Genomic DNA, 72,089 nt, shown 5'->3' with positions numbered 1-72,089 from the left:
CAGTGCGCACACATGCACACGGGTCACAGTGGAGCGCTGCTTCGGGTTGACTGCCTCTGTTACTCTATTCCATACAGCATTTTTATAGGCCCCTTTTATTCCACTCTTAAGACTGCCAAAAAGCACATCTTTATTTTGCTCCAGGATTCCGATCTGGGTGTTTCTTTTCGTATCAGCGTTTCTTCTCTACATGTTTAACCTCAGTGTGCGAGGCCTCCGAACCAGGAATATTTAAGGGCGTAACATGTTAATGACGATCGAATTAAGCCGCCGCATTTATCAAGGCCTGCTCATTCGTAAGCTGAGATTGGTCAGATACGAAGGTTTCATAAATCACACGTGTGTCCTGTCGTAGGACCAATTCTGCGCTCAGATCTGCGCCCGTTTTCATGCAAGATTGATAAATGAGGGCCACTGTGTGCAGAGACAGATCCTTGCCCTGTTCAGCATTGAATTGAAGAACAACTCCAGCTGAGGTGTGGAACTGATTCCCCATTGAGAGTCTTCATAATCCTGTCCTCTCGTGCACTTGTTTTACGTGGACGACAGGCCTTTTTGAGGGACTTAAATGAATCTGTGTCCTTAACAGACTGTGAACGCCCCACCTTTCTCTGATGGCTGAGGGTCATCCCTTTGGCCTTCATCTGGACAACCTGCTGTCTCAGGGTTTCAGTCACCTGACATCTTGCAAAGTAACCAGGAGAGCTGCAGATAAATAGGGTGTGTCCAACAAAGTCAATTGTCACCAGGGGTTCGTTTCACAAAGCAGGTTTAGTGAAAACTCTGAGTCTTAACCCTGAAATGAGGGAAACTCTGAGTTTTCCGTTTCACAAAGGGAGGTAACTCAAACCAGAGAAAGATGGGTAACTGTAGCCTGTTTCACAGAGAGAGGTAACTTAAACTCTCGGTCAGTTACCATGGTAACATGCTCTCTGAACCTTACCTGGTCGGGACCAGGTTTTTCTCAACAAAACTCGAGTTCCTCTCTGTCTCCTCCCTCTTTCAGCCACACACGGTATTTGATTTCCTCATTTATTCAGTTAGCAGGCGAGTTTTGGCATAGTATAGTTCTGTCGTCTGTTTTTTCAGAAAATCATTGCAAAAATCAGACATTATAAGTTATATTAGGTGGCGACTATTTCCACTACCATGGCATGTCCTTTTGATAATGATCCCGTGGATGAGTGTGCAGCATTACTGTGAAGAGAATTAAATATTCGTCGGGAGATGATTATCAGATCGCACATAGATGTTCTTGCATTTCCAGACAATTATCTTTTTGAGCGGTACCGTTTCACGTCACAGTCCATCATTTACATACACAACCTCATCCGTCCTTACATTTCCAACATTACCAGCCGCAGTCATGCTCTCACATCCCAGCAGATATTGTGTGTTGCGCTGCGTTTTTTTGCAAATGGGAGTTTTTTTGTACAACGTTGGAGATGCAGAGCACTTGAGTAAGGCAACTGTGTGCCGAGGGAAATAAATATTTTTATGAATAGGCTTAATACATATCTATCTATCTATATATATATATATATATATATATATATATATATGTCTAGGCATATTACACTGGCCACTGGCCTTCCTAAATTCTGGCTTTGGGCCAGCTCCTCTGCCTGCGTTAGAGGTGGCGGTGCTGGGCCACCACCCGTTTTATGAGCGTCTGCTTTCTTTCTGTTGGCTGAGTAGAAGTCTGTGCTAGTTTAAATAGGCTTGATTATTTAACAGACCATGATATAGATGAGAAGACATTTATGTATGTGAAATCAGCATTATGTTGGGGATAAAACAACTGTACAGTCAAACAGCCACTTAATATTTACTTTACAATGTAAAACATGATCAAAATGAGGTACCCCCATGAGATTATGCCGAGGTCGTACCTGTTTGAACAATGTTTTTATTTTTCATCTTAAGCTGCTGCTAAGTGCGATTCTCCCTAGTGGGAATGCACCTAAATGAAATAAACTAATAGGCTACCACTCAAGCAGTTTCCGTCTATAATATTATTGTGATGCAAAGGACTACATTTAAACTTATGCATTGACCTGAGCAGCAATGTTCTCCCACGCTGTCTCCCTCTCTTATGCTGTTGCAGCGGTGATACACTTTCTTCTAAAAATGGGCTCAAACTCACTGTATGAGCGCATTAATATTTCTAATTGCAGTGGGATGAAAAATGTAGCCCTCCTCTTCCCTGTTGCCATGGTGACTCGTCAAATCGGGGCTCGATTGATAATGTCTTTTAATACTTGTGGCGCACGCGCTTAACTCAAGGTGAAACTGCTCTGAGTTGATCAAACTAACTCAAATCAGCTGTTCTGGCACCGAAAACTCAGAGTTTCCTAACTCAGAGTAGATCAACTTATAGTTCAGGGTTAGACTCAGAGTTTGTTGAACCTGCTTTGTGAAATGGACCCCAGGTGCCAGATTAACACAGAGAACTGTGAGGGATCTGAAAGTGTATTTAAAAAAAACATTCTAGTACAGCAGTGTTATAGCCACAGTGGATATTATATCAAATTCTGAACGATAAAAAAATAAGAGCATTTCAGAATAAATCAAGTATTTATAATCTGTTCTCTACATTCCACTGTATACAGTGTGCTACAGTGCCTATAGAAAGTCATGATACCCTTTTGAAATAGTATTTTTTTTGTTTTACAGCCTGAAATGATAATACATTTAAAAATATATTTTTCTAGCATGATTTACACATTTTTCCTGACAACATTCAAATTATATCTTTTTTCAAAATTTCTGAAAAATAATAAAAATGAAAAACTGGAATAGCAGGGTGAAAAAGTGACATGTCCCTTAAGAATGACCATTATAAACATTCTCAAATATAACCTGAGAATGTGAACTTAAAGACTGCAGTCCATCTCCGCTGTCACAGTTCATCTCAGCCTCACACTCTGCACCTGCATCAATCTGCCAATCAGACACACCCTTCTCATCAAGCCAACTCCACTCACCTGTGCTCTCTGCTCTGGCTGTATTTAAGCCCCAATTCCACACTCACTCATTGCCAGATTGTTCTCGATGCTTGCACCAGACTCTCCAGCGTTATTCTGCCTGATCTCCCGGTTTCGACCCAGCCTGCCTCTGACTATCCTGCCTGACCGATCTCCTGGAAATCACCTCAGCCTTCCGTCCCTGACCACGATCCTCGCCTGTCCCCTTCTGGATTCTGCCTGTCGGCTCCTGTGGCTAACTGGTGGTTACCTGGTTCAGCTCTTCAGAGTGAGTGTAACTCCAGTCTCCTTTGTGGCTACCTGCAGCGCCGTGACTCTGATTATTCCCTGCACCAAAGCCAATAAAGTTTGTTACCACGTTACCTGCCTGTATTTGTGCTGCTATTGGGTCCTAACCAAACCCGTTACAGCCGATCACCACAGAATTTGACTGAACTTGAACAGTTCTGCAGGAAGAATGGGAAATATTTCCCAATCTAGGTGCACAAAGCTGGTAGGTCATATCCAAACAGACTGATGGCTGTAATTGAAGCAAAAGGTGCCTCCACAAAGTCTTATATCTGGGTACTCATCACTTTTCCAACCCTGCTTTTCTAGTTTTTCATTTTTTATTAATTTTCAGAAATTTTGAAAAAAGAATTCACATGAATGTTGTAAGGCAAAATGTGTAAATCACGCTGGAAAAATATATATTTTTATGTATTATCATTTCAGGCTGAAAAACAAAAGTGACTTTCAAAAGGGAATCATGATTTTCTATGGGCACTGTATGTGTGCCACACCTCTATTCTTTCACGAAATAACCAACCAATACATTTGAACTAATCATTAGGTATGTTTTATCACTATATAGTATTATATTGATTTCAATTTGATGCAATTCAGTGGCCTGCAATCAATGAGATGTCATCTGCTTGTTTTGACAGTTACATTTATAACAAATGTACACATTTAGTTGACAAAATGTTCTTGTAAAAATAACAAATATTCTCAGACTTTTTATATAAAATTGCATCTTAAAGATGGCGATATGGATTGATATTTTAACTTTGCATCCATGATACCTGCTGATCGTTGATGTCATGAACAGTGTGAACAGCCAAATGCAGACACGGACAGGTTAAGATTTAAACAAATGTTTAATTGGAAAACAAATAAGAGTCCAGGGAACAGGGAAAACAGGAACGGGGTCGTGGTGCAGACGATGAAGAACAAACTCGGGGATCAGGGGATAAACACGACTGGGTGGTAGGAAAGCAGGAACTCGGGGAAACTACTGCGAAAGCGTGGTCTGGCGCCGAATGTGAGCCACATCCGGCTCTTTATCTGTCAGGCGCTGATGAGGTGATGAGCCACAGCTGGGTGTAACCACGCCTACCAGCATCAACAGACAAACACAAAGGGAAAGATACAAGCAGGGGAAAACAGACAGAGGGAGACAAAATCACACAAAAGGACGAGGGAAAGGTCTGACAGAACAGGGATCCTGACAGTTGAATCAATATATCGATTACACCCATATGTATTATGATAGATTAACCTACTCTGCAGTATAAAGTAATTAAAATGAGCTTCAGCTTTAACAGCTCATTAGAATATAATTATTCTGCATCATGAGTACTTTTACTTTTATGCTTTTGGTACTTTTGGTGCTTTAGTTATGATAAAACGTGATGCTGTTTACTGGATGTAGCTACATGCTAGCGGCAGCCAAAGCTGTAATATTAGTTTCTTGCATTGTACATTACTCCCAAATTTCGGAACGCACGTCTGCTACAACATGTCCGGTTGGGTTATGTTTGGTTTATAAAGCATTATTCGTGATTTCTGATGGTAGAAAGTGCTGCTATATTCCCCCACAGTCGACTGCAGGTAGTTCTAGTGGAAGTAATGGAAAAGCAGGGAGCAGAAAAGGAAGTGCTGACCTATCAGAGCAGACTGGAGTTATCGGGAGGGATGAGGTTTTAGCCGTAGTTAGCAAATGCACAAGATGATGTTTTAGCCTTAGTTAGCAAACGCACCAGATGATATTTTAGCCTATGTTAGCAAACGCACCAGATAATGTTTTTGCCTTAGTTAGTGAACACACCACATGATGTTTTAGCTTTAGTTCGTAAACGCACCACATGATGTTTTAGTCTTGTTAGCAAACACACCAAATGATGTTTTAGCTTTAGTTAGTAAACGCACCACATGATGTTCTGGCCTTAAATAGTAAATGCACCAGAAAATGTTTTGGCCTTAGTTAATAAACGCACAAGATGTTTTAGCCTTAGTTAATAAACACACAAGATGATGTTTTAACCTGAGTTAATAAACCCACAACATGATGTTGTAGCCTTAGTTAATAAACACACAAGATGATGTTTTAGCCTTAGTTGATAAATGCACAAGATGTTTTAGCCTTAGTTAATAAGAACACAAGATGATGTTTTAGCCTTGGTTAATAAATGCACAAAATTATATTTTAGCCTTAGTTAATAAACACACAAGATCATGTTTAACCGTGCATTCACACCAAAAGTGATGGAGGCGATGAAAGCCCCAAGGTGCCATTCAAAATCAATGTAAATGAAATGACACGCGATGTCGCTTCGGGCGACGCGTTCCGAGAGATAAGAGCTATGCGATAAAGCAATTAAGCGTCCATCGCCTCATCGCGTGAAGCTGTGCCGCGACAGCAAATCAGCGTTGAGATTGTGGCAAGAGCCATATAAGTTCTCCGTGAAACATCCAGGGGCTCACCGGGCTCACCAAAGCCACTACTGTTGCAGTCCTTGGGGGAAACCAGGACTGGGTATAATATAATGGATATAACTATGAACTCTGGGTGGCAGCGACGTGCCTTCAGGCATCTAGTGTGAATGCACGGTTAGCCTTACCGGAAATCGCCCGGAGCGCAAGTATCGTGTCGCTTGCTCACATTTGTCACATTTTGCAGATCGCTTCATTCGCTTCTATCGCAGGTTGCAGCCGAGGCAGCTAGCTAACTGAAGCTAACACCCAGCTCAGCCCTCTCTGCTGTTGTGCTAAGTTGAAAGTGATGCTACTGCTAACCAGGGGTCTGAATGTTTTTAAAAGAACAGAAATGAGCTCTCAGAGGAAGTGTGTGGCTCTTAAAAGAACTGTTGTGTTGTAGTGAGATCAGGCCGTCAGTGATTTAACCTCCGTAGCTGTACAGGTGCTGCCCGATCTCCGGTAGATCAGACCGATACGCTTCACTCTTCACTGACGGCTTTCTTCTTCTTCTTCTGGATTTCAGGCAGACTAGATGCCTAAAGTTTAGTTCCTGCTTTGCTACAGTGCGGACGCTTTTCTGCTTACTCTCGCCTTTGTTTGCATTTTTTTCGCTACTATCTAAGCAAAGAGCAACAGCTCCTGGATACTTACAAAACCCATGGGATTATATTTCTTTTAGATAACAGAGGCATTTTTCAATATTTGTACGACTTCCTCAACGCTAGGCAGGGAGGCCTACCATTCAAGATATCCTCCCTGGAACACACTTGGTGCAAAGCCAAAGAGAAGACCACCTCCCTGCGACAAGGGAGAACGGATAACTGGGAGGACCAAGCGCCCCGATATCTCTGATCTGACTGGTTGGCCTGCGCTACCATCTCCATCCAGGCATAGTTCTTCATCAACTCCCCTGCCACGTAGGACACAGCAGCGACAACCTCCAGTCAGGATTTCGACCTTTTCATAGCACCGAGACGGCCCTTATTAAAGTTATAAATGACATCCGTCTTAACACAGACTCTGGCAAAACTTCAGTATTAATGCTATTGGACCTCAGTGCTGCATTTGACACTGTTGACCACTCAATACTTTTGGACAGGTTGGAAAACTGGGTGGGGCTCTCAGGCACAGTCTTAAACTGGTTCAAGTCATATCTACAAGATAGGAACTATTTTGTTTCCATTGGCGACTTTGTATCAGAACAAACCAACGTAACGTGTGGAGTCCCCCAAGGTTCAATCTTGGGGCCAACTTTATTTAACATCTACATGCTCCCACTAGGACAAATCATGCAAAATAATAACATTGACCACCATTGCTATGCCGATGACACCCAAATCTATGTAGCGCTATCACCAAATGACTACCGCCCCATAGATCGTCTGTGCCAGTGCATTGAGCAAGTCAAACACTGGATGTGCCAAAATTTCCTTCAACTAAATGAGGATAAAACTGAGATAATTGTTGTTGGTGCTAAGAAAGAAAGGTTTAAAGTCATCCAACACCTTCAATCACTGTACCTGAAAACCTCAAATAAAGCCAGAAATCTTGGGGTTATTATGGATTCTGATTTACATTTCGACAGTCACATCAAATCAGTAACAAAATCGGCCTACTATCACCTTAAAAATGTAACAAGACTAAGAGGGCTCATGTCAGCTCAAGACTTAGAAAAACTTGTCCATGCCTTTATTACCAGTAGGCTAGACTACTGTAATGGTCTCCTTGCAGGTCTTCCCAAAAAAACTGTCAGGCAGTTACAGCTTGTTCAGAACGCTGCTGCTAGAGTTCTAACAAAGACCAAAAAATGTGAGCACATTACACCAATTCTTAAATCATTACACTGGCTTCCTGTACGTCAGAGAATTGATTTCAAAATCCTCCTGCTCACATATAAATCACTACATGGTCTAGGGCCGAAGTATATCACTGATATGCTCCCACTACATAAGCCTTCTAGATCACTAAGATCCTCTGAGGCCAATCTGTTAGTGGTTCGCAGAGTAAACTCAAATCAAGGGAAAGCATCTTTCAGTCATTATGCAACAAACAACTGGAATAAACTTCCTGAAGATGTGAGACTTTCACCCACTCTGACCACTTTTAAAACTAGACTGAAAACTTTTATGTTCACCTTAGCTTTCTGCTAAACCTTTGCACTTTTAACGTCCGCACTGTTTTTATTATTGTCTCTCTTTGTCTTTCTGTAATGCATTTTAATTCATGACATGTTGTGCTGTGAAGCACTTTGAGTCTGCCTTGTGTATGAAAAAGGCTATACAAATAAAGTTGCCTTGCCTTGCCTTGCCTAAAGGCACGTCGTTGCCACCCACAGTTCATAGTTAAATCCATTATATTATATTGAATTTCAATTCAAGTAAATTCAATTCAATTCAATTCAAATCAATTGTATTTATAGTGCCAAATCATAACAAAAGATATCTCAGGACACTTTACAGAGTAGGTATAAACCACACTCTATGACTTATTTAAGATTTACATAGACCCAACAATTCCCCCGTAGAGTACAGTGGCAACAAAATCCTTCCCTATAACAGGCAGGAACGTCGGACAGAGCAAGCTCTATGGAGGACGGCCATCTGTCTTGACCAGTTGGGGAGGAAGAAAAGGAGAGAGAAAGTGATAGAAAGACAAAAACAAACAAAAGACAAGAGAGACAGACACACTTCCAGAGATGCAAGCAACCAAAGAGTAACAGTAACTATAATAATATCCATAGTAATGTGAATATGACTTATATGTTATGGCAGTCAATAAAGCAGAAAAGTAGGAATAAGCACATCTAAGGTGATAGAATATGAAAATTATAATAATTATGGCAAACATAATAAATGATGAGTAGCAGCAATAGCAGCTACGGTACAGTGAGACATACCACTGATGGCGTTTTTATGGCTACAAATTTTATGATTTATATGACTAGTGATAGTATATATGACTAATAGTTATAATAGTAGAAGGAGGCGTCATGCAGGACCATGGCAGCAGGCACCGTCACGATCAGCAGAGACCTGTGAGACGACAAAGCACAAACAGCTCCAGGGAAGAAGTTGAATCAGTAGCATAAATTGATGACACATGAATGATACATACAGAGAGGAGAGAAGGTCAGAGTATCAGGAAATATATTATCCCCCAGCAGACTAGGCTTATAGCAGCATCATTTAGCAGAACAAAATCAGCTTTTAAATAACAACATAGCTGTAAGCCCTAGCTGTAAGCTTTATCAAAGAGGAAAGTTTTACTCTTAAATATGGGGACAGTGTCTGCCTCTCGAATAACACTTGGGAGTTGGTTCCAGAGGAGAGGAGCTTGGTAGCTGAAGGCTCTGCCTCCCATTCTATTTTTGGATACTCTGAGAATGCAGGGCTACTTGTCTTTCCTAGAGTGCAGCGATCTAGTCGGGTAATAGGGTACTACGAGCTCTTTCAGATACGACGGAGCTTTGTAGGTAAGGAGAAGGATTTTAAATTCTATTCTAGATTTTACAGGTAGACAGTGCAAAGAAGCTAATACAGGAGAAATATGTTCTCTTTGAGTTAAGCCTGTGAATGTTCTCATTCGTCCAGGTCATCGTTATCAGATTGTTTACTTGATTGTTTATTATTTATTTGTACTGTATTTTATTGGCTATTTATTAGCTACTTTAGGTTTATCTTAATTGTATTTTATTTGAATCCTTACTTTATTTTATTTCTACTTATTCATCTTTATGGCTTGTTTCTACTGTGCACGGAGCATTCGAACAAAAGAATTTCCCCCCGGGGATCAATAAAGTATTCTGATTCTGATTCTGATTCTGATTCTGATCCTCAAAGCAATTTCAGTCAAAAACAACTGGACTGGTTGTTTGTCTAGGAAGACGTTTCACCTCTCATCCAAGAGGCTTCATCAGTTCATGTACGCATCTGACCAGGCTGGGACTGGTCCAACTAACTGGTGTGGAGATCCAGGTATTTCACCTCTCACAGGCCGATGATGTCACTGACACCCTTTGTGCTCGAAGTGCCCACGCCCGTCGTTAGGGTGACAGTCGTTGGTGGGCAGTTGGTTTCGACTTCGTTAGTGCTCTATTGAGTCTGAACGACAGTCGTTGGGGTCACCCGGGCCATGTGTGAACAGTTGTCCTTTGAGGTTAGATTGTTGAATCTCCTGGGAAGGGATGAAAGGGCGGCATTGTAAATTGGAGATAAGTGGTGTCTCAGACCCCCTCCTCTGTTTAGCGATGGTTTCTCCACTTTTACATAGATGGCTTCTTTTACTCCTCTTTTAAACCATCTGTCCTCTCTGTCCAAGATTTGGACATTGCTGTCATCAAAGGAGTGGGCTTTCTCCTTGAGGTGTAAGTGGACAGCCGAGTCCAGGCCTGAGGAGTTAGCTCTCCTGTGTTGGGCCATGCGTTTATGCAGTGGTTGTTTTGTTTCTCCAATGTAAAGATCTTTGCATTCCTCATTGCATTGGACAGCATACACCAGGTTGCTTTTGTGGGTGTGTGGTGTTCTGTCCTTCGGTTGTACTAGTCTCTGTCTGAGTGTGTTACCGGGTTTGAAATACACAGGGATGCAGTGTTTGTTGAAGATCCTCCTGAGTTTCTCCGATACCCCAGCCACATATGGGATGACTATGTTGTTTCTCCTGTTATCTTTTTCTTTCTCAACCACTTTGGTTTTCTTTCTGGAGGCAGCTGCGGAGGTGGAGTGTTTACTGCAGATTTGGTCGGATGAAAATATTCAAAAACAGTCGACAAGACGCACAAAAACTCCGACGTCTGTGGAAAGATTTGTAAACAAAGCCACACACACGCGATCAATGCGTGTGACGTGTTATGGCGTGATGGTGTATGGACAGCAAGAAACATTGGCCTGCCCTGGCAGTGTGAGTACAAACGGGGCTGGGGCGCGGGGGGGAGAGGGAGGGGGGACAAGTACCCTAAAGTCCGGGTCTCGGTCCGGGAGGACAGTGTGAGCACGCTCTAAGGTTCCTGGGTTTGAAGAAAAATTGGTCATGAAGTAGTTACTACAGAGGGTTATAGGAATACATGGCTCAGTAAAGCTGTGGCTCTCTGTCAGCCTAGTATTGTTCTTATTCTCCTCTATTAAAGATGAGTAATAGGCTGCTTTGGCATTACAGAGGGCTTTCCTATATGTTTTAGACTTTCTTGCTAAACTAAGCGAGATCATTTAGTAGAAAGCCACTTACTTTCCCAATTTTTGCGATATTTGTTTTAATTCACGGGTTTGTGAGTTATACCATGGAGCTAACTTCCTCTGTTTCATTATCTTCTTTTTTAAAGGAGCAACAGAGTCAAGTGTTGTTCTTAGTGAGCCTGCAACACTGTCAAGAAGGTGATCAATTTCAAAGAAAGTAACATTAGTGCAGGAATCTTGGATATTAGGATAAGGCATTACATTAAATGCAGATGGAATCGATTCCTTAAATTTAGTTACAGTACTATCAGATAAACATCTAGTGTAGAAACTTTTGCCCTGAGGTGAGTAGTCCTGTAATATGAATTCAAAAGTTATTACATAATGGTCTGATAAAATAGGATTCTGTAAAAAGACTATTAAGTCATTGATTTCCACACCATGAGCCAAAACAAGGTCGATGGGTGTGATTAAAAGTAGGTTTATGTACACTCTGACTAAAACCAATTGAATCTAATAGAGAGATAAACGCAATACTAAGGCTATTATTATCAACGTCCACATGAATATTAAAATCTCCTACAATGACTACTTTATTAGATTTAAGGCCTAAATTTGACAGAAACTCTGAGAATTCAGATAGAAATTCAGAGTACGGACCAGGAGCACGGTACACTATAACAAGTATAATTGGCTGCACAGTTTTCCAGGTTGAATGTGAAAGACAAAGAACAAGACTTTCAAATGAATTATAGTTTAGTTTAGGTTTAGGGTTGATTAATAGGCCTGAGTCATAAATAGCGGTAACGCCTCCTCCTCAACCACTGCCTCGAGGAATATTAATATGACTGGGAGGAGTGGATTGATTTAGGCTAACATATTCTTCATGACACATAGAAACAGTCTAGTTTCCCCCCAGGACTACAACAATGGCTTTGGTGAGCCCGATGAGCCCATGGATGCTTCACTTAGAACTTTGATGATGCTTACCGCGATCTCAGCGCTTATTGGCTGTCGCGGCACAGCTTTGTGCGATGTCGCTTGAAAAGTTAAAATTTTTCAACTTCAAGCATCACACGTGATGAGGTGATGGACGCGATAGACAAAGGATGTTTCATCGCATCGCTCTTATCTCTCGGAACGCGTCGCCTGAAGCGACATGACGTGTCAGCGTGTTGATTTTGAATGGCAGCTTTAATCGCTTTTGGTGTGAATTCACAGTAAATTAGTAAACGCACAAGATGATGTTTTAGCCTTAGTTAATAAACACACCAGGTGATGTTTTAGCCTGAGTTAGTAAACGCACCAGATGATGCTTTAGCCTGAGTTAGTAAACACACCAGATGATGTTTTAGCCTTAGTTAATAAATGCACCAGATGATGTTTTAGCCTTAGTTAGTAAATACACCAGAGGGTGAACAACTCTGGTGAAACTGCAGAAATAGTGTGTAATTTACAGATGAGATTAAAAAATGAGATCCAGACTCCCACAGTGTATAGGGTCACGCACAAACATCCACATATTATCATTAGGTGAATATATTAAGTGATCATAAGTCATCATAAGTCCTGAAGACTTGAAGTGGAAACATTCACAGCTGCTTTTACGGCTCCTTTAACTCATAAGCACATCAAATCATTAACAATAAAGACTCTTCATGAATCCTGGAGGATCAATACAAATGCTCTGAGAAACTTCAGGAGCTAACTGCGGCTAACAGGCTACATGTCTGTGAATGCTGTAGCTAACGTTAGCTTAGCACCATTAGCAGAGCAGTAGAAAGGAAGCAAACTTCCTCGCAGCTTCCTTTCCAGTTTTATAACCACCTCCAGCTGTTTTTTCGGTGTCTGCCCATCTCTGATGAACAAACAATCATCGTTTTTTTTGCCGTTATTTGAATTCAACTAACGGCTTCTCTCAGCTCACTGCTCCAGTGGTAAAGTTGGCAAATATCAACGTCACTTGTTGTTGTTGTTGTTCTTCTTCTTCTTCTTCTTCTTCCTCTTCTTCTTCTTCTTCTTCTTCTGCTTCATCTTCTTCTTCTTCTTCTTTGGGATTTAACGGCAGTTTACATCCATAATGTTGCATTACTGCCTCCTTCTGTACTTACGTTGACATTACATTACATCACCAAAGCATCATCAGTTCATGTACGCATCTGACCAGGCTGGGACTGATCCAACTATCTGGTGGGGAGATGCAGGTATTTAACCTTTCACAAGGCCGATGATGTCACCGGAACCCTTTATGCTCCAAGTGTCAACGACAGTCGATGGAGAGAAGTAGGTTTTGACTTCATTAGTGCTCTATTGGGTCATAACGACAGTAGTTGGAGTCACTGGAGGCCATTTGTGAACAGCTGTTCTTTGAGGTTAGGTTGTTGAATCTCCTGGGAAGGGATGAAACAAGTACCCTAAAGCCCGGGGCGCGGTGCGGAAGGACAGTGTGAGTGCGCCCTTAGACCTCCTCTGTTTAGCGATGGTTTCTCTACTTTTACACAGATGGCTTCTTTTACTCCTTTTTCAAACCATCTGTCCTCTCTGTCCACACTCAAAAAAGAAAAAATTGTTTCAATTGGTAACACCTAAATTAATTAAGTTATTTGAAATTAAGTTAATAAGTTAGATAAACACAGTGGGTTTAAGTCACATGTACTTAATATTTTAATTGTTCCCAAATCAACATTTTACATTAATCTAACTTAAAATTAAGGCAAGTCAACTTAAAGTTATCAGTTTTTCCAACTAAATAATTTACATAACCCCAAAGTAAAATATGACTCTTTTCTAACCTAAAAATATGGTTTAGTGTGAATTACTTTTTATAGTAACCCTAAAATGAAATTTTAGTTTGTTTGATAAAACTAAAATTACAATTTTAATTTGGCTGAAAATATTTTTAAAAAAAATCAATATCCAATGTTTTTTTTTTAATACTTTATTGTATAAATGTAATAAACCATTAACTTTATGGCCATCTACACAGCTTTTGGGCCAACATTCATCATTCAACTTTACACATTTGTCCCTTTTAAAACACATATGCACAAGTAACTGGACCACAAAGTTGTCAGCAAAGTGTAAAAAAGTGAAACAAAGTATTACACAAATATGCCTAACCATCTCAACACATAGTGTTATCACAACTATTAAAACACATATGCACAAGTAACTGGACCACAAAGTTGTCAGGCATATTTGTGTAATACTTTGTTGCACTATCTTACACTTTGCTGACAACTTTGTGGTCCAGTTACTTGTGCATTTTGTGCATATGTGTTTTAATAGTTGTGATAACACTATGTGTTGAGATGGTTAGGCATATTTGTGTAATACTTTGTTTCACTTTTTTACACTTTGCTGACAACTTTGTGGTCCAGTTACTTGTGCATATGTGTTTTAATAGTTGTGATAACACTATGTGTTGAGATGGTTAGGCATATTTGTGTAAGACATATGTGTTTTAATAGTTGTGATAACACTATGTGTTGAGATGGTTAGGCATATTTGTGTAATACTTTGTTTCACTTTTTTACACTTTGCTGACAACTTTGTGGTCCAGTTACTTGTGCATATGTGTTTTAATAGTTGTGATAACACTATGTGTTGAGATTGTAAGGCATATTTGTGTAATACTTTGTTTCACTTTTTTACACTTTGCTAACAATCTCAACACATAGTGTTATCACAACTATGAAAAAGTGCCCTGAGAGTATACAGAAACTTCTCTTCAGCTATAGCCAATTAATATTATGCATCTGAACAGTGTAGCTGACCAATGGGGATGAAAAAGTATGAACACCTCTTTTAGAGTTTTAAATCACACTGTCACAACAGTTTGTTGTATAACTGAACACATCAAAACTGAAATGCAACCTTTCCCTACAAACGGAAGAATGTAGGAATATACAGGAAATATGTCTGAAAAAAGAAATACCATACCCGTTACAAAGTATGTGTAAAAGCACTTTAAATTGTGGTTTGAGGAATATTTGTTGAGTCTTTTCATTGTCACTTGGAGCATAAAAACGGCCCAACATCCGAAAGAGTCTAGACTTAGATGTCCAAACACCATTGTTCCTTCACAGTATGGCACAAGGCCATTTGTTGGTCATCGTTGTGTGTCATTACTGGGGGGGTGCGCGATCATTGCGGAAATAATGAAAGTAGTGGCAAACAAATACCGCATATCTCCAAAATCAGGCAGGTTTTCAGGATGCCAAGTAGCCTACTCATTTTAATGTAACAACTGCCGATGACAGCCAATGGCAAAAAGGAAAAAAAATCTATCATGGACTTCATGATCGATTACCATGGCAACAATCAAAGCTTTGATTTTTTCAGGTCAGCCCTAGTGTCATCACACACCAGAAACAGCAGAGAGGTGTATCATCTGGCAATCTAATTGTAAGCAAGAAAGCTAAAAATTCCCAACATGTCAGACTATTCCTTTGAACTTGTATAATCAATTAAGCCCTTCTTACTTACTGTAAATAAAAATGTTCAATCCAATATGTTGTGTATTGTTGCTGGGAATTACATGTCAAATATGGTCATGATAATAAATACATGTCAGCAATAAAACCATGGTTCAGGGGTTATGGGTGTTCTAAAAAACAAACAACTAACAAAAATCTCCCTTTTTTAGTACACTAAATCTAGGAGAAGGCACAGAGAGATGGAGAGGGGAGGAGAAGAAGAGAAGACAAGGAGGTGAAGAGAGAAGGAAAAAAGAGTAGAAGGAGAGGGGAAGAGAAGAGAGAGGGCTAAGAGAGGAGAAAGGGGGAGGAGAAGAAGAGATGAGGCGAAGAGAAGATGGGAGACAACGAGAAGAGAGAAAGCAAAGAGGAGATGGGAGGAAAAGAAGAGGAGACGAGGAGGAGAAGATGGAAGGAAAAGAGGAGGAGAAGGGAGAAGAGGAGACGAGCGGTAGAGAGAAAGAGAGGTGGAGGAGGAGAAGAAGAAGAGGAGAGAAGGAACATGTCAGTAATCCAACTATGGTTCAGGTGTTATGTTTGTTCTAACAGTTCAGTTTTCTTCTGTCCCTTTGACAAGATGTGCAGACATATAAACTGTTGAAACTTACAAGATATTCTTTGATCAGGTCATCTGAATCTTCTCCCAGGTAGATGGTGAGGGCTTTCAGCACACATCCCCTCCGAAGATTAATGTCCACAGCCTAGAACAACAAATGTTGATTCATTTTAAGTTCTAAATTTCATAAGACAGACACCCTTACTCTTATTGCTTAACTCTTACACATACTTTTATTTAAAAACAGTCAGTCAAGCCCAGAGCTTCATTATAGAAAGAAAAGTGGATGAGTTCAGTGGTGTAGTTTTTTAGTCACTAACAACATTCATGCATATGAAAGCCATGATTAGCATTGGCCTGCCCATATTAATGTATTTATGAAGGGTTCAGATATATTTTGACAGCCCTCTTAGTTACGAAGTGTCTCGATTGATGGTACAGATTTACCTGGTCCAATGTGTCCATGATGTTTGCAGTCTTTTGGAGTGTTGCTCCTCCTTTGGCACGGATGACTTTGATCAGCTGACTTGAGTGCATGTCTAACTGGGCCATGAACTTCCCCTCAAGAGGAACAGCCATGAGCCTCTCGAACTCTGTATTTATCTTTTTTTTTAAAAACACAAATGACAGTAGATATTGTATTATGGAATAAAATGCAACTGATGTCATCCTGTATGCCAAAATGTCTATACCCAAAAAAGTATAACATCTGTGGAAATTCAAAATGTAAATTCTGTCATTAAGTTCAGTGTTATACAATCTCAACCACATCAAGTTATGACCGATTCATGAAAGTTAACTGCAATAAATCCTGAAGCACACAGACTTTCATCACTTCAGTTCCATTCTTACCTCTTTCTGTGTGAAGAGTGCAGGCCATCCGTCCTTGAAGTCCTGAATGCTTGGTTCTTGGTTTACCACCTCATGCCGTCTGTAGGCAAACGTGTTAGCCATTTTGTCTGCGATGACCCTTTCATGGTCCCTTATCCCGATCTCTGTCAGAAGTTCTAGTCTCACTTTTTCCAGGCTGTCCAGAGTCTCACCAGTAGGAAAGGATGGATAAAAGTTAGCTTCAGAACGTTTTGGCTTCTTCACTTTTTTAGCAGGAAAAGCATCTGTAGTAGCTTTAGATTTCAAGGAGTTTACACACAGCTCTGGACACCCCTGTAATTTGAGCTGAGTCTTGTAGTTTGCCATTTTGTACTTCAGTCTTTGTTTCCAACTGTAGCAGCCATTGAATGAGCCAGGTTCTTTCAAACATGGGTGCTTTTTGATTAGGGCCTCTGCAGCTGCGCAGAAATGTGCATCCTCTGGATGGGCCTTGTAAAGGTAAATTTCTTCTGCTACTCTTTTCAGGATATCAGACAGCATTCGGGAGCTGACAGTCAACATTTTAGTAGAGCTTGAGCAGTTCAGATCTTTTTGTTAATGTCGTCCCACAGTCCTTGCATCTCCACATGAAGCATAACACTGGAGAAACAAAGAGACGCGCTTTACTGGGTGTTTATAAATAATTTTGGAAAAACACAGAGGCAGGGTTGGGCAATATTACAATCTGTCAATATGGTGATATGAGACTAGATCTCATCTCAGCTTTTGGATAGCATGAATACGATTGTGATGTGACCCCCCCCCCCCCCCCCAAATCATTTAAACACAAAATGTGTAAATCAAATGTAGCCAGCCCTCTCTTGTTAGATTTCAAGGGAGAAGTTCGTGACAAAATGTAGGTGAAATAAGGGAGTTTCGCGGCAGATAATTCCTATGTAAAAGCTCCGTGCCGTGGCCCGGTCCGATCGGCTGAATATGTCCGAAGGACTCCGAGCTGTACTACAATTGTCTGTGTGAGTATATGAGCACACTCACACCTATAAATAAGGTCCAGGTGTCAAATAACCGGAATTCCCCTTTAAGTTGTTGCTTGTCCGTCTATAAATATTTATCAGTTGCGTCTGCACACGACACACACGTTTAAAATTACGTGTGTGTGTGGAAAACCGAGTGAATACTAGTATGGACGACTGCAGTCGATGTCTGACGGGCGCGGAGAGGAGGAGGAGTACGCTCCCAGTGCGACCACCCAAGCGCCCGAGAGCCCAGCTGCACGCACCCTTTCTCCTCGAAACATTCATTGAAAACAATGCATGCGGCAGTTAATGCACGCTTCCTGGAGGCACCACAGTTAAAGCTTAGTTAACCTTACCTCCCACATCACCCGTGGCCGTGACCGCATGAACTGTGCTCACCGACAGGCATGTGAAGCAACAAGTGCGCGTGCCCGAACACGGCCCAGCTTGCCGCTATATTATGCTAATGCTAATGAATAGCTAACAGTGAGCCAACACCAACACACTGCATGAACACTCAACTTTAAGCTAACGTTCAGATATTAAACCAAGAGAGTCCCGCCCGCAAACAACTAACCTAACGTTACATGTCCAAGCACAAACTACCAACAGGTCTGATATTTAACGTTAGGCTAACGTACATTTCGCTAATGTTAGCAGGGCTGAATGATAGCTGGTGTGGTTAGGTCCGTTTACTAAACATTTAACGGACTTAACAATACAGTATTTTTATATTTAACATATTAAAATATTTGTGCTACATTTCACTTACCCTCAAAGACGATGGAAAAAGTAATATCTTCGGTCCTTATTCCCAAATTGTTGTAGCCGAAAAAATGGCGTCTCAACCGTCAACAGGTAGAAAATTCTGGAGAAGGCGGAGACGTCATGACGTCAGACGCACAGCGTCATGAGAAACCTAATTGATGCAGGTTCACTCAAATGAGAATTGCAGGTTAGATGTGTACTGAGGGAACAACACATAATAACAAGTTGATATACTCCACAAATGTACAAATGCCTCCACTAAAGAAGAAATCTTAATGAAACTCACTCAGAACCTTACGTAACTTCAGCTACTGCTGAAATACACTTTTTAGAGTGCAGGATGCGGACATTGTTGTCCTCAAAGTAGTGGGCTTTCTCCTTGAGATGTAAATGGACAACAGAGTCCAGGCCTGAGTAATTAGCTCTCCTGTGTTGGGCCATGCGTTTATGCAATGGTTGTTTTGTTTCTCAAATGTAGAGATCTTTGCATTCCTCATTGCACTGGACAGCATAAACCAGTTCTGTACTTGGGAGGTACTAGTCTCTGTCTGAGTTTGTTACTGGGTTTGAAATACACAGGGATGCAGTGTTTGTTGAAAATCCTCCTGAGTTTCTCTGATACCCCAGCCACATACAGAAAGTTGACATTCCATGTCCCCAGAGCCAGCCTCTGCTGCCTGTGTCTGGTCTGTCGAGACCCCTCACCTTCACTGCCACCCTCACAGCAGCCCACCAGACCCCAGTGGTTCCTCCTGCGAGTGGTGGGCCCACAGGATGGAGAGGAGGGCGTGCCATGTCACTTTTTCGGGCAGTGCCCGGCCGTGCTCCGTGGCAAACCCGGCCACCAGGCACTTACCGGCGTGCCCTCCGTCTGTGCCTGGCTCCAGACGGGGGCCCCCGGCTTCCTCCGGGCAGGGTCTCTCTTCCTCTTCCTCGTTCGTCCATAGAGTCTTTGTGAACCATTCTTAGTCCAGCCTCTTGCCTGAGACCGCTCTGCCATGGGAGACCCTACCAGGAGACCTAGGCTCCAGACAACACAGCCCTCAGGTTCACAGGGACACACAAACCTCTCCACCACGATAAGGTGATGGTTCCTGGAGAGGTTTATAGGTTTAGTAGAACAATATTTTATTTTGGTTGACCCAAGCCGTTCAACATTAATCCAGCCTGACAAGAAAACAATTCAACAAAAACACGAGTTAACTAGAACACTCAAATGATAACTCTTTGGAAATGTTCTACAAAAAGAAAGTGGCTTTGATGAAACAGAGAAGGAAGCCGTGACAGGTTTTTTTTCTGATACCGGTGCTAAAACAATCTTTCTATCTTTGTCATTTTTGGTCCAAAAATCCAAAATCGAGGATGCACACCATTGCCATGTGGAAAATCACTCTGAACCTGATATGCAGAGATATTATACATACACACAGACGGACACCCCTTGGTTATATAGATATTTTCTCATAATGAGAAAAAAAATAACATGGAAAATATCTCATTAATCTGAGCTGATATTTTGCCATGTTTGCAGCAGTTAGTTGCAGTAGAAAATTAACAGGGCTCTGCAGCACTGTAGACCCCAACTGACAATGTTAGGAGCGCAACCAGAAATTTTAGGAGCACACACCGTAAATCATTAATAGATGCAGAAATTACAATGTGCTGTTTAAAATTCAGTGTCACATTTTTATTGTGCACTTTTGAAGATGCAACATCGAAGGTGAACCGACAGCACCATCGCTGTCAATATTAAAAAATGTTCAAGGCAAAGAAGCTGAATCTCCCCTCAAACAACCTTTTGTCAGGGTACTGCAGGTCTGGCTTCTTAAACTCAAGGTTCAACAAGCCTTTTATGTTCAGTGGAATGGTTTCAGGCTTCATGAACTTGGAAAGCAAATTAAATTACAACCTGATCAAAAACATGGCAGAATATTCAAGCTAATATTCAAGCATTTAACTTGGCATTAAAAAATCACCATTTTTAAAAATATTGTCTTTGTAGGCTTTTGAGCATGAACTACTACTTCAATAAAATGTGTGTGTGTGTGTGTGTGTGTGTGTGTGTGTGTGTGTGTGTGTGTGTGTGTGTGTGTGTGTGTGTGTGTGTGTGTGTGTGTGTGTGTGTGTGTGTGTGTGTGTGTGTGTGTGTGTGTGTGTGTGTGTGTGTGTGTGTGTGTGTGTGTGTGTGTGTGTGTGTGTGTGTGTGTGTGTGTGTGTGTGTGTGTGTGTGTGTGTGTGTGTGTGTGTGTGTGTGTGTGTGTGTGTGTGTGTGTGTGTGTGTGTGTGTGTGTGTCAGTCAAGATCTGGCTCTGTCAGTGCCCTCCTCTCCTTTGTCTTGTGTGCGTTTGTCTCCCTCTCTCTGCGTTTCCCTGCATGTGCTTTCCCCTGTCTGTCTGTCGGTCCGGTAGGCGTTCCCCAAAGCTGCTGCCTGTTTAGCTGATTACACCACCACCTTAAAAGCCTGAGGCTGGCAGGCATGCAGCGCCGGACCGTCGTCGACCCAACCTTGCTAAAACTATTCCCCCCGGACTGGCATCCCCTTTCTCGTACTGATTTTTCACGCTCCCCGTTGTAAGCTTACTAATCGTGTTTTGTGTTCTGTTTTCTCTCCGTAGTTTCCCGTGTTCCCGTTTTCCCGTCCGTCTCCCGATCTCCCGTCGTCTCCCCTTCTTGTATTTCCGTGTTTGTTTAGTTAGTCTTGTGTTTGGTTATCTGTAGTGTTTTTCCGTTTGCATTTATTAAACGTTTAATTTGTAACTTTCTTTTTGTCCGTGTGTGCATTTGAGTCCACCTTTGTGTTATATCTGTACCGTTCATGACAGAATGTGTGTGTACAGTAAGTATGTTTTTATATGTGTGAATATACAGTGTATACTAAGGCACACACACACGCACACACATAAACAAAGTGTACTGTATACATATATACACAGTGTACTGTATATACTGTATAATATCTTAATAACTGAAAATACTGTTATTGTTGTGATTTGTTTTCCTGTCATATATTTATTACTAGTGAGACCTAGCTGACAGGGTGTCAAAAAGAAGCATCAAACGCATAACATGACAACAACAAATCACAACATAAACAATATTTTAGGTTAGTAAGAAATTTCACATAGACTTAGAAAGTAGATTAAAAAAAAGAATGCTGATGCAATTGTACCTGTATTTGTGTTGATCATGAGGAGACAGGAGGCTGTTATAGTGCACAATCAATGAATCCATTAGCACACTTATTCTGTTGCACACATCCAGCATTTGCAGGAACCTGCTGCTGAGGGGACATATTAGGCTCTTATGCTCCAAATGAAGCAGGGATTGAAACTGAAAATTTCCTTCTGTTTGGGGAATTTTTCAATGTCATAGTAGACTTCAGAGCAAAATTCTTCCACAAATTCCTGGAAAGGATTCAAAAGGGACTTAGCTGCATTTGGGACCATGTGAACTGGTTCTCCACTTATGTCCAGAAGTGATGCATTTTGTTTTCTGATTTGTGTCTTTGGGTTGAAGCATCTACCGTGGCCCTGAGGGGCAAATCACAACGACAAATCCAAAACGGCCACGACAAATCCAAAACGGCAACGACAAATCCAAAACGGCAACGACAAATCAAAAATCACAACAACATTAACTCAAACCGGAAAGGGTAGGTCTCTCTGATCATAGGATTGACCCTCCTGATTGGACAGACGGACTGTCTGTCGTATAACAAGAAGAGAGAAATGGAAAACCCGGAAAAGAGCCTATTTTCAAAGCATGAGTATTTCCGAAGATACTTTCGCTATTATTAAGGATTATTTTTGATGCAGGGCAGCCGTACGGCGTGACAGATGATATGTTGTCAACCAACCTAAACATCAGGATGAGTATATCGGACTATGTGGGAAGTACTTCAGCAAAAACACCAGCTGCATGTTAAATGCAACCTTTGCTCACAGCAGATAGCTGAGTAGCTGCCCTGGTCCACGCAGCTCTGTGAGGACGGCACGACTCACCTCATCTGGATGCGAACAGTTTTCTTCTGTACAACCCTGCTTCCCTCAGACGTGACTTTCATTATTTACCGTTACACTACGTGTATGGGGCTGTAACGAACAGCAGGAGAGTGAGACAGAAAGAGAACTCATTTATTATTTTATGTTTTATATGAAATGTTGACTTATCTCTGAACTTGCAAATACGACTAAATAGATGAATAGTAATATTAAAAAAGGGTATCCTATAAATAAAACAGTAAATTTAAGACCATTTTAAAACAATCTGGGTTATTTTCTGTACTATTTTTTAAGTATGAGATCATCATTACCTATATCTACCTTTGAAATGTTTCTCTCATTAACTGTAGATATTGTGTCCATAAAACAATGCACTATTATTACACAGCTAGGATGCAGGTCGTCTGCTCGGCCTGTGGCCACCACAGAAAGCCCTTACCTTCACTAGGTTCATCATCAGGAGACAGTAGGAGAAGGACTTTAGATTATGAAATGTCCCGTTTAGGTGACAGTCTACAAAAATACTCAGTGTCATTGTCATTGTCAGCCTCCCTGCTCACCGGACAGACGGACAATGAGAGACACAGCGTTTGTCAGCGGTTAACTGTTTATTTTCCACTTCTTCTCCCCCCTCAAACGTGACTCAACGTCTTTCACGTTGTACGGACGAGCGGCCGTCCCCCTGACGGCCGTGGTCCGGTGTCTGCTGCCTCTCTATTCGGTCCCCGCTCTGGTCCTCCCATAGGACCCAGTCTACTGCAAGAGACAGAACCAGGTTACAAACGTGCTTATATAGCTGACTGATTACCTGATTCTGTCCAGCTGTCTGATCACCGGCCGAGCCACTCCTCCCTCTCCTTCAGCAGTCGACACCTTAACCACACCCCACTGCCACATACCCCCACCGCCCGACTTAGGCCGGGATCCCACCGGCCGCAAGCCCACTCCCCCCCCCCTCCGCGGAGCGGGAGAGAAAGTCAGCCACGACCATGCGGTTACCCGGCCTATGGATCACCTTGAACCGGAACGGCTGTAATGCCAGATACCAGCGAGTGATCCGCGCGTTGGCATCTTTCATGCGGTGGAGCCATTGGAGCGGGGCATGGTCCGACCAGAGGGTGAATGAGCGCCCCAGGAGGTAGTAGCGGAGGGCCCCGACCGCCCACCGTATGGCGAGGCACTCCTTTTCCACCGTACTGTAGTTCACCTCCCGCTGAGCCAGCTTTCGGCTAATGTACAGTACGGGGCGGTCGATCCCCTCCACCTCCTGGGACAAAACGGCCCCCAGCCCACTGTTCGAGGCATCGGTCTGCAGGATGAAAGGGAGAGAAAAGTTAGGGGTGTACAAGAGTGGCTTCCCACAGAGGGCTCGCTTCACCCTCTCAAACGCCAGCTGACACGGCTCCGTCCACTGGACCGGATCTGAGGCACCCTTTCGGGTCAGGTCGGTGAGGGGGCTGGTCAGCTCCGAAAAGGCCGGAATGAACCTCCTATAGTAACCGGCCAGCCCCAGAAACCTCCTGACCTCCTTTTTTGTCTTGGGTGTCGGGCAGGCCGCCACTGCTGCGATCTTTTGCACCTGTGGCCGCACCTGCCCGCCCCCCAAGTGGTACCCCAAATACCGTACCTCCCTCCGTCCAACCGCACACTTCTTCGGGTTGGCCGTGAGCCCCGCCTTCCTCAGAGACTCGAGCACCGCCCCCACCTGCTGCATATGCTGCTCCCAGGACTCACTATGAATGATTACATCATCCAAGTAGGCCGCAGCATATGCAGAGTGAGGCCGCAGTACCCGGTCCATGAGGCGCTGGAAAGTAGCTGGGGCCCCGAACAGCCCGAACGGAAGTGTGACAAACTGGTAAAAACCGCACGGAGTGGAGAAGGCCGTCTTTTCCCTGGACTCCGGCAACAGGGGAATCTGCCAGTAGCCCTTGGTCAGATCCAGTGTCGTGAAAAAGCGAGCCGTGCCCAGCCGATCCAGGAGTTCGTCGACCCGGGGAATTGGGTAGGCATCGAATTTGGACACCTCATTGACCCTGCGATAGTCCACACAGAACCGTATTGACCCATCAGACTTGCGAACCAGCACAATGGGGCAACACCAGTCACTGTTGGACTCTTCTATTACCCCCATCTCCAACATGGCCTGAAGCTCTGCCAGAACCATTTTCCTCTTGTGTTCTGGCAGCCGATAGGGTCGTGAACGCACAGTCACCCCTGGGGTTGTTTCTATGTGGTGGTGTATGAGGCTTGTGCGTCCTGGCAGGGGCGAGAACACATCCGCAAAACGCTGCTGCAACGAGGCCACATCTGCTATCTGGCTCGGTGAGAGATGGTCATCAAAGGGGACCGGTGCTGAATAGTTCGATTTTGCCACCTCCGGCCCCAACTCATCTCTCTCGATCACCGTAGTAGCCAGAGAAACAGCAGTCACCTCCCTCCAGGCTTTAAGGAGGTTGAGGTGGTAAACCTGTGTGGCTCCGCCCCTGTCTGAACGTACAACCTCATAGTCAACATCCCCCACTCGCCGTGTGACCACAAAGGGCCCTTGCCACTTGGCGAGCAATTTGGAGCTAGATGATGGTAGCAATACAAGCACTTTATCTCCCGGTGAAAACTGTCTAAGTTTTGCCCCTCTGTTGTACAGACGCTGTTGACGTTCCTGGGCCTGGAGCAAATTCTCCCGTGATAACTGACCCAGTGAGTGGAGTTTTGCTCGCAGGTCCAGGACGTGCTGCACCTCGCTCTTGCTGGTGCTTGGACCCGCCTCCCAGTTTTCCTTAACCAGGTCCAAGACACCCCGCGGTTTTCGGCCGAACAGGAGTTCGAAGGGAGAAAATCCCGTGGAGGCCTGGGGAACCTCCCGCACTGCAAACAACAGAGGGTCCAACCATTTATCCCAATTACGGCTATCCTCGTGCACGAACTTACGAATCATGTTCTTTAGTGTTTTGTTAAACCGCTCCACCAGGCCGTCGGTCTGGGGATGGTACACACTAGTCCGGATTGAACGGATGCCCAGTAATTCGTATAGTTCGCGTAGTGTACGTGACATAAAGGATGTGCCCTGATCCGTCAGGATCTCTTTCGGGATCCCAACTCGGGAGATAACTTGAAACAGTGCCTGTGCAACACTCTTTGCAGAGATATTGCGCAGAGGCACCGCCTCGGGATATCGGGTTGCATAGTCCACTAGGACTAACACAAAGCGATATCCCCGTGCACTCCGGTCTAATGGCCCGATGAGGTCCATGGCAATTCTATCAAATGGGACCTCCATTAGTGGTAGTGGGCGCAACGGCGCTTTTGGGGTGGCCGGCGGATTGACTAACTGACATTCGCGGCAGGATGCACACCACCGACTTACATCTGCGCGAATACCCGGCCAATAAAATCGGGCCATGATCCGGTTCAGTGTTTTGTCATAGCCTAGGTGGCCCGCCATGGGGTTATGATGAGCCGCCTGGAAAATTGTTTCCCGGCGGCTTTTGGGCACCAACAACTGGGTGAGTTCTTCGCCTGTCCGAGCGTCACGACTCGCTCTGTATAACCTGTCCCTAATGACAACAAAATATGGGTGAGTGAGTGCTGTGTTAGGGTGGACCTGGCACCCATCAATTTTCATCACTTGGTTAAAGGCATGACGGAGGGTCTCATCCCGAGACTGCTCAAGTGGAAAATCTTCCATGGGGGCTATCTGCAGGGCCCCCGGAGCCAGCCGTGCTGGCCCCGCCGGCCCCACACCCCCCCGACGGCGTCGGGATGCGGCACCCCCGTCTCACCACTAAGCACGGCACACCACTCGCATTCCCCTGACGTACGTGACCGCACCCTCATAGTTTCCCCCGCTAAGCTAGCAAACCCCGGCCAATTCGTGCCCAAGATTAGAGGGTGCGTGAGGCGAGTACTAACTCCAGCCCTAACTCTATGCTTTTTCCCTTTAAAAAGAATTTCTAGAGCCACCACCGGATAATCGTGAATATCCCCATGCACACACACCTCACCTTCACCCACGATGCCTCTAGCAAAGCCCCCGGTCGAACCAAGCGCTGGTGGATCATGGTCTGTTCACAACCAGAGTCCAGCAGAGCTTGGTGTGTACCCCCCTGTATACATACCGGTATACGGTACGTCCCTTCCGGACCGGGGGAGGGAGCTGGCGGTCCCGCAACCCGCACCACTTGTCCCACCTCCATGAGGGGGCACTCCGCCCGGAGATGGCCGGGCTGCCCACACCGCCAGCACCCCTGCCCTGGCGTCTGAGGAGCCCCCCGGGGTGCTGGTCGATCAGACACGTAGGCTGGGCCCTGCGGAACAGAAGGCAGTGCGTTACTAGTGGACCAGAGCGGGGCGGGTTCCGGGTGTGTGGGCGTGTGCGGGGCAGGGTGCGGTGCAGTGGCCGCCGGGAATCTCCTCCTCGGGGCCGGGGTGGGACGGCCCGCAGGGATCGCCGCTGGCCTGGCCTCCTCCCTCATGCTCCGCCGGGGAAGGGAGAGATGGTCCTCCGCGAGGGCGATCGCTGCCTCGATGGTGGGGGGACGGTGGCACTGGACCCAGTTGGCGGTGGACGAGGGTAAGCCGGCGATAAACTGCTCCAGCGCCACCTGTCCAACGACGTCCTCGGCGGAGTGGGTCCCCGGCTGGAGCCAGCTCCTCGCTGCGTCGAGGAGCCGCTGCGCGAAGGCGAAGGGGCGGCCGGCTTCCTCAAAAGAGAGCCCCCTGAACCGCCGCCGGTGTCCCTCTGGCGTACTGCCCAGCCGGTCCAGGATGGCTCTCTTCAGGTGGGCAAAGTCATGGCGAGAGGCCGCCGGCAGGCTGTGTGCGGCCAGCTGCGCCACGCCGGTAAGCAGGGGGAGAAGCCGGACCGCCCTCTCCTCCTCCGACCACCCGCACGCCTCCGCCGTGCCCTCGAAGATGTCCAGAAATGCCTCCGGATCATCCTCTGCTGTCATCCGTTGAAGGGCAACAGGCGGAGGCCGGCCGCGACTGGGCTCCGGGTCGGGCTGGGTGGCCGGGCGCTGCAGCAGCCCCTGCAGGAGAGCACGATCTTCCCTCTGGGCCGCTGCGATGTCGGCCAGGGCACGGGACTGCTGCTGCTGGAGAGCGGTGGTGCTCTCCTGCATCGCGGCGAGGTGCTGGAGGGCCAGCGCCAGCGGGCTTTGGGCTTCCGACATGTCCCTGTTCAGGCGCCAGATGTGAGCCTCCCTGCTCACCGGACAGACGGACAATGAGAGACACAGCGTTTGTCAGCGGTTAACTGTTTATTTTCCACTTCTTCTCCCCCCCCAAACGTGACTCAACGTCTTTCACGTTGTACGGACGAGCGGCCGTCCCCCTGACGGCCGTGGTCCGGTGTCTGCTGCCTCTCTATTCGGTCCCCGCTCTGGTCCTCCCATAGGACCCAGTCTACTGCAAGAGACAGAACCAGGTTACAAACGTGCTTATATAGCTGACTGATTATCTGATTCTGTCCAGCTGTCTGATCACCGGCCGAGCCACTCCTCCCTCTCCTCCAGCAGTCGACACCTTAACCACACCCCACTGCCACAGTCATACTGTATAAAAACATTTTATGCAGTTAAGATCAGTTACAGCATTAATGTTAGGTCTGCACACAGAATTGAAACTATTTACCAACATCCCAAAATATACAAACTATTCATGTACTTTTATATTCAGGAACTACAGTTAAAACAATAAGAAACATTCTGCAATACAAATGTAAAATAAGTATAACTGCACCAGCAAAACTTAAAACACAAGACTGGCTCTTTTTGAAATATGAATGTGGATGTGCCAAATGGTCAAAAGTAAAAAAAAAAAAAAAAAGATGTATCCATTTAAAACTAGAAAGCACTCTGTAAGAGCAGATTTATGTTAATTGTTGTGTGTGTATGGTCTGATTGTAATTGGCGGGTCATCCTATATAGGGTAGGAACCTTTGGGGGCTCGTCAGGTGTTTCCAACCGGAAAGGAAAAACAGTTTTTGTGGTTTATAAATTGCCATATAAATATCGTGAAAGGTGGAGAGCTGTTGCACATGATATAATGGAAAAATATAATCAAAGGGCGCATTTTGTTGATGTTGCATTTTTGGAGAAGCAAGTAAGGATCCTTTCTGATCCAATTTTTGGAAACATTGAACCACCTGTACAACAGAATGTAATGGCTTCAAAGCCCTGCAACAAATTCAAAATGCAAACAAAGTCATTCAGAGGGAAAGGAAGTAGTTTTGCCACTACAGTAATGCCTGTTAACTCATCTGAAAATGATCCTCACACAAGCAATGCGAAGAGACAGGACATTTTGTATTGTTCTTGCTGTTCACATGCTCACCTCTTGGAGAAATGCCAACAGTTTCAACGTAAAAAGCACAGGGAAAAGAACCGGTTCCTAAAGGAAAAGGGAATATGCTTTGGTTGTTTAAAGGTGGGACATATAAGCCGTGATTGTAAGAAACGCTTGGTCTGTGAGGTTTGTGATCAACAACATCCCACTGCACTTCATATCCCAAAGACCAGTTCTGATTTGCAACGCACATTGGAGCCACCTGAGGAAAATCCATCAACTTCTTCCCAGGTATGTGGACGCACAGGGGCCGGTCATGATCGTTGCATTCTCTCCATTGTCCCAGTGCAAGTCAAATCTACAAAGGGAAATTAAATCAGTCAGACATGCATTCTTGGATCCTGGGAGCACAGCCACATTTTGCTCTGAACAACTTATGCAGCGATTGAACATCACAGGAAAAAGAACACATTTTCTTCTGAAAACGATGGGACAGGAAAAGGTTGTTCACACCTTTGCTGTGTCCGGAATGGAGGTTGCAGATCTTGCAGGAAAAGGTTTTTATCCTTTGCCTGAAATTCTCACACAGAGGGAGATGCCAGTCACTCCAGACAACATTGTCACTGCTGCTGATTTGGAAAGGTGGCCTTATTTATCCAAGGTTCACATATCTTCCATAAAGGCCAACGTGGACCTACTGATAGGAACCAATGCTCCCAGGTTACTGGAACCATGGGAAGTGGTGAACAGTTGTGGATACGGTCCATACGCTATAAGAACAGTGTTGGGCTGGGTTATCAATGGGCCTTTAAATGGAAACTGCAGTAATGAAGTTAAGCTTTCCTCTGTCGTGGTAAATCAAATCTCAGTGTCTAATTTGGAAATCATGCTGAACAATCAGTATAAGCATGATTTTAATGAACGGCCCTCAGAGGACAAAGAGATGTCTAGAGAAGACATGAAGTTTATGGAGATAATGGAAACCTGTGCAACTCTACAGGAAGGGAGATACTGCCTCAAGTTGCCCTTCAAGAGACCAGATGCTCACATGCCAAACAGCTTTAAGGTGGCAAGGCAAAGGATACTTGGACTCAGGAAAAGGTTTGTGAGTAACCCGGAATTTCATAGGGAATATTCAAGTTGTCTGAATGATGTCATCGAAAAAAGGGCTATGCAGAAAAGGTGCCTTTGGAACAGTTACAAGGCAGACCAGGAAAAGTGTGGTACATACCCCACCACGGTGTCTATCATCACAAAAAAGGTTCTCTTCGAGTGGTGTTTGATGGTGGAGCAACATATCAAGGCACGTCGTTGAACAGCGAACTATTGCAAGGGCCAAATCTTACCAGTTCACTCCTTGGAGTCCTCACTCGTTTCAGGCAGGAACCTGTGGCATGTATGGGTGACATCCAGGCGATGTTTTATCAGGTGAAGGTGGCAGAAGAGGACAGAGACTTCCTGCGCTTTCTCTGGTGGCCGGATGGAGACCTCGGCGAAGAACTAGCAGGCTACAGGATGACAGTGCACATGTTTGGGGCCGTGTCTTCACCCATTTGCGCTATCTATGCGCTAAGGAAAACTGCTGATGATAATAGCTCTTATTTTTCTGCAGAAACTGTTCAAGCTGTTAAACAAAGCTTTTATGTGGATGACTGTTTGCTGAGTTTGAGCTCCGAAGAGGCAGCAAAGCAACGGGTGAAAGCTCTCAGTTCTCTCTGTAAGAGAGGCGGATTTGTCTTGGAGAAGTGGGTGAGCAACAGTCGTTTAGTGCTGCAGAGCATTGCTGAAGATCAGAGGGCGAAGGATCTGAAAGAGCTTGATTTGGACAGAGACAAACTTCCCATTGAGAGAGCTTTGGGTCTGCTCTGGTGTGTCGAGTCAGACTCATTTAAGTTCAAAATGGAAGTCAAACAGCAGTCTCTAACCCGACGGGGGATGTTGTCTACAACCAGCTCTGTATATGATCCTCTGGGATTTCTGTCGCCAGTAACTCTGTCTGCTAAGATGCTACAACAGGAGCTCTGCAGAAGAAATTGTAGATGGGATGATGCAATACCACCAGACATCTTACAGCAATGGGAAGTGTGGTTACAGGAGGTCAAGCTATTGTCATCATTTAAAGCTGAACGCTGTTTAAAGCCAGAAAACTTTGGTGACCCCGTATGTAGCCAGCTGCATCACTTTGCAGATGCCAGCAAAGATGGCTATGGCACTGTAAGTTACATCAGGTTGAAGAACTCCAGAGGTGAGGATCATGTTACATTCCTTTTGGGCAAAGCCAGAGTCACACCTTTAAAAGCTGTAACAATCCCAAGATTAGAGTTGACTGCTGCCGTCCTAGCTGCCAGAGTGGATGCCATGCTAAAGGCCGAGCTTCAAATCCAGCTGGATGAGTCTGTGTTTTGGACGGACAGTACTTCAGTGTTGAAATACATCAATAATGAAGATAGGCGGTTCCACACGTTTGTGGCAAATAGGATCTCAGCCATACGAGAAATCGCAAGCCCTGCTCAATGGAGGCACATTGGTACCAAAGACAATCCGGCCGATGCTGCATCGCGGGGGATGAAGGTGTCGGATTTCCTAAAAAATCAAAGCTGGCTCGAGGGACCCAGTTTTCTATGGAAGTCTGAGGCAAATTGGCCAGTAAGTCATCATGATGTCAGGATGGATTCTGAGGATCCAGAGGTCAGGAAGGATGCCTATGTGAATGCCATTGTTTATGATGCATTGAATGCTACTGACCATCTCATTAGTCACTTTTCATGTTGGAGAAGACTTAAAGTGGCAGTGGCTTGGTTCCTGAGGTTGAAAGGTCATCTGTTGGAGCTCAGTCGTCGACGAAAGGCCTCTGGACCACAGACTAGTCAAGTGGGAAGAAAAAGGGCTACTGTCAAACAGCAGAGCAGTGTCCTGACACCAAAGGATTTGCAGGAGGCTGAACTAGCTGTCATTTGCTACTGTCAGCAGCAAAGGTTTGCAACTGAAATTTCCTCACTTTTGTCTGAGAAGCGTACAGTAAGCAGACAAAGTTCCATTTACAGGCTGGATCCCAGGTTGGAAAATGGACTATTAAGAGTGGAGGGAGATTAAGCAAAGGAGCGATGCCGTCAGAAGAAAAACATCCCCTCATCCTTTCTAAGGATCAGCATATCTCCAAGCTTCTTCTCAGGAACATGCACCAACTGCTGGGACACAGTGGGCGAAATCATACACTGTCTACACTCAGGAGGAAATACTGGATAACTAATGCCAATGCGGCTGTGAGGAAGATCATATCCCAGTGCAGCTATTGCAGACGCCTGAATGGCAGGGCCATGGAACAGAAGATGGCGGATCTTCCTAAGGAGAGAATTGTTCCAGATCTGCCTCCATTCACGAACGTCGGAGTTGATTATTTTGGACCTGTGGGAATAAGAAGAGGAAGAGCGACTTGCAAGAGGTATGGAGTGTTATTTACATGTATGGCCAGCAGAGCAGTTCATCTAGATGTAGCAAACTCATTGGAAACAGACGCTTGCATTAATGCAATACGACGCTTTATCAGCAGGAGAGGTCAAGTCATTCACATCAGATCAGACAATGGAACAAATTTTATTGGAGCCGAGAGAGAACTACGTGCGGCTATTGCTGAGCTGAATCATGAGCGCATTCAAGGAATTTAATTTCAGCAGGAGTTAAATGGAGCTTCAATCCTCCGGCCGGGTCTCATCATGGCGGAGTTTGGGAACGCATGATACGCATAGTCAGGCGTGTTCTCAACTCAGTTTTACACCAGCAGACACTTGATGATGACGGGCTTCACACTGTTATATGTGAGGTTGAAGCTATTCTTAATGATCGTCCTATTACACAGCTGTCTGACGACCCAAATGACTTGGAAGCGCTCACTCCCAACCATCTTCTTCTTCTGAAGGGAAAACCAGCCTTACTACTGGGACTTTTCAAATCTTCTGACATGTATGTTAAGCGGCGCTGGAGACAAGCTCAGTACATTTCGGATTTGTTTTGGAAGCGTTGGATCCGGGAATATCTGCCCCTATTGCAAGAAAGACAGAAGTGGAATCAGAGGAAACAGAGTTTGACTGTTGGAGATGTTGTTGTCATTATGGATCCCTCAGCCCCTCGTGGTTCCTGGTTTCTTGGGAAAGTGTTGGAGATTTTTTCTGATGCAAAAGGCATGGTACGTTCTGTGAAGCTACAGACTAAAAATAGTGTTATTGAGAGACCTGTGACTAAACTGTGTTTGGTGCAAGAAGTGTAAATTTTGCATTGTCATATACTCGTTGTGCTCTTATTGTTATTTTCTGTATTGAATTGCCATGTCTGCCGGCCATGACAATTAGGGGCCGGAGTGTAAGAGCAGATTTATGTTAATTGTTTTGTGTGTATGGTCTGATTGTAATTGGCGGGTCATCCTATATAGGGTAGGAACCTTTGGGGGCTCGTCAGGTGTTTCCAACCGGAAAGGAAAAACAGTTTTTGACCGCTACGCTACGCTTCGCTACGATGTGCTGTATGCTCCATGTGGATGTGTGATTGAAAGCATGAGAAGTCAAATAAATGGAATTGTTTGCATCTGAACATGACTCTCATTCATCCGTCATGGTATAGTAAAAGCGCGTCAATTAGGTTTCCTGTTGAAATGCCTCAGTGGCTTAAAGCATTGGCTTAGCTTCTACACACTCATTGGATTTGTACGATCCTAAATTAACTATTTTACTATTAGAAAATATTTTAATTGATCAAAATCAATCATGAGTTATAGGGAACATTTTTTCTCAACGTAGTAAAATATGCAAACGTGAATAGTGACAAAGGTAAAAGCAAACATCTTGCAATGTTTTAGTAGTAGCGGGCGGTAGTAGCTCAGTCCATAGGTGACTTGGCTGGGAACCGTAGGGTCGCAGGTTCAAGTCCCTGTCTGGACCATGTATGGAGCGTGGACTGGTGGCTGGAGAGGTGCCAGTTCATCTCCTGGGCACTGCCGAGGTGCTGTTGAGCAAGGCACCCCCCAACTGCTCGGGGCGCTGGTCACTGGCAGCCCCCTCGCTCTAACATCTCTCCTTAATTGCATGTATAGGTCCTGTTTGTGCATGTGTGTATTTCGGGCCTGTGTGTGTAACATGTATAATGATAAGAGTAAAAAAATTCACTTTCCCCGTGCGGGATAAATAAAGTAATTCTTCTTCTTTTAAACATTTTTTTTTTATTCATATGAATTTTAGACTTTGGTCTGACTTTTTCTTGACGAATAATAATCTTAAGCTTAAAACTTTCACACTGATGTCCTGTGTTAAATTGCAAATGTTGTGTGAGAGACAGGCTGTCCAGCTGTCCACGATGATGTTCTGGCAGCATGTGGAAAGGGCAGGCAGCACGGCTCTCTGGTACAGCGGTCTTTGATGAGGTGATGATGTGATGAAGACCTCTCTGTGACTCTGTTAGGGTCGACGTGAAGGCTGAGGAAGCAAACACATGCTTTTAGATCACATTCATGGATTCAGCTTCTCCTTGATAGGGCGATCAGACGTCACCATCACTGGTCCATCAACCTCTCAGCTGCCATCATGATTTAAAAGCAGGACTGCCAAGAGAAGCCTGGAAAAAAATGTGGATATGTAAATATGTCTATTTCTATTTCTTCCCTTTTTAAATTTAACTATTGCTTATTTTTGGTATTTTTTATCTTATTTTGTATTATGTTTCTGCTTGTTATATTCTGTTGCTGCTGTGACAAACAAATTTCCCTGTCTGCGGGATATTAAAGGTTTTCTGATTCTGATTAGGGGATCACTACCACTCTGATAAAACTGTTGTATTAAACACTGACAATAAATAAATAATGTAGTCAAACACAAGGGCCCTGCAATGAATTCAATATGCATGACGTTTATAATGTGTTTGTTCAAACTGTTAAAGAGATGCTTTAACTTTATTGTTTTTTTATGAGTCTGCAGTTGAATCATATTTGAGGTGTTTATAAGTCCAGCTTTACTGAGATGAGGTCATCACATTGTCATTAAGATTATCATATAATATTATCATTGAGGTCAGAGGGACTAGTAGAGTTGTGTCGGACTGCATTATACTCAGTGGTGTGATATTACACAGCATCATGTCAGTGGAGTGGCTATATCTGTTTACTATAGAACATGAACAGTCAACAGTTCATGCTTCATAGCAGAGTAAATGCACATGAATCTACAACACTAACAGCTCTGTAACTGTAGGTGCATCTGTCCCTACATGAACGTTACCGACAGTCCCTCCATTAAACTTAGAAACTGAAGCTAACACACCAACATCGCTGTTAACGTTACGTGCCTGATAGCTCCGTTTAACTGTCTGTGGGCTGTCTGGGCCCAGGCAATAACAGTCCTTACAACCGTAAATTATAAATACATTAGCTGTGCAAACATACTATCAAAATAACGCTCTGTAACTACACTTTGGGGTTTTAACATTAGCGAACTGATGTTACAGATTTCGCCGGGTTAACCTGTAACATTAGGTTTGATAAAATCAGATGCTAACCACTAATGCGGGCTAACAATAGCGTTAGCTTGTTAACTGGTGTGTTTTGGCTGCTTAACAGCAAGAGTACTAACCACACTTCGGTTCTTATGACTGAAACACTTATGCGGGTTTATGTGGACGCTGACAAACATAAAGAAATTAAGCTTACGATGCACAGTTCATGTTTTGGTCCAGCTGAATCTTCACGGCCATTGCCATCCCTCCCACCGGGGCGTCGACAGCATCGGTGGAGCTGTTCAGTGAAGGAGGTGCAGCAGCTGTCTGCCTCACATGTGTGTCGGCTTCGGCTTCAATATCTCACTCTTAAACCCGTCATATCACCGGGAAATTCAGAGCGCCCTAACGTTACACGGCCATGTAGAGCTGCAGCGGGTTCTCCACCTCTCTCTTCCTGTTATACGACAGACAGTCCGTCTGTCCAATCAGGAGGGCCCATCCTCTGCTCAGAGAGACCTACCCTTTCCAGTTTGAGTTAATGTTGTTGTGATTTCCAATTTGTCGTTGTGTTTTGGGAATTTGTTGTTGTCATTTTGAATTTGTTGTTGTCATTTTGAATTTGTCGTTGTCATTTTAAATTTGTCGTTGTCATTTTGAATTTGTCTTTGTCATTTTGAATTTGTCGTTGTCATTTTGAATTTGTCGTTGTCATTTTAAATTTGTCGTTGTCATTTTGAATTTATCGTTGTCATTTTGAATTTGTCGTTGTCATTTTGGATTTGTCGTTGTCATTTGCCCCTCAGGGCCACGGTAAGCATCCTCACTGTTGACTTTTCTTGAGGCCAGGTGCAAGACTTTTCCCATATCCTCATCAAAGTATCTAACAATAACATTAAGGATTCTGTTCATCTTCCCATCTGTTGACTCATCTGCATTAAAAGAAAACATCTTTGTTTTCAGTTTGGTCGACAATTCGTTTTTCCGATTAGCAGTGGAGGCATGTGCTTTAGATATGGACAATCTTGAAAGTGCCCTCTGGTCTTGGCCAACCATTTGAATTAGATCAACCAACGGTTGTGCGATACTGAGTGACAAGTCATGCTCTGCTATGAATGAACATATGCGCTCTTTGTGACCACACACACGGTCGACAAAAGATTCATGTACCTCCATTGTTGTAGCTGTGCCAGTCAGGGAGGATGTGTGCTCTAAAGCACAAACAGCAGCCTTGTGAGGCGCTTCTGATTGATGGCGAGTCAGCATTTTTGGCATTATTGCCATATTGCAGTCTCCTGAGACATACCAGGCACCACGAACTAAAAGGTTTGTCATCCTCCCCGGTTTCAGACATCCAAGCCCATCTCCATTTATTTCTTTACAGTTTTATCAATCTCTGATACATTAGAGCCTTCGTTCAGCAAAAGTGTGTCCATTCTAGCTAGACCCAATGACGGTAGGGACAATTAGCCTAACATTAAAGTATTATTTGGGTTTGGTTCAATCGCTGTCTATTTACTTTGAAATATTATTACAACCACCAGTAATTTTTGATGCCTCAGAAATGTTCAGTAAGTAGGCTAATGCCAAGTGTCATCTCATGGAAATGACAAGATACTAAGCTTTATCCACATACACAAATCTTTGCTGAGCTGAACAAACCTTCAAATTGTGGCGTCGGGTGGCCGCTGTATGATACCGTGAGTGTACGTGAGGTTTGGCTACTGTGTTACAGTGTAATGCACACCCATTATCACACGCAGACACACTACGGTCACCACTTTATTATCATGAAATAAAGCATAAACTAGCCTAAACTACACAAGTGTGGCTGCTTCTACTTTCTAAAAGTCAATCATCAGGTTAACGTAACAGCTCCAAAATAGATTGAAGATATTTTAGAAAATGCATTATTGCTCATCCGTTTCTCAGTCAGAAACAGTAGTCTGTTCTGTTGGATGCATGGTGTATGGAACAGCAGCTAAAACACAATTAAATTAATAGACAGAGTAAGAAATATAGCACTGAGGATTTGCGCTGGGGCAAGGAGGTCATCACCCATTAAATCACTACATGTAGAAGTAGGAGAAATGCTGATAGAGCTCAGAAGAGATGAATTGTTGCTCGAATGTTGGAGTCGACTACAGGGATATGAATATGAAAAACCTCCAAAAACTGTAATCCAGGAATGTTGGGAATATGGAACTAAATGTAATGGATTTGGATGGATAACAAAAGCTAAATCAGAGGAATATAGCGTAAGTAATATAAAAGTGACCGCTACTCCTGTTAGTAATGTTCCAATTTGTTTTTTTCCTAGGGCAGAAGTGGATTTAAATTTAATAGAAATGAAGAGAGAATGTGAAGAGGATGAGATAGCAAACAAGGTAAGTAACTATATTAAAAACAATCACTACAGGTATTTAGACATATATACAGATGGATCAAAAGATGAAAATAATAAGTAAGAATAGGTGTAGATATTCCATCAATGCACATCAATATTGGGAAAAGGTTACCAGATCAAATTTCACTATATTCAGCAGAGATGATGGCAATCATTATTGGTTTACAGTGGGTGGAGGATGTTCTACCTGATAGAGTGGTGTTCTGTGTTGATTCATTAGCCACCCTTCTAAGTATACAGAATTGTAATTCTAACAGACAAGCCCTTCTCTTAGAAATACAACAAAGCTAATATACTGTAGATGACACGGCACAGGATTATCTGTAAGGTTTTGCTGGGTTCCTGCCCATGTAGGAATCAAAGGGAATGAGGGAGCAGACAGAACTGCCAAAAGAGCAACACAAATGAATAATGTAATAGATATGCCTTTTGGAAAAGCACAAGTTAAAGCAATATTAAGAAACGTAGTAGTAAAAAAGTGGCAAGCAATGTGGGACAGAGACATCACTGGAAGAAATGATTATAATATACAAAAAAATGTGAGTGCACATGGTGTTAAAAGGAAAAATAGAAGGGGGAAACAGTGCTGACAAGAACGAAAATAGGACAAACAGGACTGATTCAAACTTTATTTTCAATAGGAAAAAGTGGAACGGATGAGTGTGAATGTGGACAAACAGAAAGGTTAGAACATGTATGTATGTATTGAGGAGAGAAGAAGGTTGGCTGGTAAAGTGCAGAGAGCAGGAAGAGTGTGGAGTCTGGGAGGCATACTGGAAACATCAGGATAAGGTGTGTCACTTACACAGAAAACAGTAATTTAGAATTTAAAGGAGACAGGATTATTTCAAATAAGTTAGTGTTTGTATAACCTAATGTATGATTTTATTATTTTATTTATTTACCTATTTATTTTATTTCCTCTTTCTTTTTATGTAAAAAGACATGGACGGTAGTGTTACATACTCCGATACAGTTGGTGGCGGTATATACCAAAGAAAGTTATGGTTGCAACCCGCCAATAAACAAAAAGAAGAAGAAAGAAGAAGAAGAGAGTAGCATCCAGCTGCAGACCCGGAGTACAAGCCCCTCACTTGACACAGGTCCCTCACTTGACAAAGCCCCTTGCTTGCCGGAAGTGAATCAGTAAGTGGGCGGGAATTTTAGCGAACTCGCTGTCACAGCTGAACATGATGAAGATAATGGAGACGTTTAAAAACAACGTAAGCTTTGCTATGTTGATAATGTTGATAACTACGAGCTAACTAGCAATATTTGATGCGCGGGAATTTGAGGATAGTGCTGTCACTCTGTGGCAAATACATTTCTGATAAAGTTTTTTTGCAACCTGTGAGATGTGTAAGGGATTTTCCTGCGCTGAGATTGTTGTGTCGGCCGCTAAAGGCTTATTAAACTGCCAGTGCTAATGCAAACGATGAGCACCACAATGATGAAAAGACAAGCCAGCCTCGGCATATTTCTCTTTAACCCATATATGGATGCACTTTGTATTTGTGGCAATGTTCTTCCTTTAGGATGACATAGCAGCTCTGCGGAGATGGTGGTGTGCACTGCTAGTGGAAAACCTGCATCTGGAGGGGTCTGTGTCTGTTTTTGTCTGTGTCATATTTTGACTATTTGTTTGTTCTACAGACATGGCAAAAGGTTTGCCCATTTTTCCAAGGAGGCAGAAAGCATGCTGAATGGTCTTCTTCCACCAGTCTTTAGACTAAAACGAAAGAGAGGTGAATTAAGGGTCCAATATTATGAATGTCTATGTATGGTAATCACCATAACTGATTGATTTCTAACAGTTTGACATTGTAAAAAATAAATACTTTCCCCAAAAGGTTTTTAATGTCCAGGAGGAGGTGACAAGCCAAGCGGAGGACAAAAATGGAAAGGTTTGAGACATTATTTGTTTAAGAAACTAATGTGTTTTTTTTTACAATTTTCAATAGTGGTAGTAATGTAAATTTTCATGACATTACTATAAGTTCATTATATTACAAATGTGGCCAACAGGAGCCAACACAGGATGATCACGTCATCAGGGAGCACAGTGACTTAAAGAGGCCATGCACAATCAACCTGGCTGAGTTGGTTAGTATGTGATTTAGTTAGTAGTATCAAGCATGCTATCTTGTCTCCCCAATTTATATCAAGCATTTACTAAACATAACTACATTTTAAAATGTTTACTTGTAGGACAATGGATCTAAGGGAGCATGAAAAGACTAGAGGTCAGTAAAAAGCCATCTAAGTATCTGGAATTAACTGCTCTTAGTATAATTTTAATATTTGCTTTATGAAATTACAGGAAATGGTAGAAGAGGCACAGGAGAAGCGGAAACAGCAGTGTTCAGTACTGATTTACTTCATAACAGGGAAGACTAAACTAAGACAACACCTTGAGGTATCTATATGGCCCTAAATTCATTAGCAGTTATGGCATTCATTGGATGTCCATCTTAAAGCATTTATCAGAAGATGATCAATGCCATGTCATTTTAAAGTGATGTTTATTTGCAGGCAATCACCACCGGCTATCTGCATTCGCTGTGGGAAGGAAAAAAGCAAACGGCCACCATCTGCTTTGATGACACGCAGCTTGATGAAGTGGTCTCTTTTCTTTTTGGACTCCTTAAAGACACACCAGGAGCGAGACAACCTATAGATTCTGTTGCCTTTGTCTTTAACGTGCTTTTGCCTGAGGTAAAATGTCAGATCCAGATTGGTAGAAACTGGTATATTGCCTTACCATACATGACTATTGGTGTTAAAGATTTGAACAGTGTAGATGTGAACCCAGTGCAGGACACCCCTGTGGCCTCCAGAAAGGAAGACACCTACATTCACTCCAGTGTGGACGTGGAGATCCAGAGACATGTGGAGAAGTTACCAGAAGGAGCAGCTATCTTCTTTGAATTCAAGCACTACAAACCTAAAGAGGTTCACCGGCACTAAATGTTTTGCCTTGGGCCCCATTGTCATGGAACTGTACAAGAAGCCCACAGACTCCAAGAGGAAGAAACTGCAGCTTCTAACAAAGAAACACACCTATCTCCATCTTCACAGCCACTGCCTTAAAAAAACAACACGCAAACCGCATCATGTTTTGATCCATCCTGCCGCAAAAAGTCCCAGAATTCTGTCCAGAATGGTTTCAGTGTGCCATAAAGACTTTTTTGATGTTTAATTATTACCATTTAAATAGATTAAATAAAAAAAGCTAGATCGGCTCCAGCCGATTTATAATTATTGGCAGTCACAGGACTGTTGTGCTAGTGGACTGACTAAGTATCGTCCTTTCCTACAGCCCACTATTTTGAAATTTCATGTCACCCTGTGATAAAGGGCTTTAAAATATTTGTTTATTAAAGTTGCATTTAATTTTCGTTTCCATTAAAACTTTGCAGATGTTTATCTTCACTAAAACATCCACATTGTAATATTTGATTTTAAATTTTATCTTTGTAATGTCACAATATTCAGGACTACATTAACTGTAAGATACACTAACTGTGTATAAGGACTGAGACCTGACTGAGGGGAACTGTATGTTCTTTTTCAAAAAAACGAAAACTTATTTTTTCAATAAAGTTAAAAAAAAAAGGTTTCCTTTAACTTGCTATGTTTTCTGCTTTTCCAAAAAAGTTTAAATAACCTATTAAAAAAAACGATTGTGTGACTTTGCATAAAGTAAAAAAAAACGATTGCGTGACTTTGCATAAAGTAAAAAAAAACTACATTTTCACTTCCGTCAAGCAAGGGGCTTTGTCAAGTGAGAGACCTCTGTCAAGTGAGGGGCTTGTACTCCGGGTCTGCAGCTGGATGCTATTGGAAGAAGAAGCAGTATGCCATTGCAGAAGAATAAAGAGGCTTTTATTATGACATTCGTTCCCGGAAGTGACATTTGATATTTGCCGACCTAAAGACTCGAGCAGTGAGCGGAGGGAAGCCATTAGTTGAATCAAAATAACGGCAAAAACCGACGATTCACCGACGGAATCAAATGGAGGTGGTTATAAAACCGGAAACGAAGCTGCGAGGAGGTTTGTTTTCTTTCTACTGCTCTGTTAATTATGCTAAGCTAACGTTAGCTACAGTATTCACACACATGCATCCTGTTAGCCGCAGCTAGCTCCTGAAGTTTCTTAGAGCATTTGTATTGATTCTCCAGGATTCATTAAGAGTCTTTACTGTAACTGATTTGATGTGTTTGTGAGTTAAATGAGCAATAAAAGCAGCTGTGAATGTTTCCACTTCAAGCCTGCAGGAGCTGTCAAAGATCCACTTAAAGTGGACTTACACTCATGTCACACCACTCATTCACTTACATGAGAATAACTTAGGTCCTGCATTTAAAATTTGAATAGTATCTAGATTGAGATACAAATAACTCTCTACATATAAATGTACTTTGCAAGCACATCATCTCTGTGTGTTCTCCTGTGACTGAACTGACAATCATGGTAGATAATTATCTTGGTCTAAACCAATAAGAGACAGAGTGTGGGCGGAACTTTGCCTCAGATTGGCTGTGATCACTGCTCTCCGTTGCGTGTATTTAAAATTTGCGAGCGGCAAAATATAAAAAAAACCCTGAGCGCCACAGCAGCGGAAGGTAAAGGAAAACAGACAAAACGAGGCAAAAATGAAGAGGGGCAGAGGTATTGAAACGTTTTTCACTAAACAGTCAAAGCCGACAACCACCTCTACTGCCACTCCTTCGGTTCCTGCTGAGATGCCAAGCCCCGGTCCTTCGGCGGCATCAGACGCAGAACCAGAGGAGACAACCGAATCAGAGCCCGGCCCTGAGACTCAGAGCAAGAAGGTCAAAACCTACTCTTTCAGGCAGGACTGGTTAAATCAGTTTCCCTGGTTAAGGTATGATAAAGGCCGTAATACAATGCACTGTGTTTACTGCCATGAGTGCGGTCAGAGTATGGCTGGTAATAGCGCATTTGTAAGCGGGTCAACAACGTTTCGTATCGAAACTTTAAAAAAACACAGCGTGTCCAAAAAACACACTACATGCCGGGATCGGTGTGTGGAGAAAGTTGCCCCTCTCCCAGCTGCATTTCAGCGGCAGGCAACAGCAATCAGGTCCTCTGAGGAATCAGAAATGATTATAAAATTTAATGTTGCATACAACATCGCCAAAGAGGAGCTGCCTTTCACTAAATTTAAATCCGAAATTATTCTGATGAAGAAGAACGGATTAAACGTCAACCCGACGTACAGCAATGATACTGCATGTGCCCAATTCATTGGGGTAATAGCTGACACCATCAAACAAAAGACAGCTGTGGATGTCGGAAACGCCACATACATGGCCTTCATGATTGACGGGGACACAGACGTATCTACAAAGGAGTGTGTGATTGTCTACAGCCGCATTTTGCGCAAAGGGAGACCAGTCAACATGTTAATTGGACATATCGAGGTGGAGCATGCACATGCACAAGGTATGTTTGAAGCCCAGACACATAACAGCATGAGAGATTATACATAACATAAATAAGTAAATAAATAAAATCTTAAGAAAATTGTATAGTCCTGGCTGTTAGCCTATTGAAAAAAGAGAAGTAAACTGATAAATAAAATATCACAGTTTCCCCTTTACAATCTATAGGCTGGTAACCTGCATTTTTTTTCCTTTAGGAATTTATGCTGCCACAAAGAAAGCTTTTGCTGCACTTGGGCATCAGTGTGGAGATTGGCTGGGGAAAACGGGGCAGAATATGTCTCCTTTAACGATTAGAACTTTTTATTTGAAAATGTTTTATTTTACTTGAAATGTTTGCACTTTAAGCACAAGCACTGTTTTATTTTGTAATGTTTTATTGTGCTTAATGTTTTGTCTTAATGTCAAGCACCTTATTTTTCTTATGTCAATGTCCCTCAAATAAAGACAAGGATTTCTCAATATCTTTATCTTGTTTGGAAATAATTCACGTTATATTAAAGTTATGGAGCCAGAAAGGTCTCCTTATGGCGTTAAAATTCGAGTGCACCTAAATTTTGTGCCAGTGCACCTAAAAAAAAAAAGTAAGGCGCACCAGTGCAACCAATTCAAAAAGTTAGTCTGGAGCCCTGGTGTATATAGATACAGTCAAGTTAAACCTGAGTTAATAATGGTCAGAATGATCACTTAACAAAATAAGAATTGAACAAGCATTTAGTGTAACATATTCTCACTAACAACATACATTTATGCAAGAGCATCAGCAACAGAAATATAATGAGTGAAAAGCACAGAATCAGCAGCTAACAGAATGATGTCATTAGGGCTGCAGCCAGCAAATCTTTTTGTAATCGAATATTCTACCGATTATGCGTAAAAATGTATTAGAATTTGCGTTATTAGAGAGAGAGAGAGAGAGAGAGAGAGAGAGAGAGAGAGAGAGAGAGAGAGAGAGAGAGAGAGAGAGAGAGAGAGAGAGAGAGAGAGAGAGAGAGAGAGAGAGAGAGAGAGAGAGAGAGAGAGAGAGAGAGAGAGAGAGAGAGAGAGAGAGAGAGAGAGAGAGAGAGAGAGAGAGAGAGAGAGAGAGAGAGAGAGAGAGAGAGAGAATATACTATGTATATATGTATATACTATGTATATATGTATATATATATTTAGAAAATAAATGATGATATATCAGGAAGAGCGAGTCGCTGTCTTCCTGTTTACCGTAACAACAAGCAACGAATAAAACTCCACTGACACATTTACTCAAACAAAACAATTAAGACTGATCAGGTAGGTAACGTTCTGTTTAACAATTATGAAAAGCTAAACATAGATGCATTCACGAAGACAGCTAACGCTACCCATTCCCTTCTTGCTGGTCCGTCACTACGGCAACCACCCTCTTTAAACCGGAACAGCGGTGCAGACAGCTGCACATTTGCTTACTGTTTTCAACATCGACAGCCACTACAGCAACTGCAGACGCATTCGCCAGTTAACAGGTCACTCCTTAAAACGGAACAGCACCGGTGAAGTGGCGTTAACAACGGGCTGCTTTGGGCTCAGCCGCTGAATTATCGATGTTGTGCTGTTGTGGTAGAACAGTTCTAATTCGCAGTGGACACATTGCACCTTTTTGGCTTCTTTTTTAAGTGTGAAATGATCCCAAACTTATTCTCTGCCTTTTCCAGATGTAGTGGTTTGCATCCACAAAAATGGTCAGTGTGGAACAATGATCCCTGTGCTGAACAGGCCGCATAATGCACGAGACAGAAATTAAACGAATAATCAAGGCAGAGATTTTACCTCAATTAATTTTTATAATCCAGTAACTCGAGTTACTCAAGAAATTGTTTCATCCCTAGATGTAATACCACTCTCTGACACACACACACGCACACACGCACACACACACACACGCACACACACACTTCATTCACATGTTCATTCACACGGATCAAACAAGACGGTGTAATAATGTAGGTAGGATTTCACACAGAATACCAGCATTTATAATTAAAAGAGGGTGTGTGTGAGGTATGGTGCCCCCCTGCGCCATGTACCAAACTGTGCGCACGGTTTACTTAATTTAGGGCACGGATTATTAAACTTGGCAGCCTGCGTCTACGAATATGACGTCAGGTACTTCTTTTCAACATTGCGACTACACCGCACGTTAATGAAAGGTGCATTTGACGTGACGACAACAATAAATGCAAGGTTTTAAAAGCAGTCAATGTACAATGCTAAACATAATATAGCATTCACTGTAAGGCTCCTTGTTAATATTGATAGCTGTGATGGAAATCATTCCCTCATTCACTCGCTCGGGCAGGGGAGCGAAAATGTTGCGATACTTGTGCGTGCACAAGAGTAGAAACGTGCACGCTCGTCAAGTAACACTTGACTTGTGCACAAAACCACGTCCACCTGACTTTTCTCATTCTTACAACTCTGTCACCCACAGTTTAAGAACCAAAACAGTTCCCTACAAACAATCACTCACTGTTAACATTATTATTTCCACCCTTATTATTTGTAAGCCAGTAAGTGTGCCAGTGCTGACGTGAAATCACGGAAGTTTAGCATTGCGCCGGTTCGCATAATCCAAAAGGGACTATGTCAGAAAATAAGATCTGTGACTCACGTTTATGAAACTTGCACATTTTGCTAAGTCAATTTTCACATACGGGTAGGACCGCTGAAAGTTATTTTGAACAGGGGGTGCTGTGAAAAATTTGTTTGCTTGTTTTTTTTTTTAAATAAAAAACCTGAGCCTATTGGCCTATTTAAAATACATTTTAAAAATAAATAGATTGAGATTCACTACTTTATTGTCATATACACTTCAGAGCACACAGCCAGGGTCTGTAACACACAGGTGTCATCAGTTCTCAGATGAGTATGTGCTATTAATTAAACTTCACAATAACGCTAGAACAATGCAATAGATTTGGTCAGCTGGCATGAACCTGAGTCACTGGACCATCTATGTTAATGCCACATGACTTTATTAGCTCCAAAATCATTTTACGCACATCACAAGGAAATAATATCTTACTATTTAAGCACGGTATGGAGCAGTTCTCAACATCCATTACGCAAAGAACACACGATCAAAATAACTCTCTCCATCCCCACCACCTCGCAAAAATACCGTAATTTCCGGACTATAAGCCGCTACTTTTTTCCCTCGTTCTGGTCCCTGCGGCGTATACAACGGTGCGGCTTTTCTACGGCTTACGGTAACCAGGGGCGCGCACTCCCGAGGATGCGCGAGACCGAGGCAGACATCTGGCGCCAGGTAACGAGAGCAAAACAAAGAGTAGGAGAGCTTCAGCGACAGTTTGCGCGAAGGAAGTGTTCATGCAAACACCCTCAACATGGAAAACAAACGGAGAAGTGCATATGATGCTGCTTTTAAGTTAAAGGCAATCGATCTGGCTGTCAAAGAAGGAAATAGAGCTGGTGCACGTACCCTTGACATCAATGAATGGCTGGTTATTTTGATAACGTAAACGGCCGCGGGACTGCACTTTTACTGCCGTGTTACAGACGAGCACTTTGTATTACTTTGCACCGTTGTATTATTTGTACTCTGCACGAATGCTGTTCGCCATGTCAAAGATGTGAAAGTTTGATTGAATGATTGAAAGATTTATTGTTAATAAATGGGGCGCTTTGCGTTCCCAAACAGTCATCTCTGTCCCGACAATCCCCTCCGTGGTAGCAGGAACCAATATATACTACGGTAATTACACATCAAAACGCCTGCGGTTTATAGTCCGGTGCGGCTTTTATATGGAGCAATCTGTATTTTCCCCTAAATTTAGCTGGTGAGGCTTATAGTCAGGTGCGCTTTATAGTCCGGAAATTACGGTACTATAGTGTGACATTAAACTGCATACATTGATACGAAAGTGTGCAGCGGCACCATGAACTTACTTTGAGCTTCAGGCAGGACGCCATGGTTACAGGTGAACAAATATCAAGGTGTGCTCTAGGGTTGTTGAGATAAAGTCTCTCATGAGGGGACGAATGTCCAGGGAGTTGACAATGTATGTGTGGGCATGCACACGAAAGGTGTGATTTTTTTTTTTTTTTTTTTTTTTCTCTGGGTCATGGTGCTGCTTACCCATGTCTTCGAAGACATGGGTACCCATGTCTTCAAAGGTGAATAAAGTGCCTGTGGCTAGGCACAGATATAGCTCGACTGTCTCTGAAAACATGGCTCTTGTTTGTGGCTGGAGCTTTGTCAAACATGATGCTACATCTGTGACACACTTCGGCCCTCTGTCCTTTGTGAGATCGGTAAGCTGCTTGGCGATGCATGGCCCAAGCATTTTGAACTGGAGTTCCAAGTGCCAAGACGGTGCCACAGAACGTGTGAATGTTTCATTGTTTCAACGCCGTGCAGGAAATGTGAAACTGGATGTTGGCTGGAGAGGCTCGTCTAATCCAATCACTCTAGGCTAGGTAGCCGGTGCTGGGGCTGGGCCTGCCAGTGCAACTGCAGGCAGAGGCGGACGGACAGTCTCCTCACTCCGGCTGCTTACCGTTGTCATGGTTGCGGTACTGGTGTTATTTTTCACTGGTGGTGTTTTTTTCAAAAAATCCGAAATACGTTTGTGCCATATTTCCTCCTCATTCTGTAGCCTGTAAATTTACCAGTCTGCTTCTGCCATGGATGTTTGCTGATGGAACGAGCGGGAAACCTCTTTACTCAGTTACCACGAGCCTGCCTGACGCTGACAAAGGAACTTCTGTGAATCTGTGTTGATATTTTAAAGACCTCAAAATAATAAAATTAAAATACATGTAATAGCCTACGTGTGTCAACATAATTTCCCAAAATATTCATACGGAATTTATAAATTGTGCAAAATATTTTTAATAATTAAAAAAAAAAAAGCACTACATTGATTTTCAATCAAGACTCCAGCAGACAATTTCAGTGAGGCGGCCGCCTAAAACTTTCAAATGCAGAATAACCCGTTATATAGTATTACTATATAGTAATATATAGTGTTATAACCTCTTTAAGTGCACTATATAGGGAATGACCAAACAAGATTTCGGACATTACACTGGAATTTAAAAAAAAAAATCGTTGCATCAGTTATCAGCGGATATATGTGATGGAAGCGTCCAGCATTATGTAAACAAACCAAACAAACAAAGCTTTTATCCCATTTTACAGTCTGTTTATAATACAAACCTGATCTTAGGAGGAATAAATTGTTGAAATTTCAATTATGTTAAAGTGTGGTTTTGTTAACAATGGTTGTGTCCCCTGATTGCAAGCTGTAATAGCCAACGGTTAATTTATTTAATTTATTTCACTATTTCACTTTATTGCTTTCATTTATTTAGTAAACCGTGTGCACGGTTTAGCAATCTGTTCCTTCAGTTTAATTTTTTATTTTTTTTGACTGACACAAGTGGGGCTCCGTAGTGAGCAGATCTACACCAGTAGTCAAACACTCGCAGTCGACCCGACTAAACTTGATTAAATCTGACGCCCTGAAGTAGCTTTAAGTCAAGAGAATAACAGAGACGGGCTGCAGCATCCATGTGTGTTTTTGAGAGAGAGAAGAGACAGTGGAGTATTTCAAACAATGTTTCTGTAAATTCTTAGGCTGATCTTCATCTCATGAACATCATCACTCATCCTTGTGTCATTCCATCCTGCCGGTGTTCCTATTCACACAACCGTCAGCTCGGGTACTCGAGTAATTGTTGTTGATGTCACTATTCGAGGAACAGTTTGCTATTCACGCTGTGTAGGCTGTAATAGAGTGAAGCTCTCTATGCCGATCCTGCTACACGGCGGAGAGGCGCTGCTGTTGCCTAGCAACAGTGGCATAGCATCAGTGACATTCTCTCTCACCATTTCGCAGCCCAAGCACAATGTCCAGCGTGAGGAGTGATGTCGGGAAATATTTAAAAAAAAAAAAAAAGGGATGATGACAATGTACAGTGTGAGATTTGCGACGTTAAACTTGCGTATCACAGAAAAACAAGCTCGATGCTGAACCACATGCGCTTAAAACACAAGGAAAGGACAACGGAGTCAAACAACCGTCAGCCTCCAATCACATCCTTTGCCACCTCAGTTAGCATACGCCATTGTGATGCTGGAAGAGCGGAGAAGATCAGCCGGCTGATAACAAAAATGGTGAATTGGGATATGCTGCAGTTAAGTTTGTGGAAGGCGAAGGCTTCTGCGAGCTAATGACTTTTAGCGAGGCGAGTACAAGCCCCCTTCAATGGCAACAAGGAAGGAGAAGATGTATCATGACAGAGCCGCAACATTGAGGGCTGATTTGGACCATGTCCGAAAAGTAGCTATAACGACAGACTCGTGGACAGCGCTCACAGCGTAGGCTTACATCACAGTCAGTACTCACTTCATTCTCAACTGGGAACTGAAAAGCGCTGTCTTACAGACACACAGCACTGATGAGCAGCACACGGCAGGAAACATAGCGGACCAGCCAAAAAAAAGCAGCTGTGGAGGAATGGGGTGTGTCGGGTAAAGTGTGTGCATGTATCCATGACAACGCCAGTAATATGGTTCTGGCCAACGGTGGTCTCCTTGAGTGGGAGTCGGTCCTGTGCTTGCACACACACACACTCCAGCTGGCTGTAAGTGATGGCTTTAAAGTAGCGAGTGTAAATCGACTCGTTGGCGCTTGTTGCAGACTTGTCTCATTTTCATCACAGCACGGTTACAACAGCAGCTCGGAGCAGAACCTGCCGAACCACAAGCTGATCCAGTACTGTCGCACAAGGTGGAACTTGGTCTATGAAATGCTGAGCGGCTGTTGGAACAGAGTTACGCCGTGTCAGCCACTCTGTCGGACAAAAACGCAACAAAGATTGCTGATGCAAGAACCCTTGAATTAACCGATGACAGCTGGCAGACATTTGAGGATATCTTGCCTACACTTCATTCTCAAGTGTGCAACAACAGCCATGTCCAGCGAATCCCATGTATGCATCTCCATGGTCACATCCAGCCTCCTCTCCCAGCATCTAAAGGTGCAAGATGGCGAATCAGCCAAAGTCACCAAATTTAAGACAATACTGGCCAACTCCCTGAGAAAGCATGTGTCCCCTGACAGCACAACCTACCATGGTATAACTATTTATTGTCGACCAAGGCCGTTATAGCTATTTAGATGCAACACTGTTAGTGGGCATCTGATTGCGTCTCATTATTGACTCGCCAGTTTCAAGCTACACATTTAGCTTTAAAAGCAACAATTTATTATTGACAGGCCAATTTCCCACGGCTCTGGATCCAAGGCATAAACAGCTCCTTTTCCTGGAGCCAGCCATTCGTGTGGCCGTCTGAGAGAGACTGACCGCGTTCAACAGCCTCCCAGAGCAGCCTATCACAGCTGGTGACGGTAATGTCCTGCCCCAAGCTAAAGCAAGTCAGCCGAAATCACCTTCCCATATATCAAGCGTGGCTGCACCAGTGGCGGCTGCTGGTCTTTCAAGGAGGGGAAGCTCATTTTTCCGGCCTACATCATAAATGTGTTTATTTATATGTAAATTCTACCCTTCGTTCCTTTTCAAGAAAATGATCTGTGACCTTGTCGTTCCAACTAGGCGTCTTTTCCAGGGACTTGACCTGTGTCCTCTCAATGGCCAGCAGTGCTAGGCTGCTTAAACGGCCTTGGCCCAGCTGGAGCTGCTGCACCAGGCTACTGTGAAGTGTGAGTGATCGTGACAGGGGGGAGAAGCTCCGCAGTTGCTGCTGCTCGTTGGGGAAAGAACATATGCAAGTTTTTTTGGAGCGTGCAAGGTTCAATTTTTATAGTTGCAACTGTACAAGGATTAATATTGTCAGATTTTTACTTATGTTTTTTTTATTAAGGCATTCCTTTTTAACCAGCTGCCGCTGGGTAGTAGGAACATGCTGACCCCTTTATATGATAAAAAAAAAAAAAAACAACACTGTTGCACTTATCGTCTCGCTCCCCGCAACGCTTTTGAAATCGCTTTAAAAGCACAAAACACCAAGCCCATCCTACTGTTCAGAGTGTAGATGAGACTAATAATCACTCAACGAAGGAGGAAAAGAGGACGTCTGATCAATTTAAAAAAAATATATCATAGTGCTGAAAAAGAAAGGGTTAAATTTGAGTACAACTTATGTATGTTCATGAAAAGAGAAGAGAGCATCTGTCTGCAGGTGACTCATATCAACAGGAACCTGTCTTAAATTTATATCTGGACGTTAAAGGCACCAAATGACTTGCTTTAAAGAATTCCATTAGTTTGTAACATGAAGAATAGTAAAAATATAATTTCCATGACGCTATCTAGTCAGAAAGTGAGCATCACGACATTGCTGTAAGCCGCATGAGTAAAAAAAAAACGGACCTCCTTTTTTTTTTTTAAAGCGAGTACACAAGTACTCGTTCATCGGGTAATGCGAGTATGCAAATATTGAAATTACTGAAAACGCCCATCCTTAGTGTCTACCTGTGTTGCTGGCTCAGAGGAGCAACATTCTATCAGACAGTAAGGTGTAATAAAGGTGCAACAACACAACAATGAACAAGCAGTGTGAACTTAAACCTTTGAACTAGAAAGAAAACAACACAGTCACAGTTAATTATAAACACTAACAATTTGTAACAACATGAAAGAATAAGCCTACATTCTCATGGATACACACTTGGAAAGAGAGCTGTCCATCAGAGATCACCTGGATGGCCATGTGCCAGCGGTCACATTAATCAAATTTTCTAGCGACTGGAAGCAGAGAGGTGAATTTGTATCAATAAAGTTTACAAAAGATCAAAAAAAAAAAGTCAATAGTAGGGCTGAAACAATTACTTATGTCACTTAAAGGCAAAAACTGCATTGAGGATTTGTTTGATTCCTATCTTGCATGTTTTGCGGTCTGTTCAGCACATTGTTCCGCAGGGACCGTTTTTGCAGATGCACACCACTACATTTGGATTTCAGTTGCTGGATGGCAGAGACTGAAGAAACAGAAAACAACCCGGAAAAGTCAGAGAATGTCCAAAGTTTGGGATCATTTCATACTTAAAAAGAAGCCAACAAGGTCCAATGTGTCCACCGCAAACTAGAACTGGGGTACCACAACAGCACATCAATGATTCAGCGTCTGAGCCGAGAGCATCTCGTTAACGCCACTTCACCGAGCGCCAGTGTTTCGGTTTAAAGAGTGATTCATTTATATATATATAATATATTTATTAATTTTTTTTTTTGCGGGCATGTCAGTTAGATCAATCGTCACACATTAAACCTGTGAATGTTCTCATTTGTCCAGGTCATTGTTATCCCCAAAATAATTTCAGTCAAAAGCAACTGGACTTGATTATTTGTCTAGGAAGAGACAAAGTTCCTAGACAAATAGAGTCCAGTTGCTTTTGACTGAAATTGCTTTGGGGGGGCATCACACATTATCTTAGTTAATGAGTTATCTTAACTCACACAATTCACATGTCCGAAAGGGAAAGCGCGAGAAGCAAAAGCTTATCTATTCCCGCCCTGTTACCACAGAATACCTTATCTGCGTCATACTATTTTTCTTATGACATTTGACAACATGATTCAACATCAGGTAATAATCCGTTGTTTTGTACGTTGCTTGTTGTTACGGTAAACAGAAAGAGAGTGAGTTAGTCTTTCTGATAATATCTATCTCTAAATCATTTTCTAAATAAATCTATTGAGTAAGTAAACACGAGTGTCACAAAGAATGTTATGTTCCTCTTTGAATTCGACATCCTGGTTGATCCAATAATGAAGTGCAAAAAACAGCAGTTCCCCAAGTGTACAGTTGGGGCAGGTTTCATAACAGAGCAATTTCTCCTTGACCCCCATGGTAAACAGACCGTTTTTCACAGCATTCTAGTCTGTATGTTTAGGTCATATCTCCATGACAACGAAAACTTATAAGTCACCTCATGGTGGCTGGAGGACGAACTTTCCTTGAGTTCAGAGGAAACAATTATAGAAAAATATGGTTTTGGAAGGTTGGTCTCTTTGATGTTCCCATTTATTGCAACAAAAAGGTTAAACTAACGGACAAATGACCATGTATGTGATGTGGATTTTAACAAACAAAAAGTTCGGACAAACGAGGGAGACGAAGAGAGACCCTGCCCGGAGGAAGCCTGGGGGCCCAGCTGGAGCCAGGCCCAGACGGAGGGCTCGCCTGCGAGCACCTGGTGGCCGGGTTTGCCACGGAGCCCGGCCGGGCACAGCCCGAAAAAGTGACGTGGCACCTCCCTCCTCTCCATCCTGTGGGCCCACCACTCGCAGGAGGAAGCACTTGGGTCGGGTGTGCTGCTGCACAGGTGGCAGTGAAGGTGAGGGGCCTCGACGGACCAGACACGGGCAGCAGAAGCTGGCTCTGGGGACGTGGAATGTCACCTCTCTGTCGGGGAAGGAGCCAGAGCTTGTGAGGGAGGTGGAACACTACCAGTTAGATCTGGTGGGGCTTACCTCCACACACAGTCTCGGTTCTGGAACCGTACCCCTGGATAGGGGTTGGACCCTTTTCTTCTCTGGAGTTGCCCAGGGTGTGAGGCGCCGGGCAGGTGTGGGGATACTCACAAACGCCTGCGAGTGGTAGGGGGGGAAACTCTGACTGTTGTTTGTGCATATGCACGGAACAGCAGTTCAGTGTATTCGGCCTTCTTGGAGACCCTGAATGGAGTCCTGCATGGGGCTCCAGTAGGGGACTCCATAGTTCTGCTGGAATATCAATACCCACGTGGGCAATGATGGAGACACCTGGAGAGGCGTGATTGGGAGGAACAGCCTCCCTGATCTAAATCCGAGTGGTCGTCAGTTATTAGACTTCTGTGCTAGTCATGGATTGTCTATAACTAACACCATGTTCGAACATAAGGATGCTCATAAGTGTACGTGGTACCAGAGCACCCTAGGCTAAAGGTCGATGATCGATCTTATGATCGTATCATCTGATCTGAAACCGTATGACTTGGACACTCAAGTGAAGAGAGGGGCAGAGCTGTCAACTGATCACGATCTGGTGATGAGTTGGGTCAGAGGATGGTGGAAGATTCTGGACAGACCAGGTTAGCCCAAATGAGTAGTGCAGGTGAACTGGGAACGTCTGGAGGAGGCCCCTGTCCGAGAGATCTTCAACTCACACCTCCGGCTGAGCTTTTCTGGCATCCCTGTGGAGGTTGGGGGCATTGAATCGGAGTGGGCAATGTTCAAAGCTTCCATTGCTGAAGCTGGAGCGGTGAGCTGTGGCCTCAAGGTCTTAGGTGCCTCAAGGGGCGGTAACCCTAAAACACCGTGGTGGACACCGGTGGTCAGGGAAGCTGTCCGACTGAAGAAGGAGGCCTTCCGGGATATGTTATCCCAGAAGACTCCGGAGGCAGTTGCAAGGTACCAACAGGCCAGAAGGGCTGCAGCCTCTGCTGTGTCAGAGGCAAAGCAGCGGGTGTGGGAGGAGTTTGGAGAAGTCATGGAGAAGGACTTTCGGTACCAAGGTGCTTCTGGAAAACCATTCAACATCTCAGGAGGGGGAAACAGGGAACCGTCCAAGCTGTTTACAGTAACGACGGGACGCTGGTGACCTCAGCTGATGAGGTAGTCGGGCAGTTGAAGGAGCACTTTGAGGAACTCCTTTATCCGACTAACCCGCCCTTTTTTGTAGAGGCAGAGCTGGAGGCTGATGGGGAATCATTGTCAATATCCCTGGCGGAAGTCACTGAGGTAGGGTTGGGCATCTCTGGCATGAGGCCAATGCGATACGCATCTCGATACACTGTCCCAAATCTGATACATTTAAGATACATATGGAGCACCTACCGATGCAATACGATACGATTCACAACTCAATCACGATGCACTGCGATTCAACAAAATCTGATTCAACAAAGTACGATTCGATGCGACACGATGCGACACGATTCACAACTCAATCATCATGCACTGCACAATTCAATGAGTTTGATTATTTATTAATCAAATAAAAGATCTCTCACAAACAAGTTCTGTATAAACATTACAACATGTTCATTATTAACAAAAACAATTAAATGCAAGATGAAGCTCAGCTTAGATGTGCTTAGCACTCTTTATGCTGCAGGTCAGCAAACTCACCAGTGAGTAAAGTAAGTAAAGAAAAAGAAAGAAAATAAATTACCCTCTCACAACGAGGTCTTCCATAGCTTTTTACAAAAGGAAACATGTAAACTAGATTCAGCATTCATATGCTGTTGTAAACAAACACCAGTGTCACTTTGAAACAGTCGTAACAGTAGCTTAGCTTATCTGTTGTGAGAATAAACAAACATTAGCAAATTATCTAATGAATCAAAAGAAAATGGTGTCAACAGAACATCTTGTGGCCATCCAGAATAGTGCACAACTGCACAACGGTCAGTCATTTAAGCCAGGTGTTCTACTCTCAGATTTTTCTTCAGGAATATGAGCTGATCAACATGATCAGGGTGAAGTAATCTGCGTTGTGCCCAACAATGTCACCTGCAGTGCTAAACACTCTTTCAGATGGCACGCTTGTTGCTGGAATGGACGGGTAACTTTTTGCCAGAGCTGAAAGCAGTGGAAGGTCAACTTGTTTTTTCCACCACTGCAAAACATCCCCACCCAGACATAAAGAGCCCCTCTCTTGGTACCGTGGGTCCAAGACATGGAGAAGTCGTTTGAAGCCTTCGTTCTCAGTAACACTGTAAGGCTGGATATCTTTACAAATAAAGAAGGCTATAGCGCCATTTATTGTCTTTGCACGAGCGGAGCTGTTAGCCAGCGGAGCATGGAAAAAGTTTTCAATGTGTCGCTCACCGCTTTTGGACGTAGTCGCCGCATCTGACTCCACGGCGGGGGATGCCGGGTTACTGGCGGAGGCCAGAGGTCACACCGTGCCGTCGCTTCAGGTGACTAATGAGGTTTGTGGTGCTCCCTGTGTGCACGGCACATTTTGCAAATTGCATCTGACTTGACAAGTTCTCCTTTTTCTTTCTAAAATCCGTAGTATTGCCAAACTTTGGATTTATGGTTGACAGGTGAGGAGATTTTCTCGGCCTCCGCCATGTTTGTTTTGAATAGCATGCGCACGTCCATCAAAACGTCCCAGGCGCATAGTATAGTATACATCCGCGGTGCACGTTAACGTAACATAGATTCTGTTTAGTCAGAGTAAAAATGTCCAAAAATAACATCTTATTTGGTTCGTTAAATGTACAAAAAAATGCAGAAACCACTCAATGATTAAAATATCGAATTTTACCGATGCAAACTTTTAATAATCGATGCATCTCGATTTTTTTTCCAAAATTGCATCTATTCACAGCTGTTCTACCAATGCACTCGCATCTCACCTGCACGTGTCCGTGTATCGATGCGTATCGGTTAATCTCCCCATCCCTACACTGAGGTAGTCAAACAACTCCACAGTGGCAAAGCCCCAGGGATTGATGAGATTCTCCCCGAAATGCTGAAAGCTTTGAGTTTGGAGGGGCTCTCTTGGTTGACACTACTTTTCAGCATTGCGTGGAAGTCTGGGACAGTGCCAAGGGAGTGGCAGACTGGGGTGGTGGTTCCTCTGTTTAAAAAGGGGGACCAGAGGGTGTGTGCCAATAACTGGGGTATCACACTACTCAGCCTCCCTGATAAAGTCTACTCCAAGGTGCTGGAAAGGAGGGTTCGTCTTATAGTCGAACCTCAGATTGAAGAGGAACAATGTGGATTCCGTCCTGGACGTGGAACAACAGACCAGCTCTTCATTCTCGCGAGGAGGGGACCTGGGAGTATGCCCATCCAGTCCACATGTGTTTTGTGGATCTGGAGAAGGCATATGACCGGGTCCCTCGGGAGATACTGTGGGAGTATGGGGTGAGGAGGTCACTTCTGTGGGCCATCCAATCTCTGTACACCCAAAGCGAGATCTGTGTCCGAATCCTCGGCAGTAAATCAGATTCGTTCCCGGTGGGGGTGTGCCTCCGCCAGGGGTGCGCTTTCACCAATCCTGTTCGTGATTTTCATGGAAAGGATATCGAGCCGTAGTCGTGGTGGGGAGGGGTTGCAGTTTGGTGGGCTGAGGATCTCGTCTCTGCTTTTTGCAGATGATGTGGTCCTAATGGCAGCATCGGTCAGTGACCTTCAGCACTCACTGGATCGGTTCGCAGCTAAGTGTGAAACGGCTGGGATGAGGATCAGCACCTCTAAATCTGAGGCCATGGCGCTCAGCAGGAAACCGGTGGATTGCTTACTCCAGGTAGGGAATGAGTCCTTACCCCAAGTGAAGGAGTTCAAGTACCTCGGGATCATGTTCATGAGTGAAGGGACGATGGAGCGTGAGTTTAGCCGGAGAATCTGACCAGCGGGGGCGGTATTGCAGTCGCTCTACCGCACCGTTGTGACGAAAAGAGAGCTGAGCCGGAATGCAATGCTCTCGATCTACCGGTCAATCCTCTTTCCTACCCTCCCCTATGGTCATGAAAGCTGGGTCATGACCGAATTAACAAGGTCGCGGGTACAAGCGGCCGAAATGGGTTATCTCAGGAGGGTGGGCGGAGTCTCCCTTAGAGATATGGTGAGAAGTTCAGCCATCCGTGAAGAACTCTGAGCAGAGCCGCTGCTCCTTTGCGTTGAAAGGAGCCAGTTGAGGTGGTTTGGGCATCTAGTAAGGATGCCCCCTGGGCGCCTCCCTAGTGAGGTGTTCCAGGCACGTCCAGCTGGGAGGAGGCCTCGGGGAAGACCCAGGACTAGGTCAGAGATTATATCTCCACACTGGCCTGGGAACGCCTCGGGATCCCCCAGTTAGAGCTGGTTAATGTGGCCCGGGAAAGGGAAGTATGGGGTCCCCTGCTAAAGCTGCTGCCCCCGCGACCTGACCCCGGATATACGGATAAAGATGAGATGAAGATGACAAGTTCCTGGCTTTCCCCTGGCTGTTGGTAAGAACTGTGTGCAGCCACCACCATCCAACTCAAACTAATCAACACTCATTTCAGGCAGCTGGGCCGCTGCTGGTATTCAAACAAACAAAAGAAAAAGGTACTGCACCCTTGTGGTCAAAATAAACCTTGCACAAGACACAAACTAAAAATACTACAGTATTTGTTACTAAAAGAATATATACGATATTTTTGGGGATTTTGCCGATAGCGATAATTGACGATCTTTCGTTCTAGAAAAACAGGTCTTATTTACATTAACACTGAAATTACCAGTGAAGTACCGAGATCAAGCAGTGCAAGTATGTGAACCATTTTAAAGTGGCTAATATTATTTACTTTCTAAAATATTGCACAAACTATCATGAGAGCATTTTAAACTGACTCTTTGTGTTTTTTCTCATGGCACTGTTTGTTCACTCGTGTTTAACTTCAGCTATACATGCAGCTATGTTAGCTTGGTTTGTTGTATTTGTGAAGCGTGAACCAACTAGGCGTGCTCATGCAGTGGATGTGTGGTCTGTTACAAAGGCGTGTTTTGATTGGTTTTTGCTAAATTATATTGCCATACTTGATATTGTATTTTCACAAATCATTAAAACAACAACTAAGATACTATCATGGATAATATATATCGTGCACCCCTGATGTGGATGTGTATAGGGTGTAAGGTTGTCAAAAAATAGATACTCTGAAAACAATCAATACTAAAATTAGTATTGGATTTAGATACTAACTTGCAAAAGTATTGATAATTTTGCCATCAACAGAGCAGCCTCCACCTCCTCCAGTTGACCCGTAACGTTACCCAGCAGCTCTGGGGACAGCTACAGCTTGTCTCTCTGAGCACATGAACGCTCGTTCATCTCGTTAAAAACACTGAGCTGACTGAACACAGCTTGTGCTGCTGGAGGATCTTCGCTACCAGTTTTAGAAGAAAATCAACAAAGCAAAAGTGCTGTTTGAAAGTCTTTAGCAAAAGAGGCTATCAAGCAGGGAAAGGCTAAGAATGTAAACAAGTGGCTTGCGGCTCATAATAAACAGTAACGTTAACTGCAGAGCTAAGCACCTAACATCATCAGTCTTGTCCGTATAATGTTAAGTGACGTTAATTTAACAGGATGACACAACTTCTACCATCTACCAGCAATGAGACAGAAACAGTGGCAGCTGCTATACCAACTCTATTTAATCAGCAACGATAATATGGAGCCAAGTCAGCAGAAAAAAAGAGGATAAACAGGACTGTATCGCAGGGCATATAGAGACCAACAGAGACAGACATCCATTCACACCTACGGGCAGTTTTTTAGAGTCATCAATAAACCTAACATGTGCATGTCTTTGGACTGTGGGCGGAAACCGTAGAACCCAGAGAAAACCCCCGCAGACTCGGGGAGAACATGCAAACTCCACACAGAAGGGCCCTAGCCGGGATTCGAACCAGGAACCCTCTTGCTGTGAGATGACAGTGCTGACCACCACATCACCGTGTCGTCCCTTAATCTTTTATTATTTAAAAAAATATACTGTATGTGTTCAGTTTAACTTTTACAAAGAAAAGGAATTGTGCACTGTTTTGCACTTTATACCTCAGAAATAATCTTTGAAAAAGAAAAGAGAGTAGCCTATGTATTTTATAAATGTTATTACTTTTTGTTAAAAACATTGTACTGTGAACTCAATATCGTGTATGGAATGGAATCCAATGGGAATGAGTCAGTTTATCCTTCCATCATTACTGATCAGTCTCCTTAAACTTTGTTTAATAACAGGCTTCTGGTCCAGCTGCAGTATTGTTATCGTTGTTACTGTTACTGTTGTCAGGCACCTGGGGTCCGTTTCACAAAGCAGGTTCAAAAAACTCTGAGTCTAACCCTGAACTCTGAGTTGATCTACTCTGATATAGGAAACTCTGAGTTCCATTCCAGAACAGCAGATTTGCGTTAGGTTGATTTAACTCAGAGTAGTTTGACCTGGAGTTAAGCGCGTGCACCACAAGTAAAAAAAGACAGCATCAATGGAGCCCTGATTCGACGAGTCACAATAGCAACGGGGAAGCGGAGCGCTACGCAGCCACTGGAATTGGAAATATTAATGCGCTCATACGGAGAGTTTGAGCATGTTTGAGCCGAAAGTGTAACACTGCTGCAGCAGCAAAAGACAGTGAGACGCGTGGGAGAACATTGCTGCTCGGGTCAGTGCGTAAGTTTAAACGTAGTGGCTGTGGCTGTTTTATATGTTGTATAAACAACTCCCTTTTGCAAAAAAACGCAACGCAACACACAATATCTGCTGTGATATGAAACGGTACCGCTCAAAAAGAGAATTGCTTGGAAATGCAAGAACATCTATAATCAATAGTCTGATAATCATCTCCCGACGAATATTTAATTCTCTGCGCAGTAATGCTGCACCTTCATCCACGGGATCGTTATCAAAAGGACATGCCATGGTAGTAAAATAGTTGCCACCTAATACAACTTCTAATGTAGGCCTACTGAATGATTTTTGCAATGATTTTCTGAAAAAACAGACGACAAAACTATACTACGCCAAAACTCGCCCGCTGACTGAATGAATGAGGAAATCAAACACTGTGTGTTGCTGAAAGAGGGCTGAGACAGAGAGAAACTCAAGGTTGTCCTGGTCGGGACCAGGTTAGTTTCAGAGAGCATGTTACCATGGTAACTGACCGAGAGGTTAAGTTACCTCTCTTTGTGAAACAGGCTAGAGTTACCCCTCTGTCTCTGGTTTGAGTTGCCTCCCTTTGTGAAACGGAAAACTCAGAGTTTCCCTCATTTCAGGGTTAACAGACTCAGAGTTTTCACTAAACCTGCTTTGTGAAACGGGCCCCTGGACTGGTTAAAGATTGTCCAAACAAACACGATAATAGAGCAAAAGAAAAGGTCTGTCATTTCAGTTATGGTTCCAAAAAGATATTTTGGTCAAATAAAAAGGTATTTCTGCCGATCAAAGGGACTGGGTGGCATTAATGTGTCACACATAAATATAAGTATAGCCTAATAGATGTCTTAATCATGTAAATGTCCGCCCCATCGCGCTATAAACTTCAAATGGGATCATGATTATTTAGTTTAAAAAAAGACACATCTTTATATACAGACATATAGTAATGTACATTGCATCCGGAAAGTATTCACAGCGTTTCACTTTTTTCACATTTTATTACGTTACAGCCTTATTCCATATTGTATTAAATGAATCTCTGTCCTCAAAACTCTACACATAATGCCCCATTATGACCACGTGAAAATTTATTAAAATTAAAAAACAAATAAATCATATTTACATAAGTATTCACAGCCTTTGCTTAATACTGTGTAGAACCACCGTTGGCAGCCTCTACAGCCTCAAATCTTTTTGAATATGATGCCACAAGCTTGTCACACCTCTCTTTAGGCAGTTTTGCAGTACCTCTCAAGCTCTATCAGGTTGGATTGGAGACGTCTGTGCACAGCCGTTTTCAGATCCCTCCAGAGATGTTCAATCAGATTCAAGTCTGGGCTCTGGCTGGGCCACTCCAGGACATTCACAGAGTGGTCCTGAAGCCACTCCTTTGAGATCTTGGCTGTGTGCTTGGGGTCGTTGTCCTGCTGAGAAATGAATCATCGCCCTAGTCTGAGGTCAAGAGCACTCTGGAGCAGGTTTTCATCCAGGATGTCTCTTTACATTGCTGCATTCATCTTTCCCTCTATCCTTAGTAGTCTGCCAGTTCCTGCTGCTGAAAAACATCCCCATAGCATGATGCTGCCACCACCATGCTTGACTGTAGGGATGGTATTGGCCTTGTGATGAGCAGTGCCTGGTTTCCTCCAAACATGACGCCTGGCATTCACTCCAAAGAGTTCAATCTTTGTCTCATCAGACCAGATAATTTTGTTTCTCATGGTCTGAGAGTCCTTCAGGTGCCTTTTGGCAAATTCCAGACGGGCTGCCTTGTGCCTTTTACTAAGGAGTGGCTTTCGCCTGGCCACTCTGCCATACAGGCCTGATTGGTGGATTGCTGCTGAGATGGTTGTCCTTCTGCAAGATGCTCCTCTCTCCACGGAGGAACACTTGAGCTCTGACAGAGTGACCATCGGGTTCTTGGTCACTTCCTTGACCAACGCCCTTCTCCCCCGATTGCTCAATTTAGACGACCGGCCAGCTCTAGGAAGAGTCCTGGTGGTTCCAAACTTTTACGAATGATGGAGGCCATTGTGCTCATTGGGACATTCAAAGCAGCAGATATTTTTCTGTATCCTTCCCCAGATTTGTACCTCAAGACAATTTTGTCTCTGAGGTCTACAGACAATTCCTTTGACTTCATGCTTGGTGTTTGCGCTCTGACATGCAGTCAACTGTGGGACCTTATATAGACAGGTGTGTGCCTTTCCAAATCATGTCCAATCAACTGGATTTACCACAGGTGGACTCCATTTAAGCTGTAGAAACATCTCAAGGATGATCAGTGGAAACAGGATGCACCTGAGCTCAATTTTGAGCTTCATGGTAAAGGCTGTGAATACTTACGTAAATGTGATTTCTTTGTTTTTTAATTTTAATACATTTTCAAAACTCTCAAGTGGTTATAATGGGGCATTATGTGTAGAATTTTGATGATAGAGATTAATTTAATACAATTTGGAATAAGGCTGTAACGTAATAAAATGTGGAAAAAGTGAAAAGCTGTGAATACTTTCCGGATGCACTATATATTTGCAGATACAAGCAGTACACATATCTGTTGTCAGAGTCTGTACAGGGGAGAGGTCAGAGCCCCTGCCCCTCAAAAAGTCTCCTTACGGCCCTGCACTACACATTGCTACCTGGTCTGTGGGAAACACTGATGTTACCTATCTGATCCGTCTTCATATTTTGTTTGAGGAAATGTGTCATGTTGCTTTTTTTCACGGTAAACACTAAAATGAAAGTATTTCCTCCCTTTGTCTGAAGACCACAGTAGCATTGTGGCTTCAGTAGAATGATGCAAACTCTGCCTCACACGTAAAAAACTTCCATACACGACTCTTGGGGCCTTTTTTATCGACGAGTCGGGGCGAAGTGATTACTGTAGTTCACTTTCACATGGGGTTTATGTCGTGTGAGTTCCACTTCTTCGTGACCTCATATACTGCCCCGTTTGTTCTGGAAGAGACACAGCACCGACAAATAGGCATAATTATTTTTTTTTAGAATCGAAAGGTATCGCGAGTATCGGTTCTCGTGACATCCCTAGTATCAACTGGGTCTACAAGTCTATTTACCGTTTAACTTTGAAATTCTAATCGTGATCGGTTGTAATCGTGACAACCCTCATGATGTGTTGTGATAAATAAACAGCAGACAAATTGGTGTCAGCATGGTGGTGAGAGTTAGCGCTCCAGGATGCTGGGCCTTTTCTTTCCCAAGGCGCACCGGGCCCAGGTTCTCCAGATCAGGCTGCATCAGCTGACACCTTAGACAAAGTAATATATAGGGTAAGAGGAGACAACACAGCTAGCAGGGAAGTCACATATTCAACATTGAATCCTATCGCACAGCATTGTTTTGTATTAAAATGTATTTTCCCTGAATAGTAAGGTAGCCCATTTATGTAGATACCTATTAGATTGTCTCATAAGGGAGAGATGCACAAAGTGCAGTTACTCTCATGGCCACATGGTGCCATTGTTAATGCACGTTTCATATGTTTCTTCATATATTTGCAGAAGGTATTGCAAACAAAAAGTGCTACTTAATTTATTTGTGATATTCAACAGAAAACCTGGTGAAATGAATATTTATAACTATCATCATTTTGGTCACAATAACTGTGATCATAGTCTCATCTCTACTTAGCAGCATATGCGTGCGTGCGTGCGTGCCTGCATGCGTGGTGGGGGCAGTTTTAGCCAAATTTGATCCACAGAGCAACGAACAACTTTTGTAATTTACTTAAATATTTAAAAAATATTTTTGGGTGTTAAAATAGGTGTTTCTGAGGATATCATGAAGCCTTGTTCCGATACAAAAAAATGGGCAAATTTGACCCTAACACAATATCTACATGCATGCTCACATTAATGGCTGTTTGACTGTGTTTTCAGCTTTACCTTCAGATGTCCAGAAAGTGATTGTTGGTGAAGAACATCAGCAGGAGTGGAGCTCCAGTCTGGACCAGGAGGACCCAGCGCCCCCATACATTAAAGAGGAACAGGAGGAACTCTTGGTCAGTCAGGAGAAAGAGCAGCTTCAAGGGCTGGATGAGGCTGATATCAAGATCCCATTCACTCCTGTCCCTGTGAAGAGTGAAGAAGATGATGAAGAGAATTCTCAGTCCTCACAGGTTCATCAAAGAAATACTCAACAGATGGAAACAGAATCTGATGGAGAGGACTGTGGAGGACCAGAACCAGCAAGAAACTCAGATCTGCATACACATTTACAACCAGATACTGATGAAAAGACTGGAGACTCTTCGGAACTGGATACTGATGACAGTGATGATTGGAAGGAGACAAAAGAACACCAGTCAGGTTTAAACTCTCTGAATAAAGAAGTTCCTGTCAGTGATCCAAGATGTAGTGCTATAGAGAAACCATTTAGCTGCTCTGAGTGTGGGAAAAGATTTGGCCGCAATGGAAATGTGAAGAGACATATGAGAACTCATACAGGAGAAAAACCCTTCAGCTGTTCAGGATGCGGGAAAAGATTTGGGGACAAGGGGAATCTAAAAAAACACATGAAAATTCATACAGAAGATAAACCCTTCAGTTGCCCTGAGTGTGGTAAAAGTTACATTCAAAGGGGAGATTTGCAAAGACACTCCAGGACTCATACAGGTGAGAAACCATTCAGGTGCAAAGTGTGTGGTAAAAGTTTCATTGAAAAAAGGGATCGGAAGAGACACTTAAGAACTCATACAGGAGAGAAACCCTTCCTGTGTGCAGAGTGTGGGAAAAGATTTGGCCACAAAGGAAATCTCAAGAGTCACTTGAAAATTCATACAGGAGAGAAACCATTCAGTTGCTCAGTGTGTGATAAAAGTTTCATTGAAGGAAGAGATCTGAAGAGACACCTTAGAACTCATACGGGAGTGAAACCATTCAGTTGCTCAGTGTGTGGTAAAGGTTTCATTCAAAGTGGACGTCTGAAGAGACACTTCAGAACTCATACAGAAGTGAATCAACTCTGTTGCATAAAGTGAGGAGAGGTATTTGGCTACAAATTAAATCTGAAGAGACAAGAAAACCCACACAAAAGAAACCCTTCAGCTACAGTGTTTATAACAAAATGTTTAGCTGCACTTATGTTATTCATTATGTAGTTGGTTACTGTGACCACGTCTGACATGGGTTGTTGGGAAAGAGTGGGATTAATGTTTTATTTTTTTGTTCCTGTCCCGCTGAGTCTTGGCCAGGTTTCCAACCTGTTCAGCAGTATACTGTGATCCAACTTGTCAAAGGCAGCACTGAGATCCAACAGGACCACAACTGACAGCTTGCCTGAGTCTGTTTTCAACCTTATGTAATTTAACACTCTAATAAGAGCTGTTTCTGTACTATGGTGAGGTCAGAAGCCTCACTGAAATTTGTCAAAAAGTTCACTGGAGTTCAAGAAGTTGCTGAGTTGATTAAAAACCACTTTCTCAACAATCTTGGCTATAAAGGGAAGATTTGAGACGGGTCTGTAGTTGGTTAAAACAGTAGTATCCAACCTTCTCTTTTATAAGAGTTGCTTCATGGCAGCTACTTTTAGGGGTTTAGGAAACAGTTGATTTAGTCCTTAGTAATTTTAGGGATTGCATCTTTGTATTATTTCGCTGATTTGTGTGTATATTTAGCCCTATATATTGGATTTTTCTGTGGAGGAGAGTTCTGTAACCATCTCTTTTGTGGGGGGGGTATAAGCTTATCAACCATAGCAAACAGAGCGAGTGTTGTTGATGTTCTAATTAATCATTTCAGAAAAATGTTGCTGTTTTGCCTTGAGTAACCCATGGTTAAAATTGCAAAGACTTTGTTTGTAGAGGTCATGGTGAATTTGAAGTTTAGTTTTTCTCCATTTACGCTCTGATTTCCTGCATTGTGTTTTCAGAGCCTTTACCATCATAGTGTTCCTCCATGGTGTTCTCTGTCTGGTCCTGGTCATCTTAGTTTTAATCGGTGTAATGGTATCAATGACATTTGAGATTTTGCAGTTGAAATTATCTAGGAGTTCATCAACTGTCTCTTCACTCACACTTGGTGACATTCCTATAGATTCCCTAAACTTAACACTGGTATTCTCATTCACGTAGCTTTTCTTAACAGCCACAGAGGTTAACTGAAATATTGGAGTTATCTGTCAAAGAACACGCAGAAATGATCAGAAAGAGCCAAGTCCTTGATATCAACAGTTGTAGATAACCAGATCCAGAGTGTGGCCTTGAGTGTGTGTGGGCCCTTTCACATGTTGGAAGAGGCCAAAAGTGTCAAGAAAAGAAGTTCTTTGGAATTTGTGTCCATGTTATTGTCAATGTGAATGCTAAAATCCCCTGTTGTGATAAAAGAAAAGTTGTAGTCAGTGCAGATAACTGACAGCAGTTCAGCAAACTCATCAAATAATTGTACTGGGTATCTTGGTGGTCTATAAATAATTAGGAAGAGAACTTTTGTCTCCCCCTTTACTAAAAAACAGAGATATTCAAAAGAGCTACAATCCCCAAGTATCCTTGCACTGAAATACAGATTTAAAAAGGGCAGCAACTCCCCCGCCTGTTTTACCACTTCGACACTTGTGCATAAAACTGAAATTTGTTGGTGCTGCCTTATTGAGAATGGTACTACAGCTACATTCAGTCAGCCAGTAGAGATAACAGGGAGATGAAATCACCTGCTAGGCATTGCTGCCCGTCGCACCTCCTCCGGTGCCCACTGGTCAGCTACAGGGTCATCAGCCAGGAACCACCAATCAACAATGTTTTGCTCCTTTAATCCTGGAATGTCTCCTGGTGGCAGAGTAGTGCCCTGCCACCCTCTGCAGCTGATAGTTGTGACCCCCCGTGGCTTTGGGTTAGCTTTTCGTTCCCCAGTACTCGTCTTTCCTCCTTAACCAGAGCCAAAAGCTTCGTTTCTCAGCCTCCTCTGCCAGCTCTTTGGTTGCCTTCTTCAGACTCCCTCCTGTTACTGCTGTGTCCCTCAGAAGGCGTGTGGTTGACTGCCCCACATAGCCTCGGCATCCAACTTCCACTGGATAGATGGTGGTCTTCCATTCAGCCATGAATTCCAGCCAGCCATCCAGCACTCAGCAATCAACTATAAGTACTTGGCCTTTTTTCGTTCGTAGACAGCCTCGATACCCTCCTCTGCTGGTACCATGAGCTCAATAAGGAGCAGGAATTTTGCCTTAGAGGACCACGCCACTATGTCCGGGCAGAGCTATGTAGCAGTGAAGCTGCCTGTCGAGGTCGACTTTCATGTTCCACTCCTGGTTAGGGGAGAACGGCCTAGGTGTTTCTTTTGGCCTGGTGTCTCTTCTCCCCCCACCTTCCGTGACAAAGCCAATGAAGCTGTGGTTCTATGCCGGTGGTACTCCTCTGCTGCCCTGTCGAAGGCCCTCCAACACCTCTGCTAGCTTCCTCAGGACCTGGTCGTGGTGCCACCTGTTGCGTCCTTGGGAGAGCGTGATCTTACAGCCTGACAATATGTGTTGCAGGTTTGCATTAGGGGCGTTGCAGAGTGTGCGGCATTCCTCGCTCCCAAACCACTGGTGAAGGTTCCGAGGACAGGGAAGCGTGTCCTATGTTGCAGGAATACGGAAGCTGAGCCTTGCCTGCTAGATCTTCCAAAGGTCTGTCCAACTGATGTTTCGGTTGATGACTCCTTCCCAGGTTATCCAGCTTCCTTGTTGACCCTGTGACACAGCCTTGATCTTATAGCGCTCTTCCTCCAATCTCGTCTCTTGGCTTTGGTCGACATTTGCCAGGCTTTCTGTGAGCTGTTTCAACACGGTTCTCCCCATCTGTTTGTCCAAAAGTTCTGCCGTGTATTGCCTCCCAAGGCTTTTTATGGGTTGCTCAGAAATTAGTGGAATTTTCTCTCCCCCTACGATGAAGGCTATGCTGTCGGTTCTGTCTCCTCTTCTGAGGGCGTGATCACACTATCCTTTTGGCCGCGGCCAAAACCGGTTTTTCAGCTAAAGTCTAGTACCTTTAAGTAGTGTGAGCGCACCCGCTCCGCGCTCAACTGGGGCCAGCTGGCCCTCCACGGCCCGCTTGAAAGAGGTGGGCTTTAGCGGAGCCGTTTGCACATGTACGAGCACGAGCGTGCGCACGTGTACGCGCACGAGCACGAGCCCTACGGCAGTAACGTTATGTCCGCCTGTTCGGACATGTAAATAGAAGGACGGACCATGCGCTGACATTTAACAACAACAACAATGGTGGTGAAAGGTTCACGTTGGTGTGATGCGGAGGTGGAGTGTTAACTGCAGATTTGGTCGGATGAAAATATTCAAAAACAGTCGACAAGACGTACAAAACTCCGAGGTCTGTGGAAAGATTTGTAAACAAAGCCACACACACGCGATCAATGCGTGTGACGTGTTACGGCTTGAAGGCGTATGGACAGCAAGAAGCATTGGCCGAGGTCCAGGTAGTGTGAGTACAAACGGGGCTGGGGCGCGGGGGGAGAGGGAGGGGGGACAAGTACCCTAAAGTCCGGGTCTCGGTCCGGGAGGATAGTGTGAGCGCGCCCTCAGAGACAGGCTCCGTGATTTTGAGGGCTTGATCCTCATTCGAGCCCATGACATCAGTTCGTCGTTCATTTTCAGCAGTCTTGATATACATGCCTGACTGAAAGCCATGTCTTAAAGAGGCTTGTGTAGGTACTTTAGGTTAATTGGATCAATAGTGTGACTATCAAATGAAATATTTGAAAAAGAGAAATTACTAACAATTAATAACTTTAATTTATTAAAAACTTCACATGGAGAACTGATTAAATGTAGGGCCTTGACTAATGTTCAGATTATGAGATTGAGTATTCTCAATAAACTTATCGTTAATCAAGTAAATATTAGCTATCACCAATAATTATCAAAGATAATTATGAAAATGACTCTAGTTAAACCAAAGTTCCTCGGGGCACCACCAAGGAGAATCCAAGAGAGAGTTCAAGAGAGAGAGAGCAGGAAGTGTCCTACAGTTTTATAGACACTGATGATGTCATCACCAGAGGTCAGGTCAGCCAATGAACTGACAGTCTGGGGTTCCTTTGGAGAGTTCACACCTGGGTGTGACCTGGGAGAGTTGCATGGCAGGCTTTTGTCTGTGACCATGCCCTCAGGGACAAAGGCTTCCAGGCTTTTGGGCCTAGTCTTTCCCTTTGTTTGATCATGCTGAGGCCTTCTCACAATCAAACTAAAAGTTCACGTTAATCCAGACATGAACAATCATCTTTGGGATGCCGGTTGCACCTACACTTGTGACCTCGTCCATATACGTCCTCAGTGGGGGTCGTCTCTTCCCAACTGGGAGCCTGATCCCTCCGATCATTTGTCTTGGACCAATCAGGATCACCTCAAATGCTGCCACAAACAAGATGGGAGAGATGGCACAGTCCGTAGCGATGCCTGCCTCCAACTGTTGCCATCCAGTGGTGAAATCTTGGAGAGCAAAGCACATCTGCTGGTAGTTGAAGTAGGATGCAACCAGGGTCTTGATGCAGGAGGGCATGTGAAAGAACTCTATGGCATAGTTGATCAGCTGGTGTGGGACCGATCCAAATGCGTTTGCTAGATTGAGCCAGACAAGATGGGTGTCCGTCTTCTGCTTTCTGGATCTAGTCCCAGATCATTGTGGAGTGCTCGACACACCCTGGGAAGCCTGGGACTCCTGCTTTGTGGCAGTTGGTGTCTATTTAACCGTTTTCGAGCAGGTAGGTTGTGATCCTTTTGGCCAGCACAGAGAAAAATATTTTTTTCCTTCCACATTCAGCAGGGCGATGTTCCTGAACTGGCTGATGTCTTTGGAGTTCGCTTCCTTGGGAATGAAGAACGCTACAGCTCTATGCCATTCGGATGGAATGCATTGCTTTTTCCAGGCAGCTATCATGAGGTACCATAGCAACTCTAGCACCTTAGGGCAGTTCTTATATAGCTTGTAGGAGACTCCATTGGGGCCTGGTACTGATGACAATCTTGCCTTCCTCACGACCCGCCTAACTTCACTGAGCTTCAGGGGCATGATGTTGAACTCAGTAACTAAGCCATGTTTCACTAAGAAATAAAAAGTCTAGATTAAAGGTCATAATAATTTCATTTACTTACAAGGATTTGTTGGCTAATGATCTGAAATTGAGTAAAGCTAATCTCGTGAAGATAACAGGAGACACTGGTGAGTTTCGAGGTTGGGTTGGGTCTGGGGGCGGGGGGGCGGGGGGTGAAGGTTGGGAGTCTCCTCAAGCCCCAACAGCAGACCCCCAACCTTTTTGGGGATAATCCACTTGTTGGGGTGAAGATGGTAACGTTGCAGGTTCTTTCTGAGTCCGTTGTCCTCCACGGTCAATCCTTATCTCAGCGCCCTCATCACAGCGCCGTCTTGCCTTTTTTTTGGATTTTGGCCTGATTCAAAAAATAAACAATTGTTGGAACTTAGCAGCTGTACTCATGACTTGTTAAGGCAAAATCAATCTGCCTTAAAGAGGTGCCTGTGTTCCCAAAAGATGTTGAGATTGTCAATAAAGTTAATTGATTAAGCAGTACACGTGTCTTTGAGCCATCTGTTTAACACTTTGTTTATCAGATCAATGAAGTTTTGTTTTAATACCTCCGATTGTTGCTTCACAACATCAAGGGCTCCTGTGTGGCTGATGAGAGACTTCAGTGTTGGATGCTTAGCAGCAATCTTAAGGATCTTCTTTGAAACATCAGACACCATGTTATTGGGAAAACAGAGTACCTTGGTGTTTTTCCTGCTGCAAAAGCATTTATCTCATTCACAGCTTCGTCACCCACAATCAGAGTTTGAGGCCCAGTGGTTAACTCTTTTTGTAGCCCTTTAGCATATGGTTTAGCCTCATACGTTTCTCTGGTCCTGGGAGATGAGCCTTCTTTAGGGGGGTCAGGGTATTTTTTGTTTCCAGTACTGCTATCTTCTGGAGCAGTTTGTGGTAATCATCCTTGGAAAAGGGAGGCATCTTGTTGCTAATTAGCTTCTGTTAGCTGAGCTCCTTTAATCCCAGTCTGTGTATAGCGTTTTGATAGGCCAATGTTGAGCAGTACTCGTGAAAATTAATTGTAAATTTAATTATGGCAGCTGTCTGCTATCTACAAAAAGTGTATAGTCCCAGTGATTTATAAGTATCCAGGAGCCGCTGCTCATAATTTATCATAGAAGAAAAGCAAGAATATCTGCAAGAATTGTAAGCAAAGATGAGAGCAGAGAGAAAAGCGTCTGCACTGCAAGAAAGCCGGAAGTTAGAAGACCTACACCTCTGATTTAAAACAGGCTGGTGCGTCCCATAGACTGTATAAAGGAATGGACGGAGCGACCAGGTCTGAAAAAGGAAACAAACACAGAAGTGCCTTAAGCCTGTATTCTAGCCAGTGGCCGGCAGGGGGCGATACATGAGTTGCAGAAGACATCCGGTTGCATTCAAGTCAACTGTGAAAATTATCAACTTCTAACTTGCTCCGTGGCTACAATAAGCCAGTTACAGAGGTTTTCATTGTCTATTGTTAGTTTGATGCCTTTTACAATACTCACTGGTGTTCATTTTTTCAAATTCCATCCCAGTTTGAGTGAAATAGACGATAAAGCGTGGCTTACTTGTGATTGACAGGTCTCGGAGATCTTGACTCTCAAACCTAATGTTACATCAGCCGTGGAAACCTACAGCCGTGATGTTCTTCGGTGTCTGCAATTTGTTTTCAGTTGAACCGGTTGAACTAAATTATTTTAAGCCGTAACTCTCACTAACCAAACTTAGCATGTCAGC

General features: G+C 43.6%; 1 protein-coding gene across 1 annotated transcript; it reads left to right on the top strand.

Annotated features, from left to right (window-relative positions):
- Nucleotides 1-41,646: 41,646 nt before the first annotated feature.
- On the top strand, nucleotides 41,647-65,392 carry LOC310962758 (uncharacterized protein). Its single transcript, XM_083935321.1, has 2 exons — nucleotides 41,647-41,768; nucleotides 64,218-65,392. The coding sequence occupies exons 1-2, from the start codon at nucleotides 41,729-41,731 to the stop codon at nucleotides 65,315-65,317; spliced, it is 1,140 nt and encodes a 379-aa protein (XP_083791447.1). The 5' UTR covers nucleotides 41,647-41,728; the 3' UTR covers nucleotides 65,318-65,392.
- Nucleotides 65,393-72,089: the final 6,697 nt, after the last annotated feature.

The sequence above is a fragment of the Echiichthys vipera genome (assembly GCF_963691815.1).
Source record: "Echiichthys vipera genome assembly, chromosome: 20".
NCBI classification, from domain to species: domain Eukaryota; kingdom Metazoa; phylum Chordata; class Actinopteri; order Perciformes; family Trachinidae; genus Echiichthys; species Echiichthys vipera.
Note: the sequence above shows the minus strand (reverse complement) of the source record. Positions and strands in the feature narration are given on the sequence as shown.

Coding starts and splice junctions, on each gene's coding strand:
- LOC310962758 (XM_083935321.1), top strand. CDS start 41,729: ATGGAGGTGGTTATAAAACCGGAAACGAAGCTGCGAGGAG. Junction 41,769..64,217: donor GGAAACGAAGCTGCGAGGAG/GTTTGTTTTCTT, acceptor CTGTGTTTTCAG/CTTTACCTTCAGATGTCCAG.